General features: G+C 37.1%; 2 protein-coding genes across 3 annotated transcripts; one reads left to right on the forward strand and one right to left on the reverse strand.

Annotated features, from left to right (window-relative positions):
• Positions 1-13,065: 13,065 nt before the first annotated feature.
• On the forward strand, positions 13,066-14,486 carry LOC140883296 (transcription factor MYBS1-like). Its single transcript, XM_073289716.1, has 2 exons — positions 13,066-13,681; positions 13,844-14,486. Exons 1-2 carry the CDS (start codon positions 13,218-13,220, stop codon positions 14,313-14,315), a joined length of 936 nt encoding a protein of 311 aa, XP_073145817.1. The 5' UTR covers positions 13,066-13,217; the 3' UTR covers positions 14,316-14,486.
• Positions 14,487-14,741: 255 nt separating this feature from the next.
• Positions 14,742-31,888, reverse strand: LOC140881556 (histone deacetylase 15-like). 2 transcript variants are annotated; one of them, XM_073286961.1, is made up of 17 exons: positions 31,620-31,888; positions 31,346-31,534; positions 31,125-31,239; positions 30,078-30,154; positions 29,600-29,675; positions 29,369-29,433; positions 28,367-28,422; positions 27,148-27,271; positions 26,897-27,022; positions 26,764-26,814; positions 22,281-22,349; positions 21,382-21,490; positions 19,075-19,154; positions 17,634-17,716; positions 17,408-17,453; positions 16,968-17,139; positions 14,742-15,098 (listed from the first exon to the last, which is right to left on the reverse strand). In XM_073286961.1, exons 1-17 carry the CDS (start codon positions 31,818-31,820, stop codon positions 14,971-14,973), a joined length of 1,767 nt encoding a protein of 588 aa, XP_073143062.1. In that variant the 5' UTR covers positions 31,821-31,888; the 3' UTR covers positions 14,742-14,970. The 2 variants fall into 2 exon arrangements, with proteins under 2 accessions (XP_073143062.1, XP_073143061.1); XM_073286960.1 differs by having other exon boundaries at positions 14,742-15,101.
• Positions 31,889-72,089: the final 40,201 nt, after the last annotated feature.

Below are 72,089 nucleotides of genomic sequence, written 5' to 3' on the forward strand. Positions count from 1 at the left end.
CTCCTTGTAGTCGCACCAAAGTCTAGAGGATAGAGATACGTGGCACCACCTCGATCGGGAGAGTCGGTGAGTTGTTACGTGATCTCATCCTCGGGATCCCAAAAGGCATAACAGCAATCCATTGTTTATCAGAATTGATATCCCGATTTTAAAGACATGCATTTCATTCGTCTTAACATTTAATATGTTGTCTTGATATCATGTTACTGATATATTACTTGTTATTGCATGTTATGTTGCTTTTACTGGGAATATCATTCTCACCGGAGTTATCCGGTTGTTGCTTTATTTTGTATGTGTACTTGGCAACAGGTGGGGCAGGATCAATTTAGAGGAGGCTTGGTTAGCTTCAAGATCAAGGGATAGAAGTGAGACTCGGTTTATAAGTCGAATCTGTTGGAACAAGCGTTCTCTGATCACACGGATGTGATACCCGGAGCAGCGGAAGTTTAAAAATTTTATTTTTCGATATGGAACGATTCCATATCGTTGGTATCAAATCCTAACGATTAAAATCTTGCAAGTAAAAATATAAATACACAATTAAATATTTTTACCTATTCAAGCAAAGGCTTGATTATGGACTCCAACAGAATTTAATCTGCTCTTCTTGTAAATCCCGGGAACCGATGACTATCACGATCAACCTCCGGAATTAAGTCCACGAATAGAAAATTAAAACCCTCTGATTGATTGCACTAGAAATCAATCAGATGTTTATCGTAGAAAATAAACAGATTTGATCTGTTAATTCAGAAAGTGATTTTCAGAAAAATCACAGACCGAATTTTTCTCAAAAGGGAGTAGAGGATTTTCGAAAAATCCCCTTGAAAATATTTTGTGTAATTCGAAAATCTCAAGGATGGAATGCCTCCAATTTTTGAACACTACACCTATATTTATAAATAATTTCTAGACTAGATTAAGTTATAATTATATTAGGACTCTAACTCCTTAGGGCCCATAATCCATAACTTAAGCCCAACAAGCCAAGCCCGTTATTATAGAAATTAATATAAAATTCATCATGACTCCGATTGATAAACCGATTTCACCAATGTGCACAGAAACCATTTCTGCACCTTTTAAAGTCAAGATAATTTTTCTGAATCCGAATTCTGTGATTTCCAAAAATGTCCATCCATATGTCATTTTAGAAAATTCCACTCCCTTTAGTTAAGAAGTCCAACTTCTCTTTCATTAAATTTAACTCTTTAAATTTAACTATCTCAACGGGGTTTAGTAATCCATTACTTGTGTGACCCTCAATGGTTCAGGGATACAGCTAGCCGTGGGCTCACAACTCCGTGTGACTCGGAACAACAATTTTTGACTTACCCATCGAATCATGGTAAGAGCGTCTAGCAACATCGCCCCATGATTCCCTAGGTATCACTGATAGTGTCTGCAAGAACCAGTAGATTTTGGTTAGCGTACAGTACGGTCCCTTCATCCATATATCCCGATCGAATCAACAACCATTGGTACATCGAGAGTCGTTCGAGATTCGATAACTATGCAATGCATCTTGAAGATCAAATAGTGACATCGCATGTGCTACTAGAAAACCATTTCTTAAAGCACATCATGTACTCTGGCCAGAGATTTGTCACACTAATATCTCCTCAGATCGCATAGGATATCCACACTCGCAAGTATGTGGTGAATCCTTGACAACAAAGCATCGACTCCTATATGTGTCGTAACTGTACCCAATCCCGACACCTGATGACCCCAATAGAGTCGGTAAATGAGTCAAAGTACAGTACTAGCATATAGAGTCTCAATGATGTTTCAAGTAGTAAGGACTAATGGTGTACAACCAAAACCGCGGACTTTATCCACTCGATAAGTGATAACCACTTGGAAAGTCCGAATAGGGTAGTTCGATCATTCATCATATGAATATCCATTTGCATGCTTTGAACATCTCCATGTCCATTACCAATGAAACATGGTACTTGGCATCACAAATGCTAGTCTCAATCTCGAGCGATCCTTATCCTTATTAGCGGACGGCTCAATTGACTAGGAACTGTTTAGAATATACAGTGACTATAAGATGTGTTTCATAATAGTGATCTCTCTTTATTCACTATCTCATCGTACTTACACTATATTATATTCAAGGTCTTTATCAAAACAACAATAGTATATCACAATATAACAATATGAAGAAAGACAAAGAAAATGCCATTAATGAATGTAAATTATATTAAACAAAGATTGTTTATACATAGAGTCATAAAAGCCCTAGTTGGCTAACCGGGCACCTACTCTTTCAATCTCCCACTTGCCCTAAAGCCAACTAGTCATACTACGTAATCCCATTGATTCGCGATGTTTGTCAAACAATGGTCCTGGCAAGGGCTTAGTAAGTGGATCAGCGATATTGTCTCCAGAGGCCACTCTCTCGACAGTGATGTATCCTCTTTCCACAATCTCCTGGATGATGTGGTATTTCCTCAGTACGTGTTTGGATCTTTGATGAGACCTTGGTTCCTTTGCCTGAGCAACGGCACCAGTGTTGTCGCAGTACACCGGAACTGGACCAACAGCTTCAGGAATTACGCCCAACTCTTGGACGAAATTCCTCATCCAAACGGCCTCTTTAGCAGCAGCTGATGCTGCAATGTATTCTGCCTCAGTGGTGGAATCCGCTATGGTGTCCTGCTTGGAACTCTTCCAAGAGACAGCACCGCCATTGAGCATGAATACAAATCCAGAGGTTGACTTCGAGTCATCCATGTCTCTTTGGAAGCTAGAGTCGGTATAGCCTTCCAATTTCAATTCTCTTCCTCCATAAACCATGAACATATTCTTAGTCCTTCTCAAGTACTTAAGAATATCCTTCACGGCTTTCCAATGCATTTGACCGGGGTTGGCCTGATATCTGCTTGTGACACTCAGAGCAAAGGCTACATCCGGTCTGGTAGATATCATCCCATACATAATACTACCTATGGCTGACGCATATGGTATGTGTATTATTTTCTCTATCTCTTCGTCAGTCTTGGGATACATAGACTTGGATAGAGAAACTCCATGACACATAGGTAGATGTCCTCTCTTGGACTCATCCATAGAAAACCTTTTTAATATGGTGTCGATGTAGGTTGCTTGAGTGAGTCCTATCATTCTCTTAGATCTATCTCTATAGATCTGTATCCCTAGAATATAGGAGGCCTCACCCAAATCCTTCATTGAGAATCTACCTGATAACCATATCTTTGTTGACTGCAAAATCCCTACGTCATTCCCAATGAGTAGGATGTCATCAACATAAAGCACTAAGAACGTCACCGCATCCTTAACTAATTTCTTGTACACGCGCGGTTCCTCCGGGTTTTTGATGAAACCAAAGTCCTTTATTGTTTCATCAAATTTCTGGTTCCAACTTCTTGATGCTTGTTGAGACCATAAATTGATATTTGAAGCTTGCATACCTTATGCTCGCTTCCCATGGATGTGAATCCCTCGGGCTACATTATATAGATTTCTTCCTTAATGTTTCCATTAAGAAATGCAGTCTTCACATCCATTTGCCATATCTCATAGTCATACCATGCTGCTATGGCAATAAGGATTTTTATGGACTTGAACATTGCGACTGGTGAAAAGGTTTCATCATAGTCAACTCCTTGTCTTTGAGTATAACCTTTTGCTACCAATCGTGCCTCGTAGGTTAGTACCTTGCCATCAGGCCCAAGTTTTTTCTTGTAGATCCATTTACACCCTATTGGAACAATTTCATCGGGAGGATCTATTAAAGACCAAACTTGGTTTGTATGCACCGAGTCTATTTCCGACTGCATAGCATCAAGCCATAAATTCGAATCCGCATCAGAAATTGCTTCCTTGAAGTTTCTTGGATCACATCCAATGTCGGGTTCACTTTGATCCCCTTCAAGAAGAATACCATATCGAATAGGAGGTCTAGAAGTCCTCTCGGATCTCCTAGGTGTAGGCGTGTCCACTGAAGGTTCTTGAGGTGTGGGATCGTTATTTTGTATCTCGGGTTCTTCTCGAATTTCTTCGAGTTCCATTATCTTGCCTTTCTTATCTAATAAGAACTCCTTCTCCATGAAGGTGGCATTCCTCGAAACAAACACTTTTGTTTCAGTAGGATGATAGAAATAATATCCGATTGAATTCTTCGGATATCCTACAAAATAACATAAGGTGGATCGACTATCCAACTTATCTCCCACTGTCTGCTTCACGTAAGCAGGACATCCCCAGATCCTCAAGTACGAATACTTAGGAGCTTTGCCATTCCATAACTCGTATGGAGTTTTATTCACTGCTTTGGTGTGAACATTTTTCAACAATAATACCGCCGTTTCAAGTGCATAGCCCCAAAACGAAGGAGGGATCTCAGTGAAGCTCATCATAGATCGAACCATGTCCAACAAAGTTCGATTGCGACGCTCCGAGACACCATTCAAATAAGGTGTCATAGGAGGAGTCCACTGAGAGAGAATCCCATTCTTTTTTAGATAGCTCAAAAACTCGGTACTTAAGTATTCTCCACTTCGATCCGATCGAAGTGCTTTAATACTTCTACCTTGTTTGTTTTCTACTTCAGCCTTGAATTCTTTGAACTTTTCAAATGATTCAGACTTATATTTCATTAAATATAAATACCCATACCTAGAATAATCATCAGTAAAGGTAATGAAGTAGGTGTGTCCAAATTTAGTACCGATACTAAATGGTCCACAAACATCTGTATGGATCAAATCCAATAGGTTTTGACTACGCTCAGACTTCTCTTTGAAAGGAGATTTAGTCATTTTTCCTTTTAGGCAGGACTCACAAGTAGGTAGAGAGTTAATATCAGACATATCAAACATGCCCTCTCCCACTAGCTTGTTCATCCTCCTTGAGGAAATATGACCTAGCCTAGCATGCCAAAGGTTTGCCGGGTTTTGACTATCGTTTTTCCTTTTATTTGTTGTTACCGGTTTATCAACATAATTAATTGGAACGTCTTTCAATTTTAAGTTATATAGATCATTTTCAAGTTGTCCATTTCCAATCAAACATTCATTCTTGTAAATATTGCAAATCTCATTCACAAAATTACAAGAAAAAACATCTCTATCAAACATAGAAACAGAAATAATGTTTTTAACTAAATCTGGCACAAATAAAACATCTCTCAAAAATAACTTAAAATTGTTCTGCGAAACTAAATAAACGTCTCCCACTGCTTTGGCTTCAACTCTGGAACCATTTCCGAGCCTCAGCTGGGTCTCACCCATCCTAAGCTTACGACTTCTTGTCATCACCTGCAAATCATTGCAAATGTGAGATCCACATCCGGTATCCAATATCCAAGAAGTAGTATTAAGTGAAACATTTATTTCAATATAAAACATACCCTTTGCAGTTCGCAACTGCTCGAGGTATTCCTTGCAGTTACGTTTCCAATGACCGGGTTTCTTGCAGTGATGGCAAACATCTCCAGATATGTTCACGTTTGAAGCTTTTGTCTTACCCTTCTTCTGTGGTAAAATTTTCTTGGGTGGGGCAGAACGTTTCTTACCCTTTCCACTTGGCCCCTTCTTGGAGTAAGAAGAGGAGCCAACCAAGAGTACCGGTTTTTCCTTCTTTAATGTGGCCTCATAAGACACAAGAATATTGACCATCTCTTCAAGGGTGGCCTCTATCTTGTTCATATTGAAGTTCACCACAAATCCGTCAAACGACGAAGGAAGTGAAAGAAGCAATAAGTCCGTATTCAATTCATGCTCCAATGTCAAATCGAGTGTTACCAACTTCTCAATTAGCCCAATCATGTGTACCCCATGCTCACGGACAGAAGTCTCATCTCGCATGCGGCATGTCATGAGCTCTTTGACGGTGGCATACCTCTCCGACCTTGACTGAGCTCCAAAAAGTTCCTCGAGGTGCATGTGTATGTCAGCAGCATTCACGGCATCCTCAAATCGCCTTTGGAGTTCATCAGACATTGAAGCTTGCATATAACATTTAGCCTTGATATCATGGTCCCACCATTGATCAAGTTTTGCCAATTTTTCCGGACTTATATTAGCCGGTGCTTCCTTTGGAGGATTCTTTTCTAACACGTAGAAAATTTTCTCCGAGTTTAGAACAATCTTTAATTTACGGAACCATTCCGTATAGTTTGCGCCAGTCAATTTGTTTTGTTCGAGAATTGAGTATAGTGGATTGCGCGAATTCATTGTAATGAAATACTAAAAAGAAACAGACAATAATCAGTGATTGTTTAATTAATTCACTAAGACATAAAATATGGCGAGATTTAATTTTATGAATTTCACTCCCACTATTTTAACGATTTCACTACCCTCTTATGAAAACGGAAAACTTGTTTTCTTAGTGGGAACATGGAGTCCAATTGACAAACTATAGTCCCGAATAATATCAGCCAACCATAATTTTCAAAAGGTAGAGCTCAATTGCTTCCAAAGCAACCCCCATGTTTTTACCTCATGTCCAATAAGGGCATAATAATATGACGTCGTTTAATGTGACATGTCAAGATGACCCATCAATATTAAGTTGTGATGGACGGTCGCCATGTGGATCCCCAATAATATGAGCCAATTCCATGGGAGTTCCACCCAACTTACAACATGTGTCGATCCAATGTACAGCTTTCCGACGAACGGGCCCCCCCAATAATATGAGCCGAACCGTGCCCGCGGGTAGCATCTCATACATTGATCGTTGATGGAAGGTAGGAACATTTAAACAATATTTAAATTCCCTTTTATTTATCTTGATATCAATTTTAAATCATATTTAAAATGAGGGATTTTTAATTTTGAAAATTGTTTCATCATGCAATATTTGTATGCTTGCGGGATTCATACAATTTAGTCTAAATATGCATACAACAATAATATCATATATTATTTAAAGGATGATCGATCTCAATCACTAATCGACCCGTGGTTGCCAATCACGAGTCTAAGTACAATCCTAGGTGATATGCAAGTATGCAATGCAATCCTATTACATTGTGCTTTCAATTTACATTTCTTCGGTCTTTATTGTCTGCTGGGCCCACCTTTGTCTTCAAATATTTATCTCCCACTACGTCTAATAAATTTACAATAAATTTCGATGACAAGTAGGGGATACATATTTAAGGGTGGGAACGGGCCATAAACCAGGACCACTTTTTACAAATGACAATTCAAATTGGGCCATAAACCAAGCCCATTAATAAAATCCAACAACAATAAAACCAAATGTAAACAACCTAACATACACCTATAATATTGGTCATGGCAATCGATCATCCTTTTATCCAATAATTAATTCAACAATTAAATAATTGGATAACATGCAATGGCATCATAATTAAAAAGATAAAATCAAATTTTATCATATCCTTTCATAAGATCATATCTTATCATCAATTGTATCAAAATAATTAATTTTATAAAATTTAATTTAACGGATAAAATTTATAAATTTTCCAAAAATTCAAATTTATCCAAAAATCAATTTTAAAAATTTCGGACTCAAACAATTTGATCCGATGCCTCGTGGACCAATCAAAAACAATTTTCGATCGGACCAAAAACTAAAATTTCAAAAAATCCAAAAAATCAAATTTTAAAATTTCCGGACTGCCCGGGACATTCCCGGGGAGCCCCGCCTCCACGTGGGACAGGGCTACCCACGTGGAGGTGGGCAGCGATTGCCCTTGTTTCCCTTCAAATCTAATTTTAAAAAATTTTTGTTTTATTTCAAAAACCGAGGCTAAAAATTTTGTACAATCAATTAATTTTAATCGTTTGATCAAAGTTTACAACCTGGCTCTGATACCACTGTTGGAACAGGCGTTCTCTGATCACACGAATATGATACCCGGAGCAGTGGAAGTTTAAAAATTTTATTTTTTGATATGGAACGATTCCATATCGTGGGTATCAAATCCTAACGATTAAAATCTTGCAAGTAAAAATATAAATATACAATTAAATATTTTTACCTATTCAAGCAAAGGCTTGATTACGGACTCCAACAGAATTTAATCTGCTCTTTTTGTAAATCCCGGGAACCGATGACTATCACGATCAACCTCCGGAATTAAGTCCACGAATAGAAAACTAAAATCCTCTGATTGATTGCACTAGAAATCAATCAGATGTTTATCGTAGAGAATAAACAGATTTGATCTGTTAATTCAGAAAGTGATTTTCAGAAAAATCACAGACCGAATTTTTCTCAAAAGGGAGTAGAGGATTTTTGAAAAATCCCCTTGAAAATATTTTGTGTAATTCGAAAATCTCAAGGATGGAATGCCTCCAATTTTCGAACACTACACCTATATTTATAGATAATTTTTAGACTAGATTAAGTTATAATTATATTAGGACTCTAACTCCTTAGGGCCCATAATTCATAACTTAAGCCCAACAAGCCAAACCCGTTATTATAGAAATTAATATAAAATTCATCATGATTTCGATTGATAAACCAATTTCACCAATGTGCACAGAAACCATTTCTGCACCTTTTAAAGTCAAGATAATTTTTCTGAATCCGAATTCAGTGATTTCCAAAAATGTCCATCCATATGTCATTTTAGGAAATTCCACTCCCTTTAGTTAAGAAGTCCAACTTCTCTTTCATTAAATTTAACTCTTTAAATTTAACTATCTCAACGGGGTTTAGTAATCCATTACTTGTGTGACCCTCAATGGTTCAGAGATACAGCTAGCCGTGGGCTCACAACTCCTTGTGACTCGGAACAACAATTTTCGACTTACCCATCGAATCATGGTAAGAGCGTCTAGCAACATCGCCCCATGATTTCCTAGGTATCACTGATAGTGCCTGCAAGAACCAGTAGATTTTGGTTAGCGTACAGTACGGTCCCTTCATCCATATATCCCGATAGAATCAACAACCATTGGTACATCGAGAGTCGTTCGAGATTCGATAACTATGCAATGCATCTTGAAGATCAAATAGTGACATCGCATGTGCTACTAGGAAACCATTTCTTAAAGCACATCATGTACTCTGGCCAGAGATTTGTCACACTAATATCTCCTCAGATCGCATAAGATATCCACACTCGCAATTATGTGGTGAATCCTTGACAACAAAGCATCGAATCCTATATGTGTCGTAACTGTACCCAATCCCGACACCTGATGACCCCAATAGAGTCGGTAAATGAGTCAAAGTACAGTACTAACATATAGAGTCTCAATGATGTTTCAAGTAGTAAGGACTAATGGTGTACAACCAAAACCGCGGACTTTATCCACTCGATAAGTGATAACCACTTGGAAAGTCCGAATAGAGTAGTTCGATCATTCATCATATGAATATCCATTTGCATGCTTTGAACATCTCCATGTCCATTACCAATGAAACATGGTACTTGGCATCACAAATGCTAGTCTCAATCTCGAGCGATCCTTATCCTTATTAGCGGACGGCTCAATTAACTAGGAACTGTTTAGAATATACAGTGACTATAAGATGTGTTTCATAATAGTGATCTCTCTTTATTCACTATCTCATTTACTTACACTATAGTATATTCAAGGTCTTTATCAAAACAACAATAGTATATCATAATATAACAATATGAAGAAAGACAAAGAAAATGTCATTAATGAATGTAAATTATATTAAACAAAGATTTTTTATACATAGAGTCATAAAAGCCCTTAGCCACAAGTTGGCTAACCGGGCACCCACTCTTTCAGAATCAACATGTCAATCTAGTTTATATTTTGAAGCATGTTTAGAACTCGAACTTGGTTGATGTTTGTAGTTTCTAATATTCGAATATCGTGGGTTGAATGTTTTTGTTGCATGTAATATGTACCTTGTTATGTATTGAATGTATTGGACTTGAGCTTTGGCAAGATTTTCTGATGTTTTTCAGCTCTGTGCTGTCATCGCTCGATCGGTAGAGTTTGACCGATCGAACGATGAACTTTGTGCCAAGTTTCTGTTTTGTAAAAAGCTTGCCCGCTCGATCGGTTGAACTGTACCGATCGAGCGGTGCTGGTGTTTTCAGCCGGGCAGAAAGTTTTGAAAACTTGCTCGCTCGATCGGTTGAGTTCTACCGATCGAGCGAGGCACTGTTCATTTCAAAAAAAAATCTCTTTTATTGTTTTTAGTCTTGGATCTTGTATGTTTTATTATTGTTAATCCGAGATTAGATATTTAGAACCGAGGTCTTACAATATCTGATCTTATCTCGTATGCATCTGAGTCCTACTTGAACTAAAAAAAGATTGCACGCGACCCATTATGCCATAGCCAATGTCGGCCCATGAAAACCAGCCCTGGTCATAACAAAGTCCAACATATTGTGGACTGAGCTGGACCTTGACATATTGGGCCCTATCGGATAGACTCATTATAAACGGGCTCGGGTTGAAATATTTTCTCGGGATAACAGATTTTAATTGTTGGAATAAGAGAAAACGTACAACCGTTTATTGTCGTTGGAAAATGTTTATGAGTTAGTGACTTCTCTGTTGCTAAGAAGGCTCCACATGTTATTTCGTGCCTAATAAAATGATATGGTTGAGCTTTCGATATATTAAAAATAAAGTAGGATATTAAAATATTTTTACCAAACAATAAATAATTTTAAAATCAGAAACAAAAATGAAGAAAATATTTAACATGTTAATTATTTTCATAGCTACAAAATCCGATGTTAATTATTCGAACAAGAGAAGATGTATAAGTATTTATTGTTGTTTCCAAATCTGGTATGATATCGGAGTAATATATGAGGTGATATAATCATATAAACAATGTTAACTGAATATACATAGTTGTTTTCTTAGCTTCAAATTCCAATGTTAATTGTAGGAACAACGAAAGACATACAACAATTTATTGACATTGGAAAATTCTCATATGTAAGAAACTTCTCCGTTGTTAAGTAGACTCCCACATTTTCTTCCTTGCTTAATAAAATGATATAGTCGAGCTTTCGATACGTTAAAAAAAAAAAAGTAGCATACTGAAATGTTGTTATCTCACAATGAATATTTTTAAAACCAAAAACAAATAAAGAAGAAAATCTTTAACGTCTTTGTTGTTTTCATATCTTCAAATTCTGATGTTAATTATTGGAACAAGGAAAGAAGTACAACTATTTATTGTCATTTCCAATCTGGTACTGGACCAATGTATGAGGTGAAAAAATCAAATAAATTTTGTTCATTATATATATATAGATCCCAAAAAAATTTCTATTAATAAGTTGATAGAATATTCAAATCGATAAATTAATGATTAGCTTGACTTTAAAAAAAATTTAACGGGTAAAATTTTTAAATATTAAATTCTTGTTAAATTTATTTTATATGAAATAATATATATTAATATATACATAATTTAGTTCTATTAAGTTAAATTAATGGTTCTAAAATTAAATATTAAGATATAATGATAAAATTTTTATTAAAACAATTTCTTATTAGATTTACTTAAAAAAATTAAATCTAAAAAAAATTAATTGAACGATAAATTTTTTAGATATTAAATTCCAGTTAAATTTATTACCAAAACTATTTTTTATCCCTGTTTTCCCACAAATACACGTTTTTTAATTTTTAATTTCATCAAATTATTATTATTTTATGGCAGCAAAAGAAAATAATATTATTATTTTTTATATGTAATTTTATCATTATCAATTATTATTTCTAAGAAATACAAATTATTTATCAATCTACATAATAATACAAAGTAATAAAGTAAAATAAATTTTAAATTTAGAAAAACAAATCATTAAAATTATCAAACCTAGAAACATAAAAAAGTTAGCAAAACCAAATCTTAAACGATTACCATATTAATTTTGTTACCAAAATTACTCCCACATCATATGGTGTTGTAGAAGTCCCCGCTGTAGGGGATCCCATTCCATATATATACTGTTATTCCACATGTTCTTCCTTGCCTAATAAAAAAGATACAGTTGAACTTTCGAGATATTAAAAACAAAGTAGGGCAATAAAATATTTTTACCATACACGTTTTCAAATAATAATAATAATAATAAAAAATCAACATGTGAATTTGAATTTCATTGTTATTTTTTTAAACACAAATAGTAAGTTAGAAAACTAATTGAAACGGAGTTTTCCTCAATGACTTTGAAAATAATTGATGTAATGTTTTAAAACGTGTCGAATTGCAGTAAGCCAATTATTTAATATAATCATTGATGCATAAGTTGATAATAACTGTTTGTGATCTCATGTTCACTGATAAATAAGTTTCTTACAACTGTTTGTTGTTTGTGATCTCATGTTCACTGATAAATAAGTTCCTTACAACTGTTTATGGTCTCACGTGCAAAACACGTGTTCTTGTCTAGTATAGGTAAAGATGTGATTGAATTTTAAAACATAGCAAAAAATAAGATGCTACATAAATATTATGTGATGCTTATGTGTGATATTTTTTATTTGCCCATTCTTACTTTGTGTTATCTTGAACATTTGTTGTTAATATCCATGAGCACATCAAGATATTCGTGCGACCATTTTGTGAAAAACGTTAAATTCTTTAAATTCTTTCGAGATGTTTATGCTAACATCGTGGCACACTGTATCAAAATTATTAACCTATAAATTTTAAAATTTATTTAATTATGATGGTACTTGTATATGCTTATGAACAAGTATATGGAATCAATGGTACGAATCTTAATTTTCTTTTAAAAAAGGCACATAATTCAAATCTTGTAATCGATGAATATATAGAATTATGTGTAAATAAAATCCAATCTGACTCGACCAGAAATTGGAGGGCCTAACTAAAAATTGTAAGATAAAATGATTGTTTTCCATGAGTTACCCAATTCCACAACTTTATGTGTTCCAACATTTATTAAAGATGAGCAAAATTGTTGGGGTCAATCTAATAATAAAATATAAAAAAAGAAAATAAGTTACACCACTATAGATGACAAATGAGGCCATCCCTTGAGACAGCTTAAATCATTGGTGGTCCTCTTCCCATAAATGCATTGTTGTCCCACTCTCATCCTTCACTTCACTTCACTCCTCTTCTTTTTTTTTTTTTTTCTTATCCTGCAAACCACAATTCTATACCTTTTGTCTAAACTACACACTAAACATAATCTTGATATTAAAAAAGAAAAAAAGAAAAAGAAAGAAACATGGATTGAATTTGTAACAAAATTAAGGAAAAACATGGGAGAGGAGGTGGAATATTGGAGCAGAGAAGAAGAGAAGGCCTTTGAGAATGGGATTGCAATGCATTGGATTGAAGATGAAGAGAACAAGAATCCCACTTGGAACAAGATTGCTTCAATGGTTCCCACCAAAAGTATTCAACAGTTGAAGAATCATTACAAGATTTTGGTGGAAGATGTTGCTGATATTGAAGCTGGGAATGTTTCATTGCCCAAGTACTCTGCCGAGATGCTCACACCTCCTGCATTAGCAACGGCAACTAATAACCACCGGGATCGGTGTCGTGATAAAGATAAACGATTCGCAAAATATAATTTCTCCGCAGTACTAGCGGCGAATAGCCACGACTCGACCTCGGCCTCGTCAGGTAAAGGAGGAGGAGGAGGAGTATCGTCATCTTCCACCACTAGGTCGGAACAAGAACGTCGAAAAGGGATTCCGTGGACCGAAGAAGAGCACAGGTACGTTTAGTTTTCGATTCTTCTTGTGTTATATCTGATGGCATCATCAATACTTGATGAGAATTGTGCCGTTGTAGTTTTTAAATATCCGAATTCAAGGCTTTTAAAGTAAGAAGTATCTTGGAAACTAGGGGGATTGATAAAAAGATTGTTTGAATTCAGGTTATTTTTGCTCGGATTAGACAAGTTTGGTAAAGGGGATTGGAGAAGTATTTCTAGAAACTACGTTGTTTCAAGGACACCAACACAAGTTGCAAGCCATGCTCAGAAGTACTTCATTCGTCTCAACTCTATGAATAGAGACAGAAGGAGATCGAGCATCCATGACATAACAAGTATCAGTATGGGCGACGATATTTCGTCGTCCCCCTCCGTTCAGCAACCGCCTCCGATCACCGGCCAACAGCAGATGAATCCAACCTCGAATGCAATGAAACATCATAACATGCAAATTTACGGGACGGGTCATGCCCCGATGGGACATCCGGTGACTTCGAGTGCCCACATGGCTCATCCTGCTGTAGTTGGCACTCCTGTCATGATGCCTCCGGGGCATCCTCACCATCATCTTCCACCGTATGTTCTTCCGGTCGCATATCCAATGCCACCTCCGCCTCCGCCTCAACACCAATAACAAACTTAAGCTAACATACGACTTGTGCCTTCATTTCTTTTATTTCAATGGTACGTTTCCAATTATTTGCAGAAGCGGACCTTAGCAGGAAGCGTCCCAAATTCCAAATGTTGTGTTCTTGTAGGTCTTTTTGAATAACAAATACATTTAATCCACAGCATTTGCTGATTACTCGTGGCCACACCAAAGGACCAATCTTATTAGTTCTTCTACTTACACATCTCTTTTTTGTTTTTGTTTTTTAAACAAAAAAACATCTCTTAGTTCATATATGTATATGTATATTTTTATGCAAAATGCATTCTTCATAGATCAAGTTTTAGAGCATTTTAATGCAAGATTGTCAGTAAGCATGAAACCAGAAATCCCACAGTACCAGAATGATTTAATTCAACATCTAAATCAGTTAAACACATGGATCAATTTATACTCTGATACTAGCCATCAATTTCTGATATCAATTCAAAAATTCACTTAGTTAGGCAGTCGCAACTCGGATAATAATAGGACCTGATTCTGATTAAAGCCGGTAACAAGAACTAACAGAGTTACCAAAAAGGTTACATGAATAACAACACAGTCTGAAGTGCACAGAAAAATCTTTCCATAAAACCTATGTAGTGCATCAAATAAGTTAGTAACAGAAAAAGGACTGTTAGTTGTAGCCTTTAAAATGGTCGAGAGATAAATTCTTGCACCAGACTCGATATAGCCACCTTCTGCGTCCCCATTTCCACCACGTCGGGCCCATCGAGCATCTTCTCTTTCTCTTCGATAACAGTTCTGCTGCATGTCACTTCCATATTTATACTCGCAACTTAATGCAAAATTGCATATACAGAATAGATATGATATGAAGTAAGAACCGATTCTAACCCCACCCCATCTTTTCACTCAGCAAAACCCCATCTAAATAACATTTCATGAATCGGTCCACCAAATTAAGATCAATAATAGTCCACCAAATTAAGATCAACCAGGATCAGACACTCTATTAAAATTAAAATAAGGATATTGAACATAAATTTTGCATACAACATCCAGATTGAGTAGTTCTTGATGTATTGAAAGCTAAAAGAGGTGCAGTTTTCATGTTCACTTTTTCTCTGAAAAATGAATTACAGAACCAAGAATAATATTAAGAAAAAATGCATCTCTCTCTCTTCGCAAAACAGCCGATGTTTTGTGTAGTGATCTTTTTGGAAGAACATTTGCATTGTTCCAGGGGATTGGATGGACAGTAACTTAGTTCACAGTTAATACCCCATGTGATGGTAACAATGGGAGTGAATTATCAAATGTTCAGACTAGACAAGTGTCATATTATGTGGAATCATCTAATCGATTATCTTGTGAATAAACCGATAAAACTAAGGACAAATTTTAGGAACAATATTGAAGATTCTTGACAGCTCATGGTTGAAGTTGTCAACTAAAATAAGAAAAATGGGACACAATAGTGATAACGAAAAAAAGCAAGATTTACTGGTAATCTAGCCAAAACAGATGTCCACATTGGTAAGTTTGCCCATGCTTTGAGGCTAAGTCCCTTCTACTTGATTTGATCAATTTGACACCATTCAATCAGATAAATGTGCGTGCACTCCTGGCACCCCGCTTAATTTGTATTTGTCTGACTTGATTCTATATGGTGCAATACTGCAATTGGATGTGTTTATGCTATCATATGCTCATATTGGCGTGTGATCAGGGCTGACTCTTCAAGCATAGTCAAGACTCATATTTAAGCATTTAATCCAGTTGTACACATGCTAGGTTAACTCATCCATAGTAAGACCATCTTCCAGGTAACCATGCTCAGGTGGGGGAGGGACAGAGGAAGTTGGTGTGTGATGTCTGTCTGAGTTGGTGAGGCTTGGGTCACTATGTTTTGACTTTTTATAGACTGCATATATGCTTTGTATCTTAAGGGTTTGTCAGTAGGTCCTAGTTTTAGAGGGTTATGTGTCTCTCTTTTACAGGAGATGAACTAAATTCTTCCAAACACTTGCCTCGATGCAAACTTTTCAAGCAAAAGAAGTATCCCGCTCAGACGTTTGTATCCTTGTTTAATCGATATATTCGCCTCTCTCAATATGGGTATATTCAAGCTTCAAATCAAACGGAATCACTTTTTTATGGGAAAATCAAACGAAATCACCTGTGTACTGAAGATCAAAAGGTTCAATATGTGATGTCCCTAGTCTTAAAAATTCAATACGGACAGAGGACACTGCTCATATGTAGGATAAATGTTGGTTTTCTATCGTGATCAAACTTTTAGCTCGTTCCTGAACTTCATTCATACTATAGTTGATAGCGAAACCAAGCTTTTTCGTACTCCTCATTGGGTTTCAAGTTGAGATGATTCACTAAATGATTTAAGGGTGCATCATCCAAGCTTACCAAGTATCGATATTGTATTGCCATATCTTTTCTATGTAGACCTCATATCTAGCATTTGTAACGCTCCAACTAATTTTAATTGAATCCTTTTCAATCAAGGAGGTATAGTTGACAGCAATGGGATATAAATTATTATCCTTCATTCGACAGGTTAAGAATGGAAATGAAGCAAGGAGAAATTCACCACAAAAGTGAGATTCACATTCCAGGGACATTAAAAGGGTCATGAAAAGTTTATATACTAACTTCTATCCAGGAGAGCAGAACATCCCCATTCTGATTGCAACTTCAAAAATTTGGGCTCAAGCGAAGGCCAATACTTCATCTGAATTTGTAAGACTTCAAGAACGGTTCGCAATCCAGCCTTGGTGGGTATAACTTGATCTACATTATGTTCAGGACTATCACCAAGTAAGACCTACAAATGAGGAATACCCAAACATGATTATGTAAGCTGCCACGAATCACATAAATTAGGAAAAAACAGAAGAATCCCCACCAACATTACTTAGAAAGAAAGAGAACACACATCACAGATGGTATAGAAAGATTATTCATAACAGGCTCCCACAACTGACAGACACATTTCTCAGAAATGAACAGAATGAGGAAGCAAATGGGCCACTGATCAATTAAATGGAATTAACCTCACATGGGATAAGAGTTTATTGGCATATTAATGTTACCTTAACAACTGCGGTAGCAGATGATGAAATGGAGCGAAGATTGTACCTGTAAAATACAATAACATATTAAGAAGGAGAAAAAAAAAACTCATGAAGAAGCGATAAAATATCGAGCAAAATGTAAAACAAAAACAACAAAGTTAAGAAGAAATGTCACTAAATAAGCAGATGAACACTTAAATGCCATTTAATTGGTGAGATGAGGTAGCATGAATAAGTAACCAACCCGCCCTCAAGGATGACCAGTAACTTTCCACCAGATAGGGCACTGCACATCTGTGTCATCTGTGCATAGCCAGTAGGGGTGACCTAAGAAAGTAAAACAATATAAACACAATGGAAATAACAAAACAGGAGAAATGGGAGTCAATATGAGAAATAAACGTTGATTTTGAAGCTTATAGTAAGACGCTGTGATGCAAACAACTAGAAAGCATACGAGGGACAGGATATTTTCAGGGAATGATTAGTCCTTCACAAAAGAAAGGGAAAAGGTCAGTTATATTTCCTTGGCCTTTTTAATTCATTGTTAAGATGAGATATACTTACCTCACTCTGAACTAGGAAATTGACTACTGATAAATAAAGTAAGCAGGATCCACAAGTAATTGATACTTCTCTATGATACCTAGCTCAAAGGGACACATAAATCTCTTTATCACACGAATTGATGAAACATCCAGAAACTATTTAATGTCAAATTTGTAGGCATACATGTTCAGTATCAACCAAGACAATCTGCTTCTAAGCCCCCAAATAAATTGCCATTGAACCTACACTTTACCCCAAATTGGCTAAAAAAAACATTGTTTTTTTTCCTATAAATGAATGCTCACTCATCTAAATTGGCAATATAGAGAACCTAGTAGCAGCTTCACCTCAGTTTGAATTATAGTAAATATCATTACATATCAACGGTGCATACATACAAAATATAAAATGGGACATTTTGCTTCTAAATGTTTCTGGTCGGACTAAAAGACGCCACTTTGCTTACCAAAAGTAGTTGCTTCGACACCCATAGTAAATATTAAACTATTAGATGATATATTTCTCTGAAAAGAGGGTGGTATGATATATTTTAAGGGTAATATGCCGGAGATGAGCTTTGGCAGTAAAAAATAACCAAGCAAATAAAGGAATCTTTTGGCAGTGAAAGATAACCATGAAAATAAAGGAACACGTAGAACTCTAAAATGCTGTACTAAAAGCATCACTGCAATTGTTGCAACAGTCATATTGTTATATGAACATAATTGATTTGATTTTACTGTGCTGTGCATCACACATGCAATAGAGCATATTTTGATAATGTTACTAGACAATTAGAGCACAAAAGGAATCTTTTCAGCATTAATAGACACATCAAAAGATACACAAATTTAAAGCTTAAGAATTTGTGATTTTTCAACTTAACAAAGTATGGATTGAAATCATTTCATTTCATAACCCAATATTTCAGTTAAAACTGCAATTTTCTTAGTTGTTATATCAATTAGATTTACAGATGGTCATAAAATTATGCATTAACTGCTACATGTGATTTCATTTGTTGCAGAAAAACAAAACTAAAAACCTCAAGTCATTCATAAAATGCAGCTCACACGTGCCCAACATGGATCTTCCTAGTGATATTAAAAACTTTCCTGAAATAAACAATTTCTTACATCACAGCAGCCAAGAGGATCTCCACGTGCAGCATCAAATCCAGCAGAAATTATTGTAAAATCTGGGTCAAACTCAGAAGCTGCATACCATCAAAACCCAAACAACATCAGCAGGAGCAAATTAATTATCAGGATCACTAAAGTATTATTCACAAGGCATCATGTAAAAGCAAACAGTAAAGTTTCTCCTATTTAAATTAGGTAATGAAATTAAAAGATAACAAGCAGAAAAACCGGAATTGTGAAAGTTGTGGCAAGAACTAGCTGTAGCTAGTGAGATCGCATTAATACAAAAAACATCCTCAGCCCAAAAGCAATTGCTCCAGCGAATTTATTATCTTTCTTTACCCAAGGTAAATATATTTGGGAAGAACAGTAATAAAATAAAATATAAGGTTGGAATACAACTTCAGCAAACTTCCACAGTACATTTTGGAATCTGGTTTTATCTGGAAGAATGCATGCAAAAAGCAGGTACCTAAAAAATCCAAAATAGATTTTAATATTCTATATCACCAACTACAACATTCTATGGCATTGTAAAAAGTAGAATATAGCTGAATCATGTCTACACTATATTATTAATTACTATACTGTACAGAAGAGGGATTGATAACAACTAGTTTGGTATGTTTTACTGGTGCAGTTCCAAAAATTACCCGTGTCTTTTTGCAAGTGGGGATAATCAAGACCGAAAAAATAATTTTGAGTCCAGAGTCAAAATAACTACGTTTAATAGTTTCAACCTCTATTGTTTCCATCTTTCTTATTTTCTCAGCAAATGGTTCTTTGAAACAAAGTATTAACTTCCGATACAAATGGTTTAAAGCTTTTTAAATAAAATTTCTTTCAATATATAACGTGTTACGAACATGTATTGCATGTGTACCGATCTTAGTATCAAGAATGGCCATGATCTGGAATCAAATTTGATTCTGGTTACATTATGAAATATAATTTAGCCGTAGAAAAGATTTTGTACCATATTTATCATTGGATATTTTTACCTACATTAAGAGAGAATTTTTGCAATCTAAACTAAATGCAAATAATAACAATTTTAAACCTTTAGCATTTTGTCGTGCAGACAAGTGTCTACGACCGACCATGTAAATTGTGTGTTGTATAGCATCATCCCTTCAATATGTTTATTCTATTTGGAAACATGGTATCAAAGCTATGAAGTTTGATCCAGGGTGTTTCACCACATGTATTGTCTAAAAATCTACTTCAACTCACTATTAATGTGCACGATAGCAACAAAAAGCTTCAGGTTATAATTCATGTAACCATACAAGGCATAAAAGTTACCCTTATGGCTGCCCAAGTATTTGGTTGGAGTTTGAAACCGCTTGTGATTTTTTCAACTACCTATTTGATTTATCCTTTTGTAAGCATAAGTATGCAGATCTCGCTTTGCTGCTCAACCGAGGATCACCCTTGCCTGTTTGTTATGTCTGTCTTATTTTAGAATGTACTAACGTGCAAAATTTTCTTGAGAATTTTTTGTGCTTCAAGGTGAACCTTCAATCAGATTTCCACGTTCAACTTGAGAATTATCAGAAATCGAATATTCGATTATGATATATTTTACCAATATAAAGGGGTGATAAATTGTAATGTAGACTAAGAGAGATAAATAAAAGTTTTGGCTCTTTAAGTATTATTTCATGGAAATAAGCCCACTATGGCCTAGCTACCCGAATTCCATGTTGTATCGTGTTTTCTCTTGGATAGATATATTCTATTTAAAATTCAGCGATACTCTTTATTCAGCTTAATCATGCTCAAACTCAATGTACCGAAGTGAAGTGATGAACAATTTCAATGCATTACAATCTTCACAAAACACCAAAGAGAGAAGATAACTTTACAAGTGAAATGTTGAGTAAATTACTAGGGTGATGTCGCAAACAGAAAATGGTCAAAAGACTCGCAACAGTTTTGGGAATTTTAGTTCTAATGAGAAAGAAAAGGTACAAAGTTTACTCACAAAAATGAAGTTTGGAACCATGATATTGACTTTCAAGTTAAGATACATTGCATGTAATCTTGTTTAAATACAGCCGTGTTGAATATTTAAAAAATAAGGGCAATACTTTATATGAATTAAATAGAGCTACACCCTTCATCACATAAAATAACAAGACTTGAGCAAATTCTTTTTGTATCTGACCGTGAATGAAACTAAAAAAAATCCCAAAAAGTTCAATATTCAACATGATCCTGGGAGTAAACTACTTGATAAGATACACAAAACATGACCAAGTTCAGATACACTATAGAAAAAGAGTAAAATGACATAACCTATAGGCATCACTACTTGCTGAAATGCAAAGATGTAGTCATTATCACCAACTCCTCCACAACTCCATGGAATATTTACACAGTATCCTTCCGCGTCCATTGTACCAACCTGAAATAGTGATAACGAATGGGTCAATTTCTCATTGATTCATTAAATAGAGTCATAAATTTTGAAAATATATACAAATGAGAAATGAAAAATCATGAGTCTGCTCGAGTAGGTTAATATGCAAACAAACATTGACAACTTCATTCCGTTACTTTTTACCAAATAAAGATCGAATATCATTTGTTACTTTTTATGAGTTTCAAAAACATTGTACTGGGCTACATAAAAAGAGTTCGAACTCTGCCTAGATAAGGTAGTTAAAGAACATAAATCAAAGTAAAATAAGTGGAACTACTATTGCTTACTATATCAATTAAATGCATTTCTAAATTCAGGGACAGTAAGCATTTTTCCCATGCCAAGAAACAGGATTCGAGTTGATGGCATTATTAAGTTGAAAGCAATTATCGTTGTTTCCACAAACAAAATTTGAAGCAATAAAATATTATTCGATAGCTTTTTCTGTTATTCGCTATCAGGGAAAAGCCAGTCACTGGGACAATTAAAAAATAAAAAAACACAAAACCTCCTATCACTAAATAAAAAATTTGAATCAAAACAGGATTTCAGCGCAAAGTTTGCGGCTGTCTTATGCTGCTGTCTTGTAAGTTCTGAGCTCAATAAAGCTCAATCAGAGCAATGAAATAGATGCGGGCCTCAAAATATTTTAAGCAAATGACTTGATACCAAGGGCACCAGGCCATATGTGAAGAAAAAGTCAAAAACAATTGTGTCAGTACATAAAAATGGTAGCCTCCAGGGGTCAATAAGTAATGGGTAGTGCCACTACCTCATCTGCAGCTCCAGTACCAGGATAAAACTTTCCACCCTCGTGTCTATGCAAGGATACATACAAAACCTAAAGAATTGATAAAATCATCATGCATCCAAAGTTTCTGTGGGGAAAATGTATTTCAAAATAGAAAACAAAACTTGTAACAAAATGTAAATGAAAATGCTCACATGAGAGTGTCTTAATATAAATTCTTTTTCGAGTAAATCAACACTTTATAGATATATCATAACATAGCATCAAGATACAGATTGATGTTTCATTGAGATATCAACAGAACACATAATTTGAACATAATTCAAAGATTCTCGCGGTTTCTTTAGTCGGTCACCTTGAGCATATGTATAGTTGCAGCAAAGTAGGACATACACTTGACGTGGAGGCCAAGCAACCGCAAACAAGCGGCAGTTTATATAAATGTTTAATTGGGTGAAAAACAAAGTAAATGTGGTTCTAGTGAACTGGACAGGCACTATATCTAGAAGTGGAATCAAGTCGCGATAACTGGTTAGAATTTTTTTGTCGGAAAAGATAATAGATATTATATTAAAAAAGAAGAAGAATTTAAATTAAAAAAATGGGCTAGAGATCCACACATGATAAAGTTTTTTTTTTTGGATAGGAAACGAAATATATTCATAAAGATGTAAAAGGTTATAAATACAAAACGTGGACCAGAGGTCCACACAAAAAAGAGATAAAAGCCGGAGTCAAACTAGCACAATATAAGACTTCAATCCCTATACAAATTAGTAGCTGAAAAGTCCATGAACTCCGTAGTCTTCGAAGCCAAAACCGCAAAACGGAACTGTAAATCTGATCTTGTCCCAGCAATCGCCAACCGATTCTTCCCCATTATAAAAAATTCTCTTGTTACTCTCCAACCAAACCATCCAACCTATACAATGAAGTATGAACTAGCACGTTCCAAAAATTCTACCTCTACTGCCCAAACAACATCAAAGATTTGCTTCAAATAAATTCCGAACTGATCTAGGGAATACCCATACCAATATTCCAAACGCAACTCCTCCAAAGCTTTGAATGAGAGAGCAATCGTAAAATGGCAACGAATGAGCAAATGATCCCAAGCTTCTACCTCTTGCCTAGACAACACACAAACCAACTCGGGCACAGTGAAGAAGCAGAAAATCTCTTTTGCATCATCTCGCAAATCGGTAGTTTTCCAAGCACAACAGTCCACGAGAATACTTGAACCTTAAACGGGATTGGCGCTTTCCAAATAAAAGGATAAAGAGAAAAATACGGAGAACTACTTTCTGGAAATAAGGATAGAAAAAAAGATTTTACCGAGAAGAGCCCTGAAGAATACAATTCCTAATATCATCAGCTCCCTCAATAAAACTAACTCTGTCTAAAGACTCCAACAGCGCACTCAACTCTAACACCTCATTATCTCTCAAAATCCCGACGGAAGTACAAATTCCAAGAACGATTTTGAGAGTTGTGAAACGAGTCTGTCTGGAAAAAGGAAGAGATCGGCTGATTATGAACCAAGGAAATCTGGAATAAAGATGGATAAAGTTCCTGAAAAGAAGAATCCCCCACCACTTCTCCTCCCAAAATCTGATTTTATTTCCACCTCATACCACCACCTTCACTGACCGGAGAAAAGCCGAGTATATCTTCGAAATAAATTTCCAAGGACTGCTAAACGCGACATTCCTGGCCAAGCCCGCATCCCACTCATTATCTTGTAAACCATATTTGCTAATCACAATTCACAATCTTCTTCCACAAAAACTCTCACGCTGCAGAATCTCCACCACCAATTCTCAAACCCCCTTTCTCCTTTGGTTTGCAAACCTGATCCCACGTGATAAAGTGGCAATGCTTCTCCCTATCAGAACCATCCCACAAGAATCATAAATTTCTCCATGTCTTCCGCTATCCCCTGAGGGATCCTGAATAATGATAAAAAAAATACAATGGTAGAGCATTCAACACTGCTGAAATAAGAGTAAGTCTACCTCCTTTTGATAGAAACGCTTTCTTTCAACTCGCTAGCTTCTTAGACAGCTTCACCATAACTGGCTCCCAAAAAGAAGCTTTTTAAGGATTCCCGCCTAAAGGAACGAGCCCCCAAATATGTAATGGGCCAAGTCCCTATCGCACAACCAATATCCTTTGCTAATTCTTCCACTTCCTCTACCTCTTGATTGACCCCCAACAAAGCGTTTTTTACTCAAATTGGTCTTTAATCCTGACATCTCACAAAAAGAATGCAGGATCTCCACCAGAAAATTTAAGTGATTATCATTTTTTACAAAGAACAGTGAATCATATGCGAACTGAATGTGCGAAATTTCAACCCTATCTCTACCTACTACCCAACCTTGAATTAGCTCCAACGCCTTCGCCTTATCGATCATTCTTCCAATCACACCCACAACCAAATTGAACAAAAAAGGGGAGAGTTGATCTCCCTGTCTAAGTCTTTTTTCCCCCTTGAATTTACCCCTCGGCCTACCATTGATGATAATCGAAAAAAACACATTGGAAAGACACTCTCTAATCCATCTCATCCACCTATCCCCAAAACCTTTCTTCCTTAACACAAAATCAAAGAAACTCCAATCAACATTGTCGTAAGCCTTCTCAAAATCCACCTTAAACACTCAACCACTCCTCTTCTTAATCCTAAATTCCTCCACTAACTCATTTGCTATAAGACAACAATCAAGAATTTTCCTGCCTTCGACGAAAACACTCTGAGAACTTGCTATAGTTCTAGGCGATACCTTCTTTAGTCTCGATGCCAGAACTTTTGCGACGATTTTATCAAAACTAGTGACCAGGTTGATAGAGCGAAAGTCTTTAACTTAAACATCTTCTTGATTTTTCGGTATCAAACATAAAGTATGTTGCATGTATACGGATACGGGTATCGTATCGGATACGACACAGATAGGGCGATACGGAAAATTTTGAAAATACAAGACCCGATACGGCTAGGATACGGCTATGTAGCATGGGTACTTTGAAAAAAAAATATTTGGAGTATCGGGTACGGGTACGACATGCGGATACGCGTGTCGGATACGGCAAAACCCGTGTCGTTGACTTTTTTCAAGTTTGACCAGGTGGGGACGGCTTGGGTACAGCTTGGTTACGTTTTCTGGGTAAGTTTGGCTCAAATCGCAAAAAATTGAAAATTTTAAGGGTGCAATTGAAAAGTGAGAAATATATGAGGACTTTTTTTAATAAATATATTAATATCAATTGGGCTTAAAAAAGCCCTAAATCTTCTATTTTTTCTTCGATCGTTCCTCTTTCCCACTTTCTGCTTCTCGTCGTCTATCATCACCAACCCACTGCTTGAAGCTTTCCGCTCGCCGCTCGCCGCTCGCCACCGCCGGACGCAGCCCTCTACTCTCCAGTTTCAAGTTCTTGATCGGCCTTAATACTGAATTTATATAGATATATATAATATTTTTTAATCATAGCCGTATCCTAGCCGTATCGTGTCCTATAATTTCAAAATTTCCCGTATTGCCGTACCCGTATCGTATCTGATCCGATACCCGTACCCGTATCCATGCGACATAGGGATACGGTGATTATTAAAAAAATATAAAAATATTACACATATAAATAACGAGAGCAAGAAAGAATGAGTGGTGTTGTGATGATCGATGATGAAAGAACGAGAGCAGGAAAGAAACGGGAACGAGAAAGACCGAAGAACGATGACTAATTTAGGGCTTTTTTAGGCCCAATTCATTTTAATTTATTTATTAATTAGTCTCCAGAAGTTTATTGTTTTTCAATTTAACCCTTGAAACTTTTAATTTTTTGCAATTGAACACAAACGTATCCGGAAACGTGTCCCAGCCGTGTCCTATCCATATCCTAGTCGTATCCAACTAGTCAAATATTAAAAAAGTCAATGACACGGGTTTTGCCGTTTCTTACACGCGTATATACGTGTCGTGTCCGTGTCCAACTCCGACACTTCAAAAAAAAATTTTGGAGTGTCCATGCTACATAGAACATAAATATGTTTCACTTGTAATGCCATTGGTGATACCCCCTCGAAGAATTCATCGAAAACCTTCCTCAACTCCCCCTTTACAATGTCCCAACATTCCTGGCAAACTGCCAAAGTGAATCCACGGGGTCTCGGTCACTTTCCCCCTCATGATAAAGTTAAACAAGTTAGAATTACTCATCGGCGTCAATTCCATTTGTTCGATTTGAACTCTTTTATTCTTTGTAATGTTGAGTAAACTAGTAATGATTATGTTTTCCATAAATACAATAGCATCATTTTTAGTGGCTCTATACTCCTCCCCGCAAACAATGAGAACTGACATGATATAATCGTACAAAAAATTTAGGGCACCAAACATGAATTTTTACTTCACCACTTACACTAGTTTGTTAGATTTAATTCAAATGGATTTATAATGGGTTAAGTAAATCAAAGTTAAAGGTTTGACATTGACACATAGCATACCGATTTGTTGTTCTCAAATATTTCTTGGGTTCCGTTGCCATGATGAACATCCTGCAGGGTTCGCAAAGCCATAAATATTAAGAAAATGATCCATAAAAAAGAATATTTCATAGGTTAAGATTAGTCCAATTACCCAGTCAATGATCAAGACCTTCTTTGCTCCAGCTCTCTGAGCTGCTGATGCAGCAATAGCCGCATTATTATGCAGGCAAAAACCCATGGCCTGTTTTACACATGCGTGATGGCCAGGAGGACGGACCTGACTCATTGGAGATGGATGAGGATATATGCATGCAAATACTTTTCTGTCGAACTAGTTAAAATTTTCTTTATACTTAAAATTTTCGAAGCAAGACATTTAAAAACTTCACAATGTTCTCTTACCAGAGCAAAACCATTTTTAGCACTTCCGGAAAATATGGATGTCGCAAGATCAAAACATAACCCAGCAGCAAGCCTGGCTGCACATGCTGAATACTGATTTGCATATGTATCGGGTGTGAAATAGCTGAAAATAAGGGATATAAAATGTTTATTTTGATATGAACAGACTTTAACATACTGGACACACACCTAGACATCTTTTGTACAAACTTATGATGCAATAAAACAGATCATGTCAGACGTAGCAACCTTGGTCCAGCTCACAAATATATACTGCATTATCAAGCTCTAACTGTACACGAGATATTTGACTATTTATACAAGTTGTGCTAGATATATCACAATCAGGCTTTCACTTTGTGTGTTCGCAGTTCGTAGAACAAAGATCAATTGATTCTAAAAGATCAAAACAATACAAGGAAATAGACATATTACTCAAGATTAACTCTTCGGATATTACACCAAGTTCTATTTCCTCCAATCATGACAACTTAAATTAAATCTATTGATGATTTCACATATTACCAAAGATTAACTCTTCGAATTTGATCTTATTGCTGGCCACTTTAAATACTAACCTACTGACAATTTGAGATATGGCACTGGTACACATGTCCAATCATATTAGCTGTTTTGAACTAATGATTAAACTGCCAGCTTACAGACATCATGCTACATGTGTTTAGTTAGTTATTTTGGTTCCTGGAAATCGAAATGGTTTTAAAATGTTCGATCAAAAATCCATAAACAAATGAATTAATAAAAACACATTATTCAAATCCAAATAAATTGTCAAATTAAAGAAAGAACGAAACCTAGAACTTGAATTAACACATCAAAATAAAGGATAAAATTTAATGTAACACCAGATTCTCTTCAAATCATGCAATTGCTGGCATGGCAGAGTAATTATTTCTTCACTTAATTCATTTTATTCTTGCTTTAGCATTTCACTTTCACAAGAAGAGTTCTTTATGCAAAGTTCACAATCATCAATTTAATAATGATCACAGTTAATTTTAATAAATAGCGAATTCACTTGTATTTGCATCTATACAAGAAATAGATTTGTACATTTGTTAGGTCTTAATTTAATAATCCACCACTGCATTCAGCTAATGAAATGGATGCTAAACAATAACCCGAGATGCAAACAAATTTAGAGCAAAAAAGTACATAGTGAAACTTAGGCAGGAATATCTATATAAAGTTGCAATACCTAGAGTACAAGTGGCTTGTAAGTTCAACCGCGTCAATATTCTTGAGAGAGTGGACCTAATATCTCCAAATAAATCATATAATTACATACATGCATACTCTGAAAAGCAAAGCAACTGCTACAATTATCAGAGAACCAAATGGCCTGAAATTTACAAGTGCTGGGACAGTGTGTCTGTGTGTGTGTATTCCACCAAATTTTTAGGTGCAACAATCCAAAATCACAATTTATCAAGCAGTCCAAAGTGTAAATCTGAAAGCTTAAAAGAATGAAACAAATAGTCTGTGGGGAAAAGAGAACGGAAATGCTAAGCATTCAAGGCTTCAAGCAGTCTGACATGTTGCCATCACAAAATTTTGGGCAGATTGAAATGTGGAGTCTGAAATGCTCTATTTATTTTGAGTTCTCACTTTTGGTCGGGCTCTCATGTGGTTGGTAGATGAAATAGAAGGACTAATTGTACAGGGATGAGGGACCCGGGAAGAGTTAGAGAATTTTCATAGTGGGACAGTTGAACAATTGTGTCATATTTATATTCTCAGATGTTCAAAAGTACTCAAATAATTTGTACCAAAGATTATTGTCCAGTAAATGATATTTGAGTACATACATACATACATATGTTATGAACTTATGATGCTTCTATACATTTGGAATACACATTTTTAAAGTTATGAGATGATTTAATTGAACTTGATTACGCCATAACACAGAATCATCTTCTGGGACTGCTCCAATACTATAAGTTTCGCTTGATCACAACCCATATCCTCAAGAAAATATTGAAAATTATTCGGCAGCAGCAGCATATCTTTAAAATACATAATGCGAGAAATGGCCACTCTGGTGCCACATCACTAGCTTACAATTTTGTAAAATATATCGACAAGAATTAACATGACAGGGATTTTGCTACAGAAATTCAGAGAAAGGGCTTTATATGACGAAGATGATACAGACTGAATTAAGTTCATTGAAAATGCATTGGTGAAACTATATTACCATTTGGAGTTCTTCACGTGTGATTTCTCTAGCTGAAATCGGACTGCACCGTCCCGGAAATATACCTATCATGTTTCCAGAAGGGAAGAAGCACCGGTTTCTTATCAGCCAATAACCAAAGAGGTATTAACAAATGTACTGCATCATAACATCGACAAGAAACTATATGCATCCTAATTAATCTTTCGGTTAGAAGAGGTTGTGATTATTGCAAGAATGTGCCATGCAAACCTGTAGCAGCAAGGCTGGCAGCAATAGCTCGAAGACGATCGGGTCTCTCAGCATGAGGACGGGACTTCATTTCAACCTTTTCAAACAAATAGAACATAAGAAAGATGTTGATTTCTAACAAAAGTAATGACTAGGAATTTCTGAACTATTAGATAAATTGTGAGCCTCGAGGAAACCTAAAAATAAGTAGACCAATACCACCTTATTCCCAGTATCACTTCTCAAGGGCTTACAAGTTTTGTAATTGATAATGGCAGAGAATATTATACGAAATAGAAAAGTATAAAATTAGCAGAATGATACAAAATGATAGATAAAAAAAATACCCAAAAACAAATAAACATATTCAGATCGGAAGAGGACAGGATGGAACAGGAAATTACTCAATGATTTTCAACTGCTACTAGATAAAGGTAGAACAGATTGTGGTTATGTGAAAAACACTTGTAAAGTAAAATGTTTTCCAAAACTACCATACTTCGTCATGAAGCAGCATTCTCTCATCAAATCCTATAGCAGTCTGGCTGTCTGCCACGATACCTTTCAGTCGGAGATCTACATGATGTTCAAATAAAGAAATAAATCATTTCTTCAAGAAAATTTGAGAGTGAGGGTATTCCCAATAGAAGTTTAAAGTTACAAACCACGGTGTCCATGCAATTAAATAATAGATGTATATGAACCACATTTTAACAAGTTTCAATTTCATCATTATTTGGTTTCTTAGGACTGTCCGGAATGACTCAAATCATTGTAGTATACAGGTCGCCTTTTGTAGAATTTAGCTTCAGATTTGGCGAGTCTTGCGTACTGTTCTGGCTTCTGAGGCACTATCTTGGAAGCATTGAAATGGATATACTAATGCTGCCCTGGTTCTTGGCTTTCCTACGACTTGCCTTGGGAATTTCTAGGGTTTAATGGAATAAACCTTCGAGTAATGTTTTCAAGATCAATGTTGATGGAAGAAATAATCCTGGTAGACTAATCAGTACGAGGTATTATTGTTCATGATTCTTTTTGACAATCCTTTGGCAATATTTGGTGAATTCATCCGTCCTAATTTGGTGTCCATGCTAATGTTTTGGCTATCCTGAAGGGTAAAAAGAATTTATATTTATCTTTTTCCTACTCTGGATTGAAATAGATTCTCGATCAACCATTAATACTTTGAAATCTGGCAAAACTAGCTGAGGGATCAATTATAAATTCTTGAGAATTTGCTTGTGTTTCTCCTATAATCCAATCCACAGCCACATCTCTTACACTTACCAGGAAGATATAAAGGTTAACTCTCGAGATTAACAAAGAAGTATCTGCTGTCTCGTGAAAATCTATAAACAAGGTATACTTTAGCATAATTCTTTGATATATCGCCGGAGATCTAAGCCTAGTCACATTCTTTTTTCACTTTTATTTGAAAAACAAGAAGAGGTTTGCATAATACCAGCATTCTGGGAAGTTTTCAAGTAGAAAAGAAAAGAAAAAGTAGGAGTAGATCAAACTAATAGTTCAAAAAATTCGACACCTTTTAGCCTGACAGTGGCGTCTGCCTCATTTACAGTTAGACTTTCTTCTTTAGATAAGGGGGAAGCCAGAAACCCATAATTAATTATACCAGATCGTCTATGTTCATCACAGAACTGCATCAACAACACAAAAATTCGGCTCCTTAAAAATAAGAATAAATAACAGATGAAATCAAAAGGACTCCATTCATTATACGATGGAATTCAAACAAGTGTCAACCTCGCAATGCACGCCTGTTCCAAAATTATCCATAGTGCAGTTGACGCAAAACCATTTTGTGATTTTTAAAACATTTTGGTCCTGCGAAGATGGCTCCCAATCACTGTCGTCGTCCTCGTCGTCTTCAAACTCGTAGCTGTTGTTATACATATCTTCTAAAGTAACATCACTACTCCCTTGCCCATTTTCCTGCAAGAACGAAACCGCTATACCCAAAAAAATGCAAGAAATTGTACAAAAATTCAAGAGGAAATGGAAAAGCAAACGAAGGTACTTGCTCCTCCCAATGTTGCTTAAAATGGGAATTGGAAGCGGGAAACGTAGCAGCTTCAGGCTGCTGATCCCTCATGGAATTGGACTCCGAATCGCCATTGGAAAGACGATCTTCAGCCTTTCCGCCCTTGGAATGCTGATTCATTTGTCTTTGCTCGATGGGCGGGGCGGAGGAAGAAAACGGGGAAGCTCCAGTGTTCATCACAAATTACTATTCATTGGTATATGCAGGGGTATGGGCTGAAAATTGCACTTTTCACCCAAGCCATATGAAATTTCAAAATAGTTTTTGGAATTGCTTCAAGAAACCCTTAAACGGTAAGGTCTGGTTGGGTTCTAGGTTATGGGTTTTATCTAAGTATGAGTCCGTTTGGATACAAAAGTTATTGGCTTAAAAAGCAATTAAATATGTCCAGATTTTTAAAATAAAAGCAGAAGCAGTTTTAGTGTTTGGATAAATATTTAAAAAAATGATTTTTTAAATTAAAACATAAGCAAAACGCAAAAAAACCAAAATTTTTTGCTTTTAAAAAAGCACTTATTTGGGCTTAAATAAGTATTTTTTTAAAAAACGTCTATTGTAACCAAACACAACTTTTTAAGAAAAACACTTTTTTTTAAAAAAATAAGTGTTTTTTCTAAACTATCTACTGTTCCCAAACGGGCTCTAAATCATGTATTTGATGGTCAATATTTTTACACATGAGCATAATTAATAAGATATTGTTGATGTGACAAATCATGGGGCATTGAATTTATGGTTAGGGTAAAACTCTTAAGGTAGGTTGAACTCTACCGTCTCGTAGATCTAAAAATGAGTTGCCCGCAGGGGCATATGGGAGTTGGTAAGGTCTGAGGTGACGTGGGAAGAAATTTCTCAGCGTTGCGGGTTCGATTCTTGTGTGAAGAATACTTCCTGCTGAAATATTGTGGTGTATGCTCTGGGGATTGGTCATGTTGCTCTCTTCCTCAGGTCCCTGTTGCTCATACACATCTCTCGATTTAACCTCGCATGAGTCAATGGACCTTTGATTCATGTGAGATGGGGTCCCCTTCGGGGTCAACCGTTTTTTAAAATAAAAAAAAGCTCAAAAAATATTTTCTAAAAGCAATTCAAATATTTTTTAAGTTACCTTTGTCATACTTTATTTTATTATATATATATATATATATATATATATATATGAGTTCTTTTATGGTGCCCAATACTATATGCACACTTCATGTCCACCATGTACAAGTCAACTCATCTATTGTACCAGTCAACACATCTATTGTACATGATGGACATAAAGTGGGCATATAGTGTTGGAAACCATAAAAGAACTATATATATATATATATATATATATATATATATATATATATATATATATATATATATATAAACCATATTCCTATGAAATCGAAGTTAATTACATGTACCTCTCACACATATATGAAATAGTTTTCTCGGGCCTCTCTAGTTTCAACTATGAGAGTTGGCGTCTTACGCAGGTTTTTTGAAGTGTAGTGGGCTCTCGGTTCGCTTTGTCTCTGCGAGAGTGGGGTCGATCTGGTAGTGTGCTCCTCTTGTGGGTGGTCGTTTTCTTTGTTATCTTATGTTGAGGGGGATTTTAGATCATTTCGAGCTTTTTGGATCTTGTCTCGGGGGAGGGGAAAATATGTTCTCTTGGTTTCTTTATGTATCATAAGTATGTATTTCGTAGTCTCGAAAAGATGGGAGTGAGAGGTCTACAACCTACATGGGTTTGGTGTTGCACTATTTCTCTGGGTTCACGATGCGATTTTGAATAGGGTTGGGGATTAATTTTGTGTAGTTAGGGGTGTTCATTTAATCCAAACCGAACCGAAATTTTGGTTAACCAAAATTCACCCGAAATCCGAAACCGAAAATTGAACCGGATTTCACGGTTCGATTCGGTTAAAAACCGAATTTCTTTTAGTTTTTCGGTCCGAATTTCGATTTAACCGAATTTTTAGTTTTAAAATTTTAATTATTTATTTATTATTTATTATTAATAAAAATAAATAAATAAATAAATTTTAAAATATATACAAATGAATTTTAAAAACAAAATCGATTTTCAGTTTGGTTGACAAAGCCAAAAAAACCGAACCGACCCGAAAATCAAAAATCCAAAAAATTAAAAACCGAAAACCGAACCGAATTTATGGTTCGTTTTTCGGTACAAACTAAATTTTTGATTTTGGATCGGTTCGGACGGTTAACCAAACTATGAACACCCTTAATTGTAGTGATCTGTCCTGAATTACCAACTAAACAATTCTTAATATCATGCAATCAACTTAATAAAACAGAATCAAATAAACAACAAAAACTAAAACATAGTTAGTACAACTCAATCGAAAAAACATGTATACAAAATATTATACAACCATATCGAATCAAGTACTAAAACAAAACTGGAACTGAATCAAGATCGCTGATAGTTATGTTTTTGTTGCGTATTTTAATGTCATTTTGTTGTTGTTTTGCATTTGTTTATGTATTTTAATTATATGTTTTGTTCGTATTGCATATTTTTTGTCTGCATAATTTGTTTCCTGGTTTGTTGGTTAGGTTGTACGTTTTGGCGGATGCATGGATGGAACTGTGGAGCAAGAGACATGCTGAAGATTTTTGAAAAAAGTTTCTACCGCTCGATCTGCACCATTCAACCGATCGAGCGGTGCCAAGAATTATGAAGAATAGTAGAAGCTGGAATTCTCTACCGATCGATCGGTAACATCTTACCGATCAAGCGGCCGCCTTATATTTGAAGGACAGTAGGCTATGGAGTTTTGGCTCGATCGATCCGCAACATTTGACAGATCGAGCGGTTCGCGGAATTTGCAAAACAGTAGGAGTACATTTTTTGGCTCGCTCGATCGGTTACATCTTACCGATCGAGCGAGCGTCGCTGTCGGGAAAGAATTGTTAATTTTAGAAACTCTTTTATTTTGGACTCTAGCTTTTATTAGGCTTTTTATTCCGTTTTTCAGACTTAATTATCAGATTTTGAAGTTCTTCCTTGGCGGCTAGGTTTTGTATTACAATTTTCTCTCAAGATTTCTTCCTTTCTTTTAATTTTTCTTGAATTTTTCATGAATCGTTGTGGCTAAGTCTTAGAACTTGGTTGAGGAAGACAAGCCCTTGATGTTATTTGTTCATGAGATTCAATTTTCATGTTTTAATTCTTATTGAGTATCAATAGTTGATCTGTTTTATTTCATGCTTGTATGTGAGATTTTAGGATTTGTCATCTTAGGATTTAGCTACACAAACTATAGCTAAATTAGAATTCATGTAAATCTGTAATTGTTTGAATCAACTAATTTGCGAATCAACTACGTTTAATATTTTCTGCTGTTGAATTTGTTAAATCTTAGGAACAACTTTTGACTAGATTAAATATAATCGCTGGTATTTGTGTTGTCTAGGTTCATCAGTATTACTCATTTGAATGCTACCTTAAATTTAAATCTAGATCGCTGGAATCCAGGTTAATTTATTGGTAAGGGTTAATCTAGAACGCTGGTATCTAATTAACTAAGATTAAGGTAAAACAGGAATTTGATTTTCAATTATGAATATTTGATAGGATTAATTATTTTTAGGAATCGATGATTGAATGAATAAATATCAAGGGTGTAGTCGACCGATACCAAGGCTTGTTTCTCAGTGAATTTTTCAGTTACAATTGAATCTTGCATGATAGTGTTAAGAAGTTCATTAATTATTGTTTTTAAATTTTAGTAGTTAATCTCAAACTCAAAATCCCCTTTATTTTATTTTAGAACACATTAAATTTCTTTTTCCTCATGGAAATGATCCCTGCTCACACTACTACATATTCTTGGTTATCTTATTGAGTTGGGTAATTTGGGCGTGACGCGACTTAGCGCTACCAAATTTAAGCGCCGTTGTCGGGGAACGGTGTTATTTTATTTGTGTTCTTTTTTTATTATTTTTATTTTTATTTTCTCACTCTGGTTTTCTTTTCTTTGTTTCTAGTTCTCTCTGTTGTTCATGCTTTTAGGTAACTCTTCTAACGAAGAATTCCCCTACGACCCAGAGATCGAAAGGACTTTGCACAGGCGAAGGAAAGAATTTTTTAGGCAACAAGAAGAGGACCAGACTCGAACAGAAATTCCAGAAGAAGAAATGGTTGCTAATGCTAATCTGAGTCTTAGAAAATTGGGCACTCCTGATCCCAATCAACAATCTTTATGCATTACTTTTCCTACTTTAGAAAATAATGCTACTTTTGAGCTTAAATCTGGATTGATTTACTTATTGCCTTCTTTTCATGGTCTTGCAAGTGAGGACCCTAATAAACATTTGATGGAATTTCATGTGGTTTGCACAAGTATGAAACCCCATGGAGTGACAGAGAAGCAGATTCAACTGAAGGCCTTTCCTTTCTCTTTAAAGGTGCTGCTAAGGATTGACTATATTATTTACCCTCTGGATGTATCACGACTTGGACGGAGATGAAAATAATCTTTTTGAAAAAATATTTCCCAGCCTCTAGAGCCACGAACATCCGGAAAGAAATCTATAGAATCAAGCAATACTCAAGGGAATCACTGCATGAATACTGGGAGCGGTTCAAAAGGTTGTGTGCTAGCTGTCCGCAACATCAGATAAGTGAAAATCAATTGATTTAATTTTGCTATGAAGGTTTGTTACCTCATGACAGGAGTATGCTAGATGCGGCCAGTGGTGGAGTTTTTGTGGACAAAACTCCGGTACAAGAGAGGAATCTGATAGAGAATATGACTGCGAATTCTCAACAATTTGGCACCAACAGGAATTATCATGTACCAAAGAAGAACAATGAGGTAAATGTTTCTTCCCTTGAGCAACAATTAATTGAATCAACGTCTATTGTGCGTCAGATGGCTGTAGGAAATGGACAAACTGCAAAGGCATGTGGTATCTGCACTGCAATAGGACACGCCACTAATATGTTTCCTAAACTTCAAGAGGAATCAGTCAAACAGGTTAATGCTACTGGCGGATTTTCTGGACCACCACAGCGAAAGTATGATCCATATTCCAACACGTACAATCCTGGTTGGAAGGATCATTCAAATCTGAGATATGGAACCCTCGGGCTAATCAACCTGGACCTCAGGCACCACCGCACAATCAAGCTTATAGGCCACCGTATCCTCCACAACAGCAGCGTCCACAGATTCCAGTGCCAGGTGAGTTTCTTGAAAACATAGTTAAGGATCTTGCAACTAATACTCTGTCTTTCCAACAGGAAACCCAAGCAAGCATCCAGAACTTGAACACCCAAATGGGCAGCTCGCCACTGCAATCAACAAGTTGGAAGCACAACATTCCAATGTTTTACCATCACAAACAATTCCGAACCCTAGAGAGAACGCAAGTGCAATTACTCTAAGGAATGGGAAGGATTTGAAGATTAAGGAAAAAGAAGTTGATGCTTCGCCCAAGGAGAAGCTACAAGAAGAACCGAAGGCAAATGATGGAGAAGCATCCAAGGAAGAAGCGCCAAGAGGTAAGTTTCCTCCCCTTTCCGAATATAAGCCTGTTGCACCTTTTTCCTTAGCACTTAAAGAGTCTAGAAAAGATGAAGGGATAAAGCAACTTTATGAGAATTTTCGTAGATGTGAGGTGAATATTCTGTTGCTAGATGCTATTAAGCAGGTACCTCGATACGCAAAGTTTTTAAAGGAATTGTGCATAGCGAATAGGAAACAGACACTGAAGGGTTGTCAGAAAGTGGAGCTAGGTGAGAATGTATCTGATGTGATCCAAAGGAAATTGCCCGCAAAATGCAAGGATCCAGGTATGTTTTCTATCCCATGCACTATAGAGAATGTTAGACTTGAGAAGGCCATGTTAGATCTAGGAGCATCAATCAATGTTATGCCATACTCTATTTATGCATCCTTGAAACTTGGTCCATTGAATAAAATTGGAATCGTTATTCAATTAGCTGATAGGTCTAATGCATACCCTAGGGGAATAGTAGAAGATGTGTTAGTGCAAGTAAATAACTTGGTATTTCGTGCAGATTTTTATGTGCTCGACATGGAAAATGGTGATCGAAATAGTCCTATTCTGTTAAGCAGACCATTCTTGAAAACTTCCATGACTAAAATTGATGTTCACAGTGGACACTCACTATGGAATTTGATGGAGAGGTTGTGAAATTCAATATTTATGATGCCATGAAATTTCCTGACAGTGATGATTGTGTATATTCCGTTGATATTGTGGATTACTTGGCACAAGATTATTGTGAGCATGCAGGAAAAGATGAGCTAGAGGTGGCTATTGTTGCACCCATTTAGCAGGATGATGAAATTGGATTCAGTGAAGAAGTGAAAGAGATTGTGAAAATTCTGAACAATGCTCCTGAGATACCTCAGTCAGGTAATGTTTCTTATTTATCTTTACCAATCTCTAATACTCGGCACCTTCCATCTGTTTTGCAGGAGCCAGTGGTTGAACTAAAGACGTTTCCCAAACATCTAAAGTATGTTTTTCTTGGAGAAGGAGAAACATTACCAGTCATCATCTCCAACAGTTTGGAAGCCGAACAAGAGGAGCAATTGGTCAAAGTTCTAAAGGAGCACAAGACTGCTATTGGGTGGACCATAGCAGACATCAAGGGAATTAGCCCTTCTACATGCATGCACAGAATTCTGATGGAGAAAGGAGCGAATCCCTCATGTAAGCCGCAAAGAAAGTTAAATCCACCTATGATGGAGGTGGTGAAGGCTGAAATTCTGAAACTTCTTGAATTTGGAGTCATCTACCCGATTTTTGACAGTCAATGGGTCAGTCCGGTCCAAGTGGTACCCAAAAAAACCGGAATTACTGTGGTGAAGAACAAGGATGACGAATTGGTTCCCACCCAAATTCAAAATGGGTGGAGGTTTTGTATAGATTATAGAAAATTAAATGCTGGAACCTGAAAGGACCACTTTTCTTTACCCTTTATTGACCAAATGATTGAACGTTTAGCATGTCATCCTTATTATTGTTTCTTGATGGGTATTCTGGTTATTTTCAGATTGCTATTGCGCCAGAAGATCAAGATAAGATGACATTTACTTGCCTGTTTGGCACCTTTGCATATCGACAAATGCCCTTTGGACTTTGCAATGCACCGGCCATATTCCAACGGTGTATGGTTAGTATCTTTTCTGATTTCATTGAGCATATCTTAGAAGTATTTATGGATGATTTCACTGTCTATGGTGATTCATTCAAAAACTGTCTGTCTAACCTTGCTCTTGTCCTTAAGAGGTGTATCAAAACCAACTTAGTCCTAAATTCTGAAAAGTGTCATTTTATGGTTGGGCAAGGTGTTGTGTTGGGTCATGTCGTCTCATCTAAGGGAATAGAGTTAGACAAAGCAAAAATTGATATTATTCAGTCTCTTCCTTATCCCACATGTGTGCGGGAAGTGCGTTCTTTTCTTGGCCATGCAGGTTTCTACAGGAGATACATTCAGGACTTTGCCAAGATCGCATCTCCCATGTGCAAACTGTTGCAAAAAGATGTTCCGTTTGAGTTTGATGAACCATGTAAAAAATTCTTTTGACTAACTCAAGGACTCATTGACATCTGCACCAATAATCCAACCACCGGACTGGAGCAAACCATTTGAGATCATGTGTGATGCCAGCGACTATGCTGTAGGCGCGATTTTGGGCCAAAAGTTGGGAAAGCATCGCATGCTATCAACTACGCTTCGCGTATCCTGAACGATGCCCAACGGAACTACTCCACCACTGAAAAGGAGCTCTTGACTATAGTTTTTGCCTTAGAAAAATTTCGTTCTTATTTATTTGGTGCTAAGGTTATTGTTTATTCTGATTATGCAACTCTTCACTTTCTGATGGCGAAGAAGGAGGCAAAACCAAGGCTAATAAGATGGATACTGCTCTTGAGAAAATTCGACGTGGAAATCAAGGACAAAAGAGGGACAGAGAATCGAGTCGCAGACCACTTGAGCCATCTAGTTCATATCGATGAGGAGCTGAGCTTGCGTGAAGAATTTCCTGATGATCAACTGTTTTCAGCAAGCACAGAATTACCCTGGTACACAAATATTGTCAATTATTTAGTTACTAAAAGGGTTTCCCTCTGAATTTTCAAAAGCACAAAAGGACAAAGTGAGAAGTGATGCTAAGATTTTGTGTGGGATGATCCATACTTGTGGAAACATTGCGCTGATCAAGTCATACGACGATGTGTACCGGCAAGCGAGGTAATACTTATTCTCACGTTTTGTCATTCATATTCTTGTGGTGGCCATTTTGGAGCAAAAAGGAAAGCGAGAAAGGTGTTGGACTGCGGATTTTTTTGGCCATCCTTATTTCGAGACGCTTACGTTTTCTATAAGTCGTGCGCTCAATGCCAGAAGATAGGTAATATATCCCAGCGCAAGGAGATGCCCCAACAACCTATTTTAGTTTGTGAAATCTTTGATGTTTGGGGCATCGACTTCATGGGACATTTTCCAAGTTCGTATGGATATATATATATATATATAAGTAATATATATATATATATATATATATATATATTACTTGCTGTGGACTATGTCTCGAAATGGGTGGAAGCAAAGGCCACCCGTACTGATGATTCTAAAGTTGTTGCAGAGTTTATTAAGCACAATCCTTTCTCTAGGTTTGGGATTCCACGAGCCATCATCAGTGATATAGGAACGCACTTCTGCAACCAAACTGTGGCCAGTTTGCTAAAAAAGTATCATGTGATGCACATGATCTCCACTGCATATCATCCACAATCAAATGGTCAAGCTGAAGTTTCGAACAGAGAGATCAAGTCCATCCTAGAAAAGACCGTGAATCATACAAGGAAGGACTGGAGCTTGTGCTTGGATGACGCTTTGTGGGCTTATAGAACCGTGTTCAAAATGCCAATTGGAATGTCACCTTATAGGCTGATATTTGGGAAACCCTTCCATCTGCCGGTCAAATTGGAGCATAGAGCCTACTGGGCTATCAAAACCTTTAACATGCAGATGGATGAGAGTGGCGAGCATCGGAAGCTGCAGTTGCAAGAATTAGAGGAGATACACAATGATGCTTATGCCAGTTCAAAGATTTACAAAGACAAGACAAATGCCTTCCGCGACAAGATGATTTCTAGACGGGAATTCAAAGTCGGACAGAAAGTTCTGCTCTATCACTCACGACTTCGGTTATTTCCAGGTAAGTTGCGTTTACGTTGGAATGGACCATTTGTTGTCACTAATGTCTTTCCCCATGGTGCAGTCAAAATCCAGAGCTTGGACACATCCAAAACATTCAAGGTCAATGGCCACCGGCTTAAACACTACTATGAAGGAGTCCAAGCGAATGTAGGAGATGACGAGCATGATCTCACTCTAGATGTTCCGCCAAATGTCGAGTGAATCGTAGCATGCATTCGAGCTATAGACTGACTGTAAATTTAGCGCTGACTGGAAGGCAACCCAGTGTTTTTTGTTTCTTTTCCCTTGTCTTTATTTTTATTTCCTAGTTTTTGTTATTTTCTTGCTTTTATGTTTGTTTTTCGGAAATTAGAAAAAAACCAAATTTTTTTTTGAATTTTGTGTCTCGCTCGATCGGTTAATCCTTACCGATCGAGCGAGCAAGTTTTTTTGCTCGAGCAGTAAGTTCGTATTTTTTTGGGTGCTCGATCGGTTAACTATTACCGATCGAGCGGGAGTCTTTTTACGTGGGACAGAAAGGTGTATTATTTTGGCTTGCTCGATCGGTCACATCTTACCGATCGAGCGTGCCCCTTTTGTACGCGAATTAAATCGAGATTTGCTATCTCTCACCCTCATTCTCCCCTTTTCTTATCTCTAAATCCCTAAATCCCTAAAACCCTCCCTCTAAATTGCTCTCATCTTTTTCATCTTATATCGAAGGGACAGAGATTGCATCACCATTACGCTCCAGTCATTATCTCTGCTCATCTTATCCAGCCACGCCGCCTCTCCCTCAGAGCCGCACGCCTCTTACCGCCCATGTTTCGCCGCTCTTCCCCGCCGGCCGTTTCGCTGATTTTTTCTCCGTCTCCGATCATCATCCTCGGCCGTTCACCTTCACCGGCCCTCAGCTTCTTGGATTGGTGTCACATATCTCGGATATCACCGCACTTTCATTTTGCATGCCTAGTGTTCGACGAATTGCTCTACTACAATTTGTGTCCTCTTTTAGGATATCATGGGGCCTAAACGAGTTAGAGTTACGGGCGAGTCTTCTTATCAAAGCGCGGCCGCGGCTCGTTCTTCCTCCAACCTCGCCGGGCACTTTGTCAATCAAGCGGCTCGTGATCGCTACGATCACGCTAAGGTACACCGCTCTCCCATACCCGAGCGTGGATTCGAATTGGAATTTGGTGATAGTGAAGTCTTTAGATTTATTCAAGAACGTGGTTGGGAAAAATTTTGCACACAACCTCCTCCCGCTGTCGTACCCATTGTCCGTGAATTTTATGCTAATGCAGCGGAGAGGACGGATAGTAAGGCATTTGTCAGGGGGGAAATTGGTTTCTTTTACTCCCCAGGAGTTGAATTCCTTGTTTGAGACGCCGGATGTCGATGATTCTCTATATCAAAGCCTAAAACTCGACCCGGATTTGGAGGAGTTGCTTGGCCAACTGCCCTATCCTGGAGCTGCGTGGGTTGACCTTGTTTTGTCATTGAATTTTAAGGAGCGCTATTTGCATGTGGTTCCTGCCACATGGTATGATTTTCTGACTCGGCATCTAATGCCGATATTGCATTCTAGTGAAGTTAGTCTAGAGCGTGCTCTCCTCCTTTACGCTCTTGATATGGAGTGGCCAATTAACGTAGGACGCGTAGTCCATAGCGAGATCCGCCGATCTATTGCTTCTACCGCCGTGGGTCTTTACTTTTCGATGGTCATCACTGCTTTGTGCATACGTACCGGGGTTTCAATTCGTTCCGATGAAGAGTGGTTGCCACCTAAGCGAGCGATCGACGCAGCCGCTATCGAGGCCAAGAGGGCTTATTGCATTAAGCACTTTGTGCGAGACGACCGTTTTTATCATCCTCAAGAACCCCCAAGACCACCTCAGCCTCCTCATCGCTCTCAAGCTGATGCTATCCATGAGCTTACCGCCTTCGCCCATCACCAAGATGCATATAATACTGTGGCGGCTCACAACTCGCAAACTATGGATGCTCTCTTGAGGAATCTCACTTTGCAGCTTGGCCTTGACCCGATTGCCATTCCTGCTGCTCTCCCATACCCGCCGCCCTTCCCATTCCAGTATGTCGCTCCTGTTCCTCCGCCCAAGCTTGAAGAGGAGGATGCCGCCGACCATTAGACCAGGGGAGTTCTATTTTTAAATTTTTGCATTGCATTTTGTTTAGTTTTTGTTTGTGTCTTGTGTTTTGATGCATTGAGGACAATGCTTCAATTAATTGGGGGGGGGGGGGAATTGCATTTGCATTCATGTTGTTGCATTTGTTTGGTGCGTTTTTATGTTTAGTAATGTTTTTGTGTTTGTGTGTCGTATGCATGAGTTGAGGATGAGATTGTTAGCCTATGATGATGAAGTTTTATTGAGAACATAATTTGTGAAATTTTTTTTGCTCTTGATAAGATTTGAGAACCTGTAGGTTGTTTGGTGAATAATTTAAAGCACGCATGTTGAACCGGTGAAATGTAGTGATGTATTGGATTTTGTGGATGTCTGTTGGACCATTGCACGACATTAGGTGTTTGTGGAACTTGATAGTGCTTGAATCTTGATGATCTACTTGATATAGCATATACACTCTTGGGCGCACCTTTTTGAATTTCCTTTTATGCATTGTTGACATATTAACTTCATCCGGGTTGCAAGCAAGATGTTTGAAATCCTATTCGTCTTTTTTGTGGCTATGTATGCGGATGTAAATGGGGTTAAGTCTTGAAAAAAATTTTACAATAACAATTCCATCCGGGCTTGGAATGTGAATGAAATTCTATTCACTATTTAATAGCTAAGTTTGCGGATTCCATGAGATTGTAGTTCCATCCGGGCTATAGACGAGGGGATTGAAATTCGAATCCTATCTAGTTATAGTTAAGTCGGGTAATTATTGGGACTTTAAAAAAATCGTTGGTGCGTAATTATCTCAAAGGTGTTGTGTTGTGTTGCTAGATTGTTGGGAGGAGAGTTCTTGATTGTGAGACTTGCACTGAATTGTTTTAGGTCGGCGAACAGTCTTGAAACTTTGTCTTTTGAAGTTGCATGTTGCTGAGGTAACATATCACACACGCACATTCTCATTCGACTGAAGGTGTATCATTGATGATCGAGAGTAGTTGTGAACTTGTTGGTTGTGAGACCACTTCTCTGAGGCTATGTTGTGCATGATCGTCCTTGCTTATGTATTCGTGTTTGTTCTGTTTCATTTTGTTTTGCATGACTTACTCGAGGGCGAGTAAGGAGTAAGTGTGGGGGAATTTGATAATTATATTTTTGTTGCGTATTTTAATGTCATTTTGTTGTTGTTTTGCATTTGTTTATGTGTTTTAATTATGTGTTTTGTTCGTATTGCATATTTTGTGTCTACATAATTTGTTTCATGGTTTGTTGGTTAGGTTGTGTGTTTTGGCGGATGCATGGATGGAATTGTGGAGCAAGAGACATGCTGAAGATTTTTGAAGAAAGTTTCTACCGCTCGATCTCCACCATTCAACCGATCGAGCGGTGCCAAGAATTATAAAGAATAGTAGAAGCTGGAATTCTCTACCGATCGATCGGTAACATCTTACCGATCTAACGGCCGCCTTATATTTTAAGGGCAGTAGGCTATGGAGTTTTGGATCGACCGATCCGCAACATTTGACCGATCGAGCGGCTCGCGGAATTTGCAAAACAGTAGGAGTACATTTTTTTGGCTCGCTCGATCGGTTACATCTTATCGATCATGCGAGCGTCGCTGTCGGGAAAGAATTGTTAATTTTAGAAACTCTTTTATTTTGGACTCTAGCTTTTATTAGGCTTTTTATTCCATTTTTCAGACTTAATTATCAGATTCTGAAGTTCTTCCTTGGCGGCTAGGTTTTGTATTACAGTTATTTCTCAAGATTTCTTCCTTTCTTTTAATTTTTCTTGACTTTTTCATGAATCGTTGTGGCTAAGTCTTAGAACTTGGTTGAAAAAGACAAGCCTTGATGTTATTTGTTCATGAGATTCGATTTTCATGTTTTAATCCTTATTTAGTATCAATAGTTGATCTGTTTTATTTCATGCTTGTATGTGAGATTTTAGGATTGATTTTTTAGGATTTTGCTATACAAACTATAGCTAAATTAGAATTCATGAAAATCCGTAATTGTTTGAATCAACTAATTTGCAAAGCAACTACGTTTAATATTTTCTGCTGTTGAATTTGTTAAATCGTAGGAACAACTTTTGACTAGATTAAATACAATCGCTGATATTTATATTTTCTAGGTTCATCAGTTTTACTCGTTTAAATGCTACCTTAAATTTAAATCTAGATCGCTGGAATTCGGGTTAATTTATTGGTAAGAGTTAATCTAGAACGCTGATGTTTAATTAACTAAGATTAAGGTAAAACAGGAATTTGATTTTCAATGATGAATATTTGATAGAATTAATTATTTTTAGGAATCAATGATTGAATGAGTAAATATCAAGGGTGTAGTCGACCAATACCAAGTCTTGTTTATCAGTGAATTTTTCAGTTACAATTGAATCTTGCATGGTAGTGTTAAGAAGTTCATTAATTATTGTTTTTAAATTTTAGTAGTTAATCTCAAACTCAAAATCCTCTTTATTTTATTTTAGAACACATTAAATTTTTTTTTGCTCGTGGGAACGATCCCTACTCACACTACTACATATTATTGGTTATCTGATTGAGTTGGGTATTTTGGGTGTGACGCGACTTAGCGCTACCAATCGCCACTCCTGAGAACGCTGCTCCTGTTAACTCAACGACCGCTCCCACTGGATCCGTCCAATCTAAGGTTTTCCCTGTAGAATTGGGTGTCCAATGACAAAGAAACCGGGACATGAGTGATGAAAATGCTCGATAAGAAAGTATGAGTATACAAGTGTTATGAGTGCATGAATATAAGTGTATAAAGTACCAAGGATCAGGATCAAGAACTCTGCTCAGTCTGGTAGCACCATGGCATGCAGCACTCTGCTCCGTCGCACTAGGAAGTGGCTTTCATACCGTAAAATATGTGGATATCTGTGACCCGACTGCGTACTAATGGGCCCAACCATCCACTCAAAGCCAAAAAGTTGAGCGACCCCACTATGGTTATCTCAAGAAGGTAAGCTCAACATGATAGTGTGGAGTATAATAGTAGTGACATAAGATATGCATATAAAAACATGCGAGATAAAATAAAACACATAAAACATGCATACTCAATCAAGATATCTCGCATAGTACTTTCGTACCTCTAACGAGCAATCTAGAAGCACTGGGTCAAAGGTCCAAGCCTATAATCAAGCGAATAACATGATCTCTCATACACACAAAGCTTCGTAATTTTTGGCTGTAGAGAATCTACACAAGTTAGTTTATGTTCATTACAATCTACACAAGTTAGTTTATGTTCATTAAAAAATATGATTATTACAGTCCTATTGACCTCAATCACATGTTTCACGATGACAATATCATAAGAGAATAGATAAGGGATAATGAACCACATGCTTTATGAGACGACGATTTGGCATGGTTAGATGAAGGAATTCAAAATATAGATGCTGAAGAAGCCAACACAACCACTAGTGTTCAGAGTCGTGGAAAACAAATAATCAAGCTCAAAAGTCATCAAAATTGAAAGAAAAAAATTATATCGATTGATGATAGTGAAGATAATGATAAGAGTGGTGATAGTGATGATACAGATGATGGAAATAATCAACATGTAGTAGCCCGACTCCTTTTTATAAGATTAATTAAGTAAAAATGATTAAGCATGGATTAGAGGCTTAATTTGTAATTAATTAAGCAATTTTTGGAATTTTGACCAAGGCAAGTTTGGAACGTCCGAACCAGGATCGGAGGATCTGAACTGCTTCTGAGGCATGAACCTTGGATCGGAGGCTACGGACGGTTCGGAGCGTCCGAGCCCAAATTGGACCGTCCGATCTCAGTTAGGCCATGCATATGTTGAGGTGTCAAGATTGGCCAAACACATAGCAGTTCGGAGCGTCCAAAGTAGGGATCGGAGCGTCCGAACTGTGCATGCAGTGACGTGTCTAGCATGCAAGGTATCGAAGCGTCCGATCTCTCGATCGGAGCGTCCGATCTCCGCCTATAAATAGGCCCTCCGAGAAACAGATTTCTCACACCATTAACTTCTTTCTCTCTCGTACCTTAGTGTATTATAGGTGTTTTGGGGTGTTTCCAGCCTTCCTAGGCTTGGTCCGGGAGTTGGAGAGGTGCTTTGAGGTTATTGCGGAGAGGTGCCCAAGTTTTGGGGCAGTCGTCATCAGAGGGCTGATGACGGACGCAGGTATAGCTCTGGATCCTTATAGTAAATAAGGAGTATGTTATAATTTAGTTAAGGCTTTTAGAATAAGGTTATAATGCATGAGTACTTTGCATTGTAGTACGGACGATAGGCTTGGACATAGAGCTAGTCTAACTTGTCTAGTATATGAGGTACGGTGGTATTATTCGAGATATCCAGATTGAGTATGCATGTATTATGTGTTTGCATGGATTATGTGATTGCATGTTTTATATGCCTTTATATACAGCATGTCACATGACTGTATGTTGCATACATGAGCATATTGAGCCTTTACCTTAGAGGTATCCTGTAGTAGGGTGCTTACCCTACGAGTTTGTGGATGGTTGGATACGTAAGTCTTGTGTCAGGTCACCGTGATGATTGGACACTTGTACTAGTATCAGGTCACCATTATCCACTGGGTATATGAGCCACCTCTTGAGGCGACGGTGCAGCATGCTATATATCTTGGGCCTGGTCTATGAGCTAGTTTCTTGACCTGAGTGTCTTGGTACCCAGTTTACTTGCATACGTGCACGTATAATACCGTATACTCATACTCTCGTACTGAGCATTTCATGCTCATGTTCCGTACTTTGTTGTATTTGGACACCCTATTCCATGGGGCGGGTCTACAGCTGGATGAGGCGGGTGGTTCTAGGAGAGCGTAGGCGATGGATGACCAGTAGGGTTATTGTATAGGCTTATGTTTCAGATGTATTTGGATTAATACAGAGTTCGATATAGTTGTATAATCATTATTATTTCCTTTTGGAATTTATTTATGTTTTTCCGCTGATTTCTCTGATTATTTGAGTAATTAAGTTAAAATGTATGTTTAAGCTTTTGAATAGTAGGTGATCACAGCGCAGGTCACTTAATTTATGGTATCAGAGTATGCATAGTAATCTTGGGATCTAGATTGTTGTCTTGGGATTAACTTTCAATCATCGTGTAGATGGCGGGATTTGGTGATGAAAGTAGCCATGGCAACATAGGTGGACGCTGGGGTGATCAGGGCGATTGAGAGCATCGTCAGGACCGTCATCACCATCTCCATGACGATTGCAGACGTTTCAGTATGCTAGGTTCCTGCAGATGGGGCCTAAACCATTGATCGGAGGAGAATCACCAGAGGATGCGGAAAACTGGCTGCGGCGTATGGTGGTTTGTTTTCATGAATTGAGATGAACTGAGGAACAAAAGATGGAGACTCTTGAATTCCTTGTACAAGGATGAGCATGTAAGTGGTGGAGTTCTGCATGTGCACCCTTTATTGCGGCTCTGGGAGTAGCTACTTGTAAAGCGTTCCGCACAACTTTTCATAAGCTGTATTTTACTCCTACACTCCGACAGGAGAAGGCAAGCGAGTTTGTTGGGTTTGAGGCAAGGATCGATGTTGATCGATGAGTACCAGTTGAGTTTCTTTGAGTTGCTGCCCTATTGCCCCCAGATTGCTGATAGCACGGAAGAGAATTACAATCTGTTCCTCCATGGCCTTAATCTGGAGATCCACGATCGAGTTGCTGTGGGAGATGACATGACTTACGAGGGACTAGTGAATCGATGCCACCATGCAGAGGACAGTATCTGTCATAACAGATCATTCTTCTCGTCTAGATCCGCGAATTCCTTGGGTCCCTGTGCTCAGTCATTCAAGAAGTCTGATTTTACTTCTTCTTCCTCAGAATCTAGAGATGTGATGCGCTTTGGTAGGAAGAATCAGGGCCCTTGCAGGCATTGTGGTGGAAGGTTTCAGGGGCATGTTTTCGATGCGGAGATATTGGTCACCTTAAGGAGGATTGTCCACACGCCGGGGGAGCTGGTTTGGGCTTAGGTTCTGGTTCTCAGTGTAAGGCCCGAAAATATTTAGTTATTAATTACGTAATTTGTGATTTCAATTCCGGATTTGTGAATATATTAATTGAAGAATTTATGGAATTAGATATTTAATTTTTGAGTCAAAAATATTTAATTTAAGGATTTACGGATATTAAGACTTAAATTCCGGAATTCTTAAAGTAAAAGAATAAAATATTTAAATTGACTATTTATGGGATTTAAGATTTAAATTTTGAGTTTGGAAATAGAAAGGATTTAATTAGAAGCAAAAGATTGATTAAGGATCATATTGTAATTAGTGAACAATTGGGGGACTAAAATGCAAATATTACTTGCAAGTGGATGACACATGGATTCATATATACATAGAAACGTGCATATCATCTTCCGTTCAGAAAATCCATCGAGAAAGGCAGAAAGTTGGAGAGAAAGAATAAGAATTCCAAAGCCAATTTCTTTTTAGTTATTTCCAAAGCTCAATTGTTTTGATCCGGCAGTTAGAATTCAAGATTAATCGTATATTTGCAATCACGGCTTCGAGTGCTACACTTTGGCGTAAGTTTCATTAATATTTATTAAGTTTTGATTTTTAAGATGTTGTTAGAAATAATATTTGATTGTATAAACGTGTTTTAGTATATACGACGATAGCATATCTAAGACGAATCGAGAAAAGATCGTCGTTTGGACATGTTTTTGAATTATGGAATATTTTCTGAAATTATAAATTTTCGGGGCTGTCATTTTCATGTATTAGCTGAATAATTGAGGTTGATATTGGGTTTAGATCATTGTAATATTGATGCCAATGCTTTTGGAATTATCGGGTTCGAATCGTTACGCCGTCGGTTTAAATTTCAGTCAATCAAACAAGATTTGTAGTTGCTGTAACTTGATGAGTTGAAATGAATTGTGAGCTGATGATATTGAATTGTATAACTTTATTTCAGAATTGAATTTAAAGATTATCTAAGTCAAAGTGACGAGTTCGAGTTCTAATGTTTTGAAATGCTTGAAGTTGAATCAAGACTGAGCAACTATCATCTTGAAATAGCAAGCTTGAATGAGATGAATTGGATGAAGCTTGAGGATCAAAGATTAGCAAGGTTTGAATATGTAAGGATCAAGTGAGAATCGAAGAAGTTCAAGCCGCTCGACGTTGGTTGAGTTTTGAATCAAGAATTGCAAGGGCTAGCAAGTAGATGTGAGCAGAATTTAGAAGAGCAAAATTTTGACAGCTTGTGGTTGATCAAGAATTGCAAGAGTTCGGAGATTTGAATCAAGATCAAATGTATGATTCGACATTAGCCTCGACAGGTAGAAATCACATATGTGCATGATTACTTGCTCTTGTTTAATTCTACATGATTTACTTGATCTACTTGACTTAGTTGATTTAGTTTCTTGATAAATGAGTGTGTTTGATTAAACATGCTTTCCTTGTTTGAGATTGATGCTTAGAGATTTTTATGAGTTATTTAAATGTGGTAGATTGCTGGTAGAGTTGGAATGCATTCATCTTGAGTCACAATTCTTTCGAAACCTTGAAAGCAGATTTGAAAAGAAGATATTAGACTTGTGGACTTATATATGAGTGGCTAGGAAACAGATTGATTCCTATTGCCAGAGTTCCCAGTATAGTTTCCAAAGTCCAAGAAATAAGAGCTCATCACCACCCCGATCGGGAGTGCAGGTGGGAGACTTGTTGTGCTCTTTTTCTCGGGATCCCAAAGAAATGATTTATAGAATTGGCTCTGCGAGATTTGAACTCCCTTACCTTTCAACCTGCATTTGTATCTCTATGATATTGATTATATTTTGAAGAAGTCCAGCAGGCAACGGTATATAATTTGTGATTCGAATATGCATATAGAAGTGGTATGTGTGTCCTTCTAAAGACTTGTTATAGCTGTAGACTTGACTGATATGTTTACATGCTTTATATACATGTCTTTCATACTGAGATTTATTCTCATCGGAGTTATCCAGCTGTTGCTTTTCTTGTATGTGTGCATTGCATCAGGTGGGACAGAAGCGAGTCAGAGACGATTTGGATAAATCGAGATGAAGTCATAGACGTGGGGTTTCGGGTTAAGAGCTAGAGATGTATATAAGTTGTTGTCAAATACATGTTTAGAAGGTGTTAGATTAGTTTGAGATTTGAAAACTTAGACTTGAGTTTATTGTATTGCACCTTGGAAATATGTATGATATTCTTATACTTTGAAATGCATGTTCTGCCTTGAATTATGTATTCAAATCATTTTATAATTGATTTGAGATGGTGATTTGTTGAACTACACCTTAGAACTACATTTTGACAGCAAAAGAACCAATTTTATGGTTTCGGGCAGCACAAGGCTCGCTCGAGCGCCTGTACCTGTGCTCGAGCGCCTGTACCTACGCTCAAGCGAGGCCAAGGGTGACTTGGACCCGAGCTGTGCTCGCTCGAGCGCATGAACTAGAGCGAAAAGTTCTTGGATTAAGATAGAAGTTGAGAAGCGTAGATTGAGTCGCATGCATTTATAGTATTACATGATTAATGCTTTACTTGAGTTGATGAATTGTATGTGAACATGATTTATTGATTGAGAAATGCCTGCTCTACTGATTTAAGAATTACATGCTTATATGTTGATGTGCATACACGATTTATTGAATTCATATGAGTAATTTAATTCGTTGTAAGCATGTATTATTTGAAAAGTATGAGAATTTGCAAGCATGTGTTATATTAAAAAGCATGTGATTATATGTATGTTATACTGAATTGTATTTTATAATCTCTGCGTTATATATCGATTCTGTTATAGAGTAAGATAGATTTTGTAGACAGAACGAGTACTTCAGACAGAACAGAGCAGTGTTGTGGTAAGTTTTTGAACCAATAGATACGATGATTGCACTGAGGAGGGTGTTAGTTGGGCAACTCCAGAGCTATTAATCACCAACTCAGAAAGATACAGCATATGCCAGGGCTAGAGGAGGTTGATTAAAGAGCTGGATCAATTGTTCGAGTTGGGAATGCTCAGATGAACATAGAACCAGCCTGATTGTGTATCAAATCCATGACTTAGCAAGAAGTTGGTGGATTGCGAATAAGAGATTTTTTAAGAACAGAGGTACTGAAATTGTTTGGCAGGTATGTAAATAGCATTTTTGTTAGATATTTCTCTCTGTATTTGATAGAGAATATAGAATAGCAAAATTTTCCAAACTGAAGCATGACAACTCGAATGATTTGGTTGAAGCCATTGATAGAACAAAGAAAACAAGAACTAGTTGTTCGAGGCAGAGTGGAGCTTTATCCACGCCTCTGTAGTTGAGAAAACTACGATCATCACCTCAAATACAGATTTCATAGCAGTACAGTTATGAAGCAAGAGGTGGTGACAATAGCGGCAAAGATAGATTAAGTCTAAGGGACAATATTTTATGACATATGAGGATAGCTTCCCTAGCTTAAGCAGATCAAGATGAAATCCGAATATAGAACAATCTCATAGGCAACAAGTATTTCTGAGAATGGATTCACGTTGCACTAGATCACGAGATTGTAAGGATGAATTACCAATTTGAGAAAATAGGATTGAACTCGATAAGATAAGACTTAGGTATTAAGCTAGGATTCATTATAGGTATTAATGCAATAACTGAGTACCAGTTAACATTTGATTGTTCCCATGCAGTGATTAAGTTAAATCAGCAATAAAAAGCGACTAGAGATTTATGATATTATTTTTAGAAAATAAGAGTCCTTTTATTTCGGTACTGGGTATACAAAGATTAATGCGGAAGAGTATTGGAAGAATTTTAGTCGATGTACTAGACCAGTAGAGAACTAACCTAGAGTTGACAGATATTTCAGTGGTTAGAATGTATAGAGGTGTTTAGATGAGATATTTCGACCTTTCTACGATGTGAACAGGGTTCTATATTGAGTTGGTGTCTGGTACGAAGTAATTATGACAACTCGTATAGAATCACACCACTTGAACTGAAGAACTTCAGAAACAGCTCTAAGATCGATTAGAGAAGAGTTATCCTAGTACCAGAGCAGTTATTAATTTTATGACAGTAAGTTGAGTCGACAAGATTCTAATCGACTATTGTCAATTGAGAATTAATCGATAAACTCATATCAAATGAGGATAAGCAAAATCAGTTACAATAGAGCCTTCTCTTCGATTTTGCTGAAGCTACTACATCATAGAATCATGATTCTTGAATCTCTTGATATCGATTCTGAGGTTTCGCTATTTGACCTCGATTGATTTTGATTGACTCTTATTTTTTTTTGTTAGAGTTTGATTTGATTCACTCGCCTTAAGTTTTGAGATGCAAGTGGGTTGTTTCTACTTAGCAGATTTTGTCATTCAGAATATTTGATTTTGGATGACCTTGACTTGAGAGAGTTCCTTTGATTTTGAATTTCGAGAGTCGTTGATCATTTGATGTGTACATTCAGTATATCTTGATGTCTTTGGCTCATAATTGATAGAAATTTTGATTCAGAGTACCAGCAAAATTTATGGGTTGATTGCATGACTTGCCAATAATTGGAAAATAGAAAGAAGAAACTAAATGAATGTTTGATTGATTGATTAAATATCTTTGTTTTTTTGTGTTTAAGTTTCTAGACAGATACTTAAACAATCAGAATTGTTGCAATCCAAGCTAAGCTAGATTGGTTTGGAAGGATTAAAGCAACATCGATATTAGATCAAGCAATTAGAATTCGATTGAGAACGCTAGATCAAGATATGAGACAAGACAACAGATCAGAGTGGATGGATTTTGAGGTGAATAATCTTTTGATTATGTTCTAGAAATGGGAAATCATATTCTGAAAGAGGCACACTACAACATATTTAATATACATCCAGTTGTTTGAAAAATGTATGAATTACTTGGAAATCAATAATGGTGAAAGAAAATGAAAGCAGATACGACAGAATTTAATTTTTGATACCTAAATTTCAGTAAAAGAAGTAGAAAAGAAGAAACCAAATGGTCTATGTAACAATTTAGCAACTCTAGAGTCGAAATAAGATCAAATTTTCGAAACATTTTTAGGTCAAAACTACTCAGATCGTCATGAGTTTGCGATTTGAATTGTGATAGATTTCGACAGATTAAAGAATACGTTGTATTAGATGTGATACAGAGATGAGTAGATAACTGTTATGAAGTTAACAATGTTATGAGATTACAGGGATTATGGAAATCTATTGTCAAGATAGAGACTTTAGATTTATTTGATAGATTGTGGACCGATTGTCAGATGTTCTGAGTGTTTGGTTGTATGTGATTTCATTATACCATCCTTCAATCGATGGACTATCTGAGATGACTATCCAGATTTTCCGAGGATATGCTCAGAACTATAGTACTAGATTTGATACTAGCTGACCGAATTTTGCCACTTGATTATTTTGATTCATGTGACAGCTATCTTATAGATATGGAGATAGTGTTTTTGATTATTAGTTGATAAGAAAATCAGAATTTTTTTTGTGTTGAGAAAGTATTTCAGGAGTATTAGCTATCAGACCAGATGTGATTCGAGAAAATACAAAGAATGTGAAGATTGGTCCGTATAGAATAAGAATAGAGCAGAATAGACAAAGTTAGCAACTGAATGACAGATATAGATTTTGAAGCTGGAACCTAGTGGTCAGCAATGAAGTTCTTTTTGGAGCATCATCCGATTCAGAAAAAGATTCCAGAAGTGATCCAGTAATTGATTCTCGTGAGTATTTTAAATGTAGTTAGGAATCTAGCTTATCAATTAATACTCTATCTAGATTTATCCGATGGATGAGACGTGATCCTTGTGTATAAAATGAAGAACATCAGCTAGACTCTTTCTCGTGGACTTCAATCAGGTGAAGCAGAAGCCGATAAGGCTTTGAGCTAATCAGAATAACCGATACAAATTTTGATCAAGAGGAAGAGTAGCTCAGATGTAATTTAACTCAGTGACTACATAATAATGGAATAGACATGGTTGAAGAAGCGATCAGAAATAATAATAAGATAAGATATAAAAAAATATCTAGAGCTCACAAAATTGAAGTAAGTATCACTTCAGTCAGCTTTAAAGTTTACAAGATTCAGTATTAAGATTGAATGTGATTTCGAGGACGAAATCATTCCTTAGAGGGGAGGAATTGTAAGACTCTAAAATATTAAGTTATTAATTACGGAATTTTAGATTTTTATTGATTTATGGATATTAAGACTTAAATTTTGGAATTATTAAATTAAAAGAATAAAATATTTAAATTGACTATTTATGGGATTTAAGATTTAAATTTTGAGTTTGAAAATAGAAAGGATTTAATTAGAAGCAAAATATTAATTAAGGACCAAATTGCAATTAGTGAACAATTGGGGGACTAAAATGCAAATATTACTTGCAAGTGGATGACACATGGATTCATATATACATAGAAACGTGTATATCATCTTCCATTCATCAAATCCATCGAGAAAGGCATAAAGTTGGAGAGAAAGAATTTCCAAAGACAATTTCTTATTTCCAAAGCTCAATTTTTTTGATCCGGCCGTTAGAATTCAAGATTGATCATATATTTGCGATCATGGCTTCGAATGCTACACTTTGACGTAAGTTTCATTAAGATTTATCAAGTTTTTACTTTTAATATGTTGTTAGAATTAATATTTAATTGTATAAATGTGTTCTAGTATATACGACGATAGCATATCTAGGACGAATCGAGAAAAGATCGTCGTTTGGACATGTTTTTGAATTATGGAATTTTTTCTGAAATTCTGAATTTTTGGGCTGTCATTTTCGTGTATGAGCTGAAGAATTGAGGTTGATATTGGGTTTAGATCATTGTAATGTTGATGTTAATGCTTTTGGAATTATCGGGTTTGAATCGTTACGCCGTTGGTTTGAATTTCGATCAATCGAACAAGATTTTAGTTGCTATAACTTGATGAGTTGAAATGAATTGTGAGCTGATGATATTGAATTGTATAACTTCATTTCAAAATTGAAGTTTAAGATTATCGAAGTCTAAGTGACGAGTCTAGTTCGAATGTTTTGAAATGCTTGAAGTTGAATCAAGACTTGAGCAACTATCATCTTGAAATAGCAAGCTTGAATGAGATGAATTGGATGAAGCTTGAGGATCAAAGATTAGCAAGGTTTGATTATGTAAGGATCAAGTGAGAATCAAAGAAGTTCAAGCCGCTCGACGTTGGTTGAGTTTTGAATCAAGTGTTGCAAGGGCTAGCAAGTTGATGTGAGCAGAATTTAGAAGAGCAGGTAGTTGATCAAGAATTGCAAGAGTTAGGAGATTTGAATCAAGATCAAAGGTATGATTTGACATTAGCCTCAACAGGTAAAATAACTCAAGAACGTGGTGGTTTTCGAGTTTCTTAAATCACATACGTGCATGATTACTTGCTCTTATTTAATTCTACATGATTTACTTGATCTACTTGACTTAGTTGATCTAGTTGCTTGATAAATGAGTGTGTTCGATTAAACATGCTTTCCTTGTTTGAGATTGATGCTTAGAGATTGTTATGAGTTATTTAAATGTGGTAGATTGCTGATAGAGTTGGAATGCATCATCTTGAGCCACAATTCTTTCGAAACCTTGAAAGCAGATTTGAAAAGAAGATATTAGACGTGCGGACTTATATATGAGTGGCTAGGAAATAGATTTATTCCTATTGCCAGAGTTCCCAGTATAGTGTCCAAAGTCCAAGAAATAAGAGCTCATCACCACCCCGATCGGGAGTGTAGGTGGGAGACTTGTTGTGCTCTTTTTCCTGGGATCACAAAGAAATGATTTATAAAATTGACTCTGCGAGATTTGAACTCCCTTACCTTTCAACCTGAATTTGTATCTCTATGATATTGATTATATTTAGAAGAAGTCCAGCAGGAAGGGTATATAATTTGTGATTCGAATATGCATATAGAAGTGGTATGTGTGTCCTTCTAAAGATTTGTTATAGCAGTAGACTTGACTGATATGTTTACATTCTTTATATACATGTATTTCATACTGAGATTTATTCTCATCCGAGTTATCCGGCTGTTGCTTTGCTTGTATGTGTGCATTGCATCAGGTGGGACAGAAGCGAGTCAGAGACAATTTGGATAGCTCGAGATGAAATCATAAACGTGGGGTTTCAGGTTAAGAGCTAGAGATGTATATAAGTTGCTATCAAATGCATGTTTAGAAGGTGTTAGATTAGTTTGAGATTTGAAAACTTAAACTTGAGTTTATTGTATTGCATCTTGGAAACATGTATGAGATTCTTATACTTTGAAATGCATGTTCTTCCTTGAATTATGTATTCAGATCATTTTATAATTGATTTGAGATGGTGATTTGTTGAACTACACCTTAGAACTATATTTTGACAGCAAAATAACCAATTTTATGGTTTCGGGCAGCACAGGGCTCGCTCGAGCGCCTGTACCTGCGCTCGAGCGAAGCCAAGGGTAGCTCGGACCCGAGCTGTGCTCGCTCGAGTGCATGAACATGCGCTCGAGAGAGGCCAGGTTTTAAAATTTTTTTTATGGCTTACTCCTTTGCTTGCTAGATCAGATTGATTACTTGTAAGTCATATTAGATTATTTATTAGATATATTGATTGTGATTAAGAATTGAGATTAGCAACCGAGATCCCCAAACTCATGTTTCAGTGCAGTAGAGACCACAGGGACAGTCGACAGGGGGTTCTAATCTAAAACCTCATGCTTCCCGCCAAGTGTTTGCCCTTAGGAATGATCAGGCAGTTGATGAGAATGAGAAAGTTATAGCGGGTACGTTCCTGTTATTTGATATACCTTCTTTTGCACTCATTGACACTGGTGTATCTCATTCTTTCATTTCTGCACGTTTTGTTAAGAGACATAAGTTGTCATACATATCACTAGACACCGTGGTTGTTGTTTTTACTCCGACGGGTCAGTCTACGTCGGCGAAGCGTCTCGTTTTGGGTTGCCCTTTAGAGTTTCAAGGGAATGTCTTGATGGTGAATCTTATGATATTAACAATGGAGGATTTTGATTGTATTCTGGGAATCAATATATTGACTACATACCGAGCTTCAGTGAATTGTTACCAGAGATTGGTAAGATTTCATCCAGTTGGTGAAGACAGTTGGTTCTTCTACAGTGAGGGAGCGCAACCTCAGATGCCTTTGGTATCGGCTATGAAAGCTCATCGAGCTTTGGAATTTGGCACGGAAGGCTACCTCATCTATGCAGTTGATACATCCGCTGGAAGTGTGGGTATTGGGAATTTACCGGTTGTGAATGAATTCCCAGATGTGTTTCCAGATGAAATTCCAGGATTTCCTTCAGTGCGCGAAGTTGAGTTCGGCATAGACTTGATGCCAGGGACTTCACCTATCTCTCGAGCACCGTATCGTCTGGATCCGTCAGAGATGCGTGAGTTGAAGCAGCAGCTTCAGGATTTATTGGACAAGGGTTATATTTGTCCCAGTGTTTCTCCTTGGGGAGCACCTGTTTTGTTCGTGAAGAAGAAAGATGGGTATATGCGTCTGTGCATTGACTATCACCAGTTGAACAGGGTAACAATCAAGAATAAGTATCCTTTGCCTCGTATAGATGATTTGTTTGATCAGTTGTAGGGTACTTCGGTTTACTCGAATATTGATTTGAGATTTGGCTATCATCAGATAAGAGTTCGAGATCAGGATATAGCCAAGACAGCATTCAGGACCAGGTATGGTGTTGTGAAAAATACTCACAAGCGTATAAGTGTCAAGTTTTAATATAGTGATAGAGAGAGTGTCGATCCCACAAGGAGTAAATTAAAAATATTCAATACTTGTGGTTAAAATAGTCTTAAATTTTTTAGAAAATCAAACTTTAGAGATTTGCTGACAAATTAAATAAATAATGAAGGTTTGTAAAGCGCGCGCATACACAATCCTTAAGAGATTATCAATCAAAGAGAAACAGTCTAGAGGTTTTAATTTCACCTGGTCTCAACAATATTCATTCCTAGTTAATCTATTTTCATGAGTTCTTCTCAATTAATAACCAAGAACACATAGATTAAACTATTTCCCTCTCCCGAATATCAAATAGAGTGTATCAATACTTGTGATTAAAATAGTCTTAATTTTATTTAGAAAATTAAACTTTAGAGATTTGCTGACAAATTAAATAAATAATGAAGGTTTTTAAAGTGCGCGCACACACAATCCTTAAGAGATTATCAATTAAAGAGAAACAGTCTAGAGGTTTTTATTTCACCTGGTCTCAACAATATTCATTCCTAGTTAATCTATTTTCATGAGTTCTTTTTAATTAATAACCAAGAACACATAGATTATACTATTTCCCTCTCCCGAGTATCAAATAGAGTGTATCAATTACAGATCAATTACAATATCCCTATTAAAAATCTACTTGTAAAAAAATATGTGTAAAATAATGTTCTTTTCAGGCTCTATTAAAGTTATAAGCTCTCCCGAGTCATAAACAATTAATATTGTGAATTCTATCGATCTTATTCTAAATCCCCTATCCCGAGTGCCAGATTCTAAATAAATATGACAAATCAATTTATGGCCAGTAAATTGATAAGACTTTTAAAAATAGAATCACAATTAATTTAGAAGAACTCAATTCAATAAAATCAACAATTCATAAACATGTCTTGACCAGGTTCCATCAACCTCTAGACATAAAAAGTTTAGTTCATAATCAAAATATTGCAAAAAAAATTCATGTTCATGAAACTAGACATCAAATCAAAGTTTAATGACAAAAGATAAAGAAAACAAATCCAAAGATGCGATGCCGTGTTCGGATAATGCGATCTTCTTCCTTGTTCCAGATTTTCTCTTCAAGTTTGCGCAGATTTTTTCTTCAAATTTCTCTCTCGATCGTGCGTGTGATTCTCCTCTGATGTGCGGCGGCTTCCCCCTCAATTGTGTGCAAAAGAATCCCTTTTATATGTGCTTCAAATCCAATAAATAAAAGCCCACGAAAGTTCGAAGGTTTCCTTCCCGAAAAACCCAAAAAATTGACTTTCGCGATGGCGCGCCTGCGCATGACTCTCTGTCTCCTGGATGCTCAAAATTGCTCAGACGGTGCGCCCACGCATGATGCGAGGCAAGCCCGCGCATGCCTCTCAGGTTAGAAAACCTACATCGCGCGACAATTTTTAAAAAATCATATCTCCCAATCTAACCGTCGGATTGAGCTGAAATTTTGACAGAGCTTTAAAACATCCTAAATTTTATTATGAACGGTGGAGATTGGATTTTGATGCCTCAATAATTTCCAGTAATTTTCTGAAGTTGATACTCCTTAATGCATCCTTCCGCTTATTCTTGCTACTTTTGCACCAATCCTTGTAACTCACAAAAAAAACAACTAACATGCATAAAATCCACTCAATACATCACAAAAGCCAAGTCAAATCATATATAAATTAAGTGCATCAATTGCACTTATCAAATTCCTCCAAACTTAGAGTTTTGTTCGTCCCGAGCAAAACAATAATGAGAAATATAGTTAGCCTCTGAATTTTTACATTCCAAGATTAAATACACATGTATGCTAATTTTCTCAAGAGTTTTCGTGTGTGTGTGATTTCACCAATCTCATCTACCCATCCAAATTTCGATAAAATCATGCAATCCGTAAGCTTCACAAATTCATTAATCCCGCCCTCAAGTTTCAAGACACTCTCTACCAAGTTCAACTTCTAATTGCACAGATCAACTGGACTTTTTCGGTTAACATTAGGCTCAAGTATAATCAGCAGGAGATAAACATCCATATGTATATCAATGTAAACAAGGACTCATGATTCAAAGCAAAGGGAATTGAATATTTTCAGGATAATGAGTAGCTAAAATTTTTTATTTGCATTTCCAGACATTAGTCTTGATTTTCTTCTACTTCATGCATCTCCATCTTTATGCCTTGTATTTGGACTAGAATTTCAATCCATTTTTTTCTTTTCAAGGCCTTCCCTCACCTTACTTTTTTCGCCATTACTTTTCTTTGAACTTTTTTGCTACTCAATTTGTTTTGGATTTTTCATGGTTTATATGACTAACAAATGAATAATGGCTAAAAAGGCTCAACGAATTCAAAAATGCCTAAATCACTTCTGTGCTCTTAAAAATCTACCTCAGTTTCAAATAAAAATCACAAGAGTTAAGAACCAAATCCTCTAATCCACATCACAAATCCACATAATTTCTCTAATTGCTAGGAGTATCAAAAATCATGGCATTCGTGCATGTAAGTGAGAACTCAAGATTAAATATCGCTAACATGAGTTTTTAAGCACAAAAAATTATTTTCATCATAGGCCAACACAAATACACATCACTTTTAACTCAAACCACTCAACAAAAATTTTCAAAATTATCACACACCCCCCAAACTTAAATTGTGCATTGTTCTCAATGTACAGTAGTAAATCAAAACAAGGACACATACCTTAGGCACCAAGCATCAGTACTCGGCACCATCTTAATCACTCAAAGCTCTTCATGCAGGGGTGGCGTCGAAACTTTCACCGCTTCAAAGTTTTTACCTACACAACTCAAAATTATTATTAATGTCTAGTCTCAACATGCACAAAAGAAAAGAAAAATAAATAAAAAAAAAATAAAAAACAAATCAAAATAAAGCAAATAACAAAAATAGCTTGGGTTGCCTCCCAAGAAATGCTTAGTTTATAGTCCATAGCCCGACTTTATGCCTCTTTCATCCCGGTTCCCTCGATTTGTTGAAGGTTTTTCCATTCTCCTTCACCCTCCAAACAAACTCAACTACCCTCTTGAACTTAGATCGCTTTTTCTTTTTCTTCATCTTCACCAACTTTGGATTATTCTCTCTTGGCAATTTTACAGCACTAACAACTTCGCAGCAACATTCCATCTTCTTTGATTGTTCAATCAGGAACACCTTCTCCGTGGATGGTTTTTCAGCCTCCTTGAACACATTAAAAGTAACTTTCTCACCGTCTACACCCATCGTCAACGCACCTTTCTTAACATCAATCTTGGCTTCAGCAGTAGCCAAGAACGGTCTCCCCAAAATTAAAGGCATATTTCCGTCCTCCTCCATATACAACACAACAAAATCCGCTGGAAAAATAAACTTATCTACTTTTACCAGAACATCCTCAATGATTCCACGCGGATATTTGATAGATTTATCGGCGAGCTGCAATGCGATTTTCGTGGGCTTCACCTCCCCAAGTCCTAGACTTCTGAAAACAGACAAAGGCATTAAATTAATGCTAGCTCCTAAATCACAAAGTGCTTTATTAAAATTATAAGAACCAATAATACAAGGAATCATAAAACTCCCTGGATCATTTAATTTTTATGGTAACTTCTTTTGTAAGATAGCACTGCACTCTTCAGTCAGGTTAACAGTCTCGAACTTCTCCAACTTCCGCTTCTTAGACATCACCTCCTTCTAGAATTTAGCATAATTTGGCATTTGCAGCAAAGCATCAGTGAATGGAATATTGATGTGAAGTTTCTTGAAGATCTCAAGAAACTTGGCAAACTGTTCGTCCATCGCCTTCTTCTTGAATCTCTGCGGGCATGGAAGTGGCAGCTTGCACATTGGTTTCAGCTCAGGTTCACAATGTTGCTCCTCGAATTCTTCCTCAATTTTGTTCTCTTCAATAGCAGATTCTTGGACTCCAACTGCTTTACCACTCCTCAACTCTATGTGAAAGAGTGGGTGCCCAGTGAGCCAACTTGTGGCTATGGGCTTTGATGACTCTTTGTACAAACGATCTTTTGTTTAATGTAATTTACACTTTTATTAATGGCAATGACTTTATCTTTCTTCATATTGTTATATTATGATATACTATTGTTGTTTTGATAAAGACCTTGAATATACTATAGTGTATGTAAGATGTGGTAGAACATGGGGATGTCTATCATGAAATACATCTTATAGTCACTGTATATTCTAAACTGTTCCTAGTCGATTGAGCCGTCCGATAATAAGGATAAGGATCGCTCGAGTTTGAGACTAGCATTTGCGATGCGGAGTACCACGTTTCATTGGTAGGGAACATGGAGATGTTCGAAGCATGCAAATGGATATTCATAGGATGAATAATCGAACTACCCTATCCGGACTTTCCAAGTGGTTATCACTTATCGAGTGGATTAAGTCCGCGGTTTTGGTTGTACACCATTAATCCTTATTACTTGAAACATCATGGAGACTCTATATGCTAGTACTGTGCTTTGACTCGTTTACCGACTCTATGGGGGTCATCAGGTGTCGGGATTGGGTACAGTTACAACACATATAGGAGTCGATGCATTGTTGTCAAGGATTCACCACATACTTGCGAGTGTGGATATCCTATGCGATCTGAGGAGATATTAGTGTGACGAATCTCTGGCCAGAGTACTTGATGTGATTTAAGAAATGGTTTCTTAGTAGCACATGCGATGTCACTAATTTGATCTTCAAGATGTATTGCATAGTTATCGAATCTTGAGCGACTCTCGATATACCAATGGTTGTTGATTCGATCGGGATATATGGATGAAGGGACCGTACTGTACGCTAACCAAAATCTACTGGTTCTTGTAGGCACTATCAGTGATACCTAGGGAATCATGGGGCGATGTTGCTAGGCGCTTTACCATGATTCGTTGGGCAAGTCGGAAAGTGTTGTTCCGAGTCACAAGGAGTTGTGAGCCCACGGCTAGCTGTATCCCTGAACCATTGAGGGTCACACAGTGTAATGGAGTTTTAATCCCCGTTGAGATAGTTAAATTTAAAGAGTTAAATTTAATGAATAAAGAAGTTGGACTTCTTAAATAAGAGTAAGGGAGTAGGATTTCCTAAAATGACATAGGGATGGACATTTTTGGAAACCACTGAATACGGATTCAGGAAAATTTATCTTGACTTTAAAATGTGCAGAAATGGTTTCTGTGCACATTGGTAAAATTGGTTTATCAATCGGAGTCACGATAAATTTTATATTAATTTCTGAACGTGCGGGCTTTGCTTGTCGGGCCTCAACTTATGACTAATGGGCCCTAAGCTGTTACTGGCCTGCATTATAAATAAGTTATTGCAGTACAGAAATTACACACAACAGGTCATAATTTGAGACAGGTTTTTCGAAAACCCTAGCCTCCTCTCTCTCAAAGTGGCCGAACACCCTCCCTCTCTGTCTGAGAAATTCCGGTCTGTGATTTTGAATTGCAGTCTGGAATAGCGAATCAAATTCGTTTATTCTCTTCGCAGAAAACTTCTGATAGATTTTCTAGTGCAATCTATCAGAGGGATTAAACCTCCATTCGTGGACCTGATTGAAGGACAGCTTGTTCATCAGTTCCAGGGAGATACAAGAAGCGCAGAGAAATCTGTGTGGTGTCCAATAATCTCGCTTCGAGATTGAAGGTAAAATTTAATAATAGTTATTTAATTTTACACACACTTATAATTTAATCGTTAAACGGTTGATACCCACACTATGGAATTGTTCCATAATAAAATTTTAAACTTCCGCTGCACCGGGTATCAATCGTGATTGATCTGAGAGCCGCGTTTCCAACAGTGGTATCAGAGCCCAGGTTGCTCAGATCAAACGATTAAATTAATCGATTGTACAAAAATTTTTGAGTCTTGGTTTTTTAAAACAAAATAAATATTTTAAATAAAAAATTTTTTTTTTTTTTCGGGCAAAACCCGGGCAGCGATTGGATCGCTGCCCGGTGGGGCAGCGACGGTCGCTGCCCCGGGCGGCGCACGGCGCCGCCAGGGCAGCGATTGTCGCTGCCCTAAAGGGGCAGCCGGGCTGCCCCGGCCCGCGTCCACGGGTGCGGGCCGGCCCGGGAGTGTCCCGGGCGGCCCGCGGGAAAAATTATTTATTTTTTTTATTTAAATTAATTTTAATGTGTTAAAATTTTATTTTTGGTCCGGTCAAAAATTGTTTTTGATTGGTTCACGAGGAATCGGATCGAATTGTTCGAGTCCGAAAATTTTAAAATTGATTTTTGGATAAATTTGAATTTTTGGAAACTTTTAATATTTTATCCTTAAATTGAATTTTGAAATCAATTATTTTTGGTACAATTGATGATAAGATTTGATCTTATGTATATATTAAGTAAAATATGATTTTATCTATAAAATTGGATTCTGTAGATAAAATATGATTTTATTTAATAAAAGGTAAAATATGATTTTATATGTAAAATATGATTTTACATATAAAATATGATTTTATCCTGTTTAAATTTAAATTGCCATATGCATGATATCCAATAAATTAATTTTGAATTAAATGTTATTGGATAAGGATGATCGATTGTCATGACCAATTTTGTAGGTGTATGTTAGGAATTTACATTTGTTTTTATTGTTGTTGGTTTTATTAATGGGCCTGGTTTATGGCCCAGTATGAATGTCATATGTAATAAAAGTGGGCTTGGTTTATGGCCCGTTCCTACCCCTAAAAATGTATCCCCTACTTGTCATTGTTATTTATTGTAAATACATTAGATTTAGTGGGAGATCAAGATTTGAAGATGGTGGGCCCAGCAGACAATAAAGACAGAAGAAATATAAATTGGAAGCACATGTAATAGGATTGCATTGCATACTGCATATTACCTAGGATTGGACTAAGACTCGTGATTGGCAACCACGGGTCAATTAGAAATGGAATCTATCATCCTATATAATATATGATATTATGATTGTATGCATGTTTTAGACATAATTGCGTGAATCCGGCAAGCATGCAATAATTTGAAATTGATGAGACAAATTTTTTATAATTAAAAATCCCTCATTTTAAATATGATTTAAAATTGATATCAAGATAAATAAAGGAAATTTAAATTTGTTTAAATATTCCTACCTTCCATCAACGGTCAATGTATGAGATGCTACCCGCGGATACGGTCCGGCTCATATTATTGGGGGGGCCCGTTCGTCGGAAAGCTGTACATTGGATCGACAAATGTTGTAAGTTGGGTGGAACTCCCATGGGATCGGCTCATATTATTGGGGGATCCACATGGCGACCGTCCATCACAACTTAATATTGATGGGTCATCTTGACATGTCACTTTAAACGGCGTCATATTATTGGGCCCTTATTGGACATGAGGTAAATACATGGGGGTTGCTTTGGAAGCAATTGGGCTCTACCTTTTGAGAATTATGGTTGGCTGATATTATTCGGGACCATAAGTTTGTCAATTGGACTCCATGTTCTCACTAAGGAAAAAGTTTCCCGTTTTCACTAGAGGGTAGTGAAATCGTTAAAATAGTGGGAGTGAGATTCATAAAATTAAATTCGCCTATTTTATGTCTTAGTAAATTGCTTAAACAATCATTGATATATGTCTGTTTTTCTTTTCAGTATTTCATACAATGAATTCGCGTAATCCATTATTCTCGATCCTCGAACAAAACAAGTTGACTGGCGCAAACTATACGGAATGGTTCCGGAAGTTGAAGATTGTCTTGACTTCGGAGAAGATGCTCTACGTGTTAGAGAAATCACCTCCGAAGGAAGCACCAGCTGACGTAAGTCCGGAGGAATTGGCCAAACTTGATGCATGGTGGGACCATGACATCAAGACCAAATGCTATATGCAAGCCTCGATGTCTGATGAACTCCAGAGGCGATTTGAGGACACCGTGAATGCTGCTGACATTCACGCTCAACTCAAGGAACTTTTTGGGGCTCAATCGAGGGCTGAAAGGTTCGCTACGGTTAAGGAGCTAATGACGTGTCGCATGCGTGAAGGGACTTCGGTCCGTGATCATGGGGTACGAGTGATTTGGCTCATACAGAAGTTAGCAACTCTTGATTTGGTGTTGGAGCATGAACTCAACGTGGATTTACTGCTTCTGTCTCTTCCTTCTTCGTTTGACGGATTTGTGGTAAATTTTAATATGAACAAGATAGAGGCCACCCTTGAAGAGATGGTCAATATGCTTGTGACATATGAATCCACACTAAAGAAGGATAAACCAGCTTTCTTGGTGGGCTCCTCATCTTCTGCTAAGAAGGGGCCAAGTACGAAGGGTAAGAAACGTTCTGCCCCACCCAAGAAAGTCGAACCCGAGAAGAAGCACAAGACAAAGGCTTCAAACAATGGAAAATCCAAGGATGTTTGCCATTACTGCAAGAAGCCCGGTCATTGGAAGCGCAACTGCAAGGAATATCTAGAGCAGTTGGGAACTGCAAAGGGTATGTTCTATATTGAAATAAACATTTCACTTAATACTACTTCTTGGGTATTGGATACCGGATGTGGATCTCACATTTGCAATGATTTGCAGGTGATGACAAGAAGTCGCAGGCTTAGAATGGGTGAGACCCAGCTGAGGCTCGGGAATGGTTCCAGAGTTGAAGCTACAGCCATTGGAGATGTTTGTTTAATTTTGCAGAACGGTTTTAAGTTATTTTTAAGAGATGTTTTATTTGTTCCGGATTTAATTAAAAACATTATTTCTGTTTCTATGCTAGATAGAGATGGTTATTCTTGCAATTTTGTGAATGGGATTTGCAATATTTACAAGAATGAATGTTTGATTGGAAATGGACAACTTGAAAACGATCTATACAACTTAAAACTAAAAGACGTTCCAATAAATTATGTTAATAAACCGGCGACAACAAACAAAAGGAAAATCGATAGTCAAAACCCGGCAAACCTTTGGCACGCTAGACTAGGTCATATTTCCTCAAGGAGGATGAACAAGCTAGTGGGAGAGGGCATGTTTGATATGTCTGATATTAACTCTCTACCTACTTGTGAATCCTGCCTAAAAGGGAAAATGACTAAATATCCTTTTAAGGGGAAACCTGAGCGTAGTCAAAATCTGTCGGATTTGATCCATACAGATGTTTGTGGTCCATTTAGAGTTGGGACTCAATATGGCCACACCTACTTCATTACCTTTACTGATGATTATTCAAGGTATGGGTATTTATATTTAATGAAATATAAGTCTGAAGCATTTGAAAAGTTCAAAGAATTCAAGGCTGAAGTAGAAAACAAGCTAGGTAAAAGTATTAAAGCACTTAGATCGGATCGAGGTGGAGAATACTTGAGTACCGAGTTTTTGGACTATCTAAAAGAGAATGGGATTCTCTCTCAGTGGACTCCTCCTATGACACCACAGCTTAATGGTGCATCGGAGCGTCGTAATCGAACTTTGTTGGACATGGTTCGATCCATGATGAGCTTCACTGAGCTTCCACCTTCGTTTTGGGGCTATGCGCTTGAAACGGCGGTATTGTTGTTGAACAACGTCCACACTAAAGTAGTGGACAAAACACCATACGAGTTATGGAATGGCAAAGCTCCTAAGTATTCGTACTTGAGGATTTGGGGATGTCCTGCTTACGTGAAGCGGACAGTGGGAGATAAGTTGGATAGTCGATCCAGCTTATGTTATTTTGTAGGGTATCCGAAGAATTCAATCGGATATTATTTCTATTATCCTGCTGAAACAAAAGTGTTTGTTTCAAGGAATGCCACCTTCTTGGAGAAGGAGTTCTTATTGGATAAGAAAGGCGAGATGATGGAACTCGAAGAAATTCGAGAAGAACCCGAAATACAAAATAACGATCCTACACCTCAGGAACCATTACTGGACACGCCTGAACCTAGAAGATCCGAGAGGACTTCTAGACCTCCTGTTCGATATGGTCTTCTTCTTGAAGGGGATCAAGATGAACCCGACATTGGATGTGATCCAAGAAACTTCAAGGAAGCAATTTCTGATGCGGATTCAAATTTATGGCTTGAAGCTATGCAGTCTGAATTGGATTCAATGCATACAAACCAAGTTTGGTCTTTAGTAGATCCTCCTGATGGAATTGTTCCAATAGGGTGTAAATGGATCTACAAGAGAAAGCTTGGGCCTGATGGTAAGGTATTGACCTACAAGGCACGATTGGTGGCAAAAGGTTATACTCAAAGGCAAGGAGTTGACTATGATGAAACCTTTTCACCAGTTGCAATGTTCAAGTCCATAAGAATCCTTATTGCCATAGCTGCATGGTATGACTATGAGATATGGCAAATGGATGTGAAGACTGCCTTTCTTAATGGAGACATTAAGGAAGAAATCTATATGAAGCAGCCTGAGGGGTTCACATCCATGGGAAGCGAGCATAAGGTATGCAAGCTTCAGAGATCAATTTATGGTCTAAAACAAGCATCAAGAAGTTGGAACCAGAAATTTGATGAAACAATAAAAGATTTTGGTTTCATCAAGAACCCGGAGGAACCGTGCGTGTACAAGAAAGTAGTTAAGGATGCTGTGACATTCTTAGTACTTTATGTTGATGACATCCTACTCATTGGGAATGATGTAGGGATGTTGCAGTCAACAAAGATATGGTTATCAGGTAGATTCTCGATGAAGGATTTGGGTGAGGCATCCTACATTCTTGGGATACAGATCTATAGAGATAGATCTAAGAGAATGATAGGACTCACTCAATCAACCTACATCGACACCATATTGAAACGGTTTTCAATGGATGGGTCCAAGAGAGGACATCTACCCATGTGTCATGGAGTTTCTTTATCCAAGTCTATGTGTCCCAAGACTGATGCAGAGATAGAGAATATGACACATGTACCATATGCGTCAGCTATAGGTAGTATCATGTATGGGATGATATCTACCAGACCGGATGTAGCATTTGCTCTGAGTGTCACGAGCAGATATCAGGCTAATCCTGGTCAAATGCATTGGAAAGCCGTGAAGGACATTCTTAAGTACTTACGAAGGACTAAGAATATGTTCATGGTATATGGAGGACGAGATCTGAAATTGGAAGGCTATACCGACTCTAGCTTCCAAAGTGACGTGGATGACTCGAAGTCAACCTCTGGATTTGTGTTCATGCTCAATGGCGGTGCTGTCTCTTGGAAGAGTTCCAAGCAGGACACCACAGCGGATTCCACCACTGAGGCTGAATACATTGCAGCATCAGCTGCTGCTAAAGAGGCCGTTTGGATGAGGAAGTTCGTCCAAGAGTTGGGCGTCATTCCTGAATTTGTTGGTCCAGTCCCGGTGTACTGTGACAACACGGGTGCCGTTGCTCAAGCAAAGGAACCAAGGTCTCATCAAATATCCAAACACGTACTAAGGAAATACCACATCATCCGGGAGATTGTGGAAAGAGGAGACATCACTGTCGAACGAGTGGCCTCTGCAGACAATATCGCTGATCCGCTTACTAAGCCCTTGCCAGGACCATTGTTTGACAAACATCGCGAAGCAATGGGTCTACGTAGTATGACTAGTTGGCTATAGGGCAAGTGGGAGATTGAAAGAGTGGGTGCCCAGTGAGCCAACTTGTGGCTATGGGCTTTGATGACTCTTTGTACAAACGATCTTTTGTTTAATGTAATTTACACTTTTATTAATGGCAATGACTTTATCTTTCTTCATATTGTTATATTATGATATACTATTGTTGTTTTGATAAAGACCTTGAATATACTATAGTGTATGTAAGATGTGGTAGAACATGGGGAATTGATACCCGGTGCAGCGGAAGTTTAAAAATTTTTCATGGAACGTTTCCATGGTATGGGTATCAACCGTTCATCGATTGAATTACGTGTGTGTAAAATTTAAATAACAATTAAATAAATTTTACCTCAAATCTCGCAACGAGATTAATGGACACCAACAGAACAATTCTGCTCTTGTTGTCTCTCCCTGGAACCGATGAACGCCTTCAATCAGGTCCACGAACAGAGGTTTAATCCCTCTGATAGATTGCACTAGAAAATCTATCAGAAGTTTTCTGCGAAGAGAATACACGAATTTGATTCGTTATTCCTTACTGCGATTCAAAATCACAGACCGGAATTTCTCGGGCAGAGGGGGAGGGTTCGGCCGAAAATTCTTTAGAGAGACTAGGGTTTTTTCGATTTTTCTGTCTCAAAAATTATGACCTCTCGTGTGTAATTTCTGTACTGAAATAACTTATTTATAATGCAGGCCACTAACACCTTAGGGCCCATTAGTCATAAGCTGGGGCCCGACAAGCAAAGCCCGCTCGTTCAGAAATTAATATAAAATTCATCGTGACTCCGATTGATGAAACGATTTCACCAATGTGCACAGAAACCATTTCTGCATGTTTTAAAGTCAAAATAAATTTTCCTGAATCCGAATTCAGTGGTTTCCAAAAATGTCCATCCCTATGTCATTTTAGGAAATCCTACTCCCTTACTCTTATTTAAGAAGTCCAACTCCTTAGTTCATTAAATTTAACTCTTTAAATTTAACTATCTCAACGGGGATTAAAACTCCATTACACTGTGTGACCCTCAATGGTTCAGGGATACAGCTAGCCGTGGGCTCACAACTCCTTGTGACTCGGAACAACACTTTCCGACTTGCCCAACGAATCATGGTAAAGCGCCTAGCAACATCGCCCCATGATTCCCTAGGTATCACTGATAGTGCCTACAAGAACCAGTAGATTTTGGTTAACGTACAGTACGGTCCCTTCATCCATATATCCCGATCGAATCAACAACCATTGGTATATCGAGAGTCGCTCAAGATTCGATAACTATGCAATGCATCTTGAAGATCAAATTAGTGACATCGCATGTGCTACTAAGAAACCATTTCTTAAATCACATCAAGTACTCTGGCCAGAGATTTGTCACACTAATATCTCCTCAGATCGCATAGGATATCCACACTCGCAAGTATGTGGTGAATCCTTGACAACAATGCATTGACTCCTATATGTGTCGTAACTGTACCCAATCTCGACACCTGATGACCCCCTCAGAGTCGGTAAACGAGTCAAAGCACAGTACTAGCATATAGAGTCTCCATGATGTTTCAAGTCGTAAGGACTAATGGTGTACAACCAAAACCGCGGACTTTATCCACTCGATAAGTGATAACCACTTGGAAAGTCCGGATAGGGTAGTTCGATTATTCATCCTATGAATATCCATTTGCATGCTTCGAACATCTTCATGTTCCCTACCAATGAAACGTGGTACTCAGCATCGCAAATGC

Source organism: Henckelia pumila, chromosome 2, assembly GCF_033568475.1.
Source record: "Henckelia pumila isolate YLH828 chromosome 2, ASM3356847v2, whole genome shotgun sequence".
Lineage (NCBI taxonomy): Eukaryota > Viridiplantae > Streptophyta > Magnoliopsida > Lamiales > Gesneriaceae > Henckelia > Henckelia pumila.

Bases quoted from the DNA above. Each gene is read 5' to 3' on its own strand.
- LOC140883296 (XM_073289716.1), top strand. From the start codon at position 13,218: ATGGGAGAGGAGGTGGAATATTGGAGCAGAGAAGAAGAGAAGGCCTTT. The intron at 13,682-13,843 runs GTACGTTTAGTT...GTTTGAATTCAG, and splicing joins TGGACCGAAGAAGAGCACAG to GTTATTTTTGCTCGGATTAG.
- LOC140881556 (XM_073286960.1), bottom strand. From the start codon at position 31,820: ATGAACACTGGAGCTTCCCCGTTTTCTTCCTCCGCCCCGCCCATCGAG. The intron at 17,140-17,407 runs GTAACATTAATA...CCTCATTTGTAG, and splicing joins CTGCTACCGCAGTTGTTAAG to GTCTTACTTGGTGATAGTCC. The intron at 15,102-16,967 runs GTTAGTATATAA...AGTGACATGCAG, and splicing joins TTCTGCTCTCCTGGATAGAA to CAGAACTGTTATCGAAGAGA.